We start from the raw sequence: 72,089 nt of genomic DNA, 5'->3' as shown, positions 1-72,089 counted from the left end.
CAGCCAAGGGATCGGGTGAGATGGAGTCACGGACCCATGCGTTGAGCACAACCAAGGGACAGCCAAGGGATCGGGTGAGATGGACTCACGGACCCAGGAGTCAGGCGAAGCCAAGGGACAGCCGAGGGATCGGGCAAGACAGACTCACAGACCCAGGTGTCGGGCATAGCCGAGGGACCGAGCAAGTCAGAGTCACGAATCCAGGTGTCGGGCATGCCGAGGGATCGGGCGAGTCAGAGTCATGGATCTAGACATTGGGCGTGTCGAGGGATCAGATGAGTCGGAGTCACAGATCCAGGCATAGCCTAAGGTCATGCCGAGGTGTTGGGCATCCCAAGCCCCTGAGCCCCGTTGGGGCTCAGAAGGGGTTTGTTGTGTTTCATGCATTACCCCGTCCATGGTTTTTTGCAATCGGAGGACTGAGCTAATGTCGCTTGCCTCGATGGCTCGAGTGATGTGCTCGATGAGCTTGCTAACAGGCACATTCGAGTGAAATCTGGGTCCATCGTTTGTGATAGGGTCAGCATAGCCCTCATGTGGCATTCCACTACTCCTTAACCCGCATCCCAACAGATGCCCGAGTCATTCCAGAGACTGACGTAGGTGGCCCGCTGGCCTCTCCTTGATAGAGATTCTGTGGGCATGGCTAGAGGTTAGGATCAAACGAGAAGGTTGAGATGACCCTTTTTGCTTCAGAGCAGACTAGGCAAGGGACACTCGAGGCTCGTTTGTGTTTTCTCTCCTAGCTCTGTTTGATGCAGGGCGGCCTCGAGCCCTTCAGTGTGCAGCCTTTGAACCCCGGTCAGGTCGTTGCTCATGTTGAATGAGGCAACTGCCAGCTCCGTGACGCAATACGGAGCAGTTGTGATGCATTTAACTAGGATATGTGATGCTTTAGATATATGTGATGAATGAATGCGTGCATGGATGAATGTGTGAATGCGTGTATGAATGTATGAATGACAATAGATGAATGAATGATCATATAAAGAAATAGTGGGGTTTGGTAATGTTACCTTGATAACTCGAGTGATGGGGTTTGAGGAGCTCATATCAGATATGTCCGACCGAGATCCACGCTCGTCGTTCAGTGATAGAGTCGGCATGGCCCACATGGGGTATCCCTCTGCTCCTTACCTATCTCTCGGCGTTCTCCTGAGCCAGTCCGATCGACTCAGGAAGCCCATTGGTCTCGGGCTGCCTGCTGCATAGTTGCGCCTTGTTTCTCGTGCCCTGGCATGCGGTAGTGGTGGGCCATACCCTAGGCCATGTCCCATCTGACCAGGCATCAGTCTCAGTCAGGCAGGATGCGTCCCATCGGTCAGGGCGTGTCCCGTCATATCCCATCTGCATTGAATGGGGGAAGGGAGAGGGTTTCTTGCCCCAATCCCTCACCTTTCCTCAACTGTTGCGCCTCCTCTTTAAATAGGGTAAGGGAGAGGGCTTTCGTTCTATTCCTTCACCTATTCCCCAACTGCTGCCTTTCCTCCTTCTTTCTTTGCCAAGAGCATTTGTGTGCGGCAGGTTCCTATGAGAAAAAGGGGAGAGCGAGGGAGAGGAGAAACTCATAGATCCATTCACGAATCTAGAGTGCAATGTCGAGCTAGAGGTCATCCATTGTGAGCGAGTCAGTGCTGGTCGCCTTTGCCTAATAAGGGGGTGCTTGCTGCCGAAGGAGGTGGACACACTAGGAGGGCTCCTGTAGGGGAGGATTTTCTACATCCTCGAGCCGATGAGGTCATCTCCTTCCTCGCCTTCCTTGAGCGTAGGGCTAGGATACCCCATGCACTGGTTCCAGCACAGGCTCCTCAATGAGTGGGGCCTAGAGCTACAACATCTCAACCCGACTAGGATGCTGCATATTGTCGGCTTCGTCACCGTCTATGAGGCCTTCCTTGGGATGGAGCCACACGTGGACTTCTTCCAGATGGCTCTTCTTCGGGTGAGCTTTGTCGAAGGGGGACCCACCCAGGACCACACCGATGGGGGGCTTCACGCCTATAGCTGCTCAGGTTGGCCAGTTCATAAAGTTTGATGAGATGTTAGAGACATCCTCTAGCCATGGCGGCCATACTTCGGTAGGCAGCGTCCCTATCCAGGAGCTACCCTATCTATATGGGAAAGTTTGGTGCTCCATGCTCTCCTGCTAAGCATCTATGGGTGTGACACCCTTGAGGTACCCAGTTGCGCTCGCTGAAGTCGAGGGAGCGGAACCGAGCGGGGCCCTTACGGTGGTGGTTATGTCTGGTGGCAGTAAATGCTCTTGGATGATGCCCATGAACTTATGAACTTATTGCGGTACTTGGTGCCTACCTACAAAAGACACCTAGACCTAGACTTTGCCACCATCTGTAGAGGGTACGCCGATGACTGGAGTGCGGATGCCATCTATGCGCTCGGGGGAAGCTTGCTGCCATATGCATAGTTTGGTGGCCAAGCAAGTCTCCAGTGTAGTGGGTGATGGAGGCTCACCGTGTGAGCGTGGCTGAAGGCATGCGTCAAGAAGACATCACCTAGCCTGTAGATGGAGTGGAGGCTAGGTCAGAATGCTCCATCCGAGCCGAGTGTCACCCCAGTCGGAGGACGAGCAACCTTTATCTTTGTCGGTTCGTGTCATCAGCCGATGCCACCTGGGTGGCCACAGTAGAAGTAGCCAGTAGATGTAATAGTGTAAATTTGTGAGGGAGCCCCTGTGTGAACAGTTGTATTGACGAATACATCAATTTTCATTTTGTGATGAATTACTTCATTCGGGGAAGCTTATCCCATCCTGTTTCTTGTTTTTACCCTAGCATAGCTCTGCTTTTTATTCTTTCTTTTTTGCACCTGCCCATTCGTCCCGTACGCTACAACCTTAAGAGCCCGGGCGTGGACCAAGTGGCTCAGCTGCTCATAATCGTAGGTAGAGGCGGGGTGCGATCGATTGGAATGTTGAAGCAAAGTTACGTAAGGTAATTAATGGAACGGAACTACCCTTTTGTTCGGGTAGAAAAATATTTATCAAAAGATAGTAAAAAAGAGAGGTGGATCGCACCCTCATGGAGCCCCCGAGTGACCCGAGCCAACAGTGTTTGGGCCAGGGTACTTTGCAGGAGCCAAACGTTGAATGAAAGAAAACGGTAAAGACCGAATTTTAGGGGAAGAAACGACATAACTGTTCGATATTCCAAGTGTTGGTGAGAACATCGCTGTTGTCATCCTTCAGTCGGTAGGCACCCGGTCAGATCACTTCGATCACCGTATAGGGTCCTTCCCATTTTGGAGAGAGTTTGTGCTTCTCCTTAGTCGATTAGGGTCCTTCAAAGCACGAGGTCTTCGACCTAGAGGATCCTTCCTCTGATTTTCCTCTCAGTGGTACCTACTGGAGAGTCTGCTGGTAGCGAGCAGAGTGGATGATGGTCAGTCTCATGGGCCTCCTTGAGTAGGTCGACTGTGTCCTGCTGAGCCTCTATGGCTCGGTCGTGGTCGAAAGCATTCACTCTTGGGGTGCATTGTGGTCGATGTCAGAGGGTAGTACTGCTTCACTCTATAGGCCTAGAAGAAGGGTGTGAACCATGTGGATCGGTTTGGGGTCATTCTCAAGCTCCGAAGGATCGCTAGGACCTCTACAACCCATCGCCCTGCGTACTTGTTGAGTCAGTCGAAGATGCATGGCTTAAGTCCTTGGAGGACTATGCCATTGGCATGCTCGAACTAGACATTAGTACGTGGATGTCCGATCGAGGCCCAGTCGATCCTGATGTCCGTATCCATCACTGAAGTCTAGGAACTTCTTCCTAGTGAAGTTAGTTTTGTGGTCAGTGATGATACAGTTAGGAACACCTAACCGGTAGATGATGTCGAGGAAGAACTTGATTGCCACCTCTGAATGGATGTTGGTGATGGGCTTGGCCTCTATCCACTTGGTGAACTTGTCGACCACCACGAGTAGGTGAGTGAAGCCTGCCTAGGCCCTTTTGAGGGGTCCTACCATGTTGAGGCCCTAGACCGCGAACAGCCAGGTGATGGGGATGGTTTGGAGCTCCTGTGTCGGCAAATCAGTTTACCGAGTGTAGAACTAGCATCCCTCGCACCTGTTGACTGACCTCCTCTACATCTCAGTAGTGTGGTGGTGAAAGGTCCTAATGGCTAGAGGATGGGGGGTGTGAATAGCCTAATAAAATTTCTACAACAACACTTAACAAAATGGTTAGACTAATTATGAGGCCAAGCAAGTGTTGCGCTAGCCTACTCAAAAAGCAAGCCACCTACCATAATTCTAGTTTAGATAGTATCTATTCACATAATGGCTATGATACTATTCTATGTTAGTGTGCTCTCAAAGGCTAACTAAAGAGTCACACCAACCAACCAAGCAAGCTCTCACAACTAGCTATATTAAAGAGCTTGTCAACTAGTATGCGGTAATGTAAAGAGAGTGATCAAGAAGATTATACCGCCATGTAGATGAAGGAACCAATCAATCACAAGGATAAATAACAATGAAGACCAATTGCCTCAGGAATCAATGATGAACACAATGATTTTTACCGAGGTTCACTTGCTTGCCGGCAAGCTAGTCCTTGTTGTGGCGATTCACTCACTTGGAGGTTCATGCTGCTAATTGGCTTCACACTGCCAAACCCTCAATAGGGTGTCCGCACAACCAACACAAGATGAGGATCACACAAGCCACGAGCAATCCACTAGAGTACCTTTTGGCTCTCCAGCCAGGGGAAAGGTCAAGAACCCCTCACAATCACCACGATTGGAGCCGAAGACAATCACCAACCTCCGCTCAACGATCCTTGTTGCTCCAAGCCATCTAGGTGGCGGCAACCACCAAGAGTAACAAGCGAAATTCCATAGCGAAAAAATGAACACCAAGTGCCTCTAGATGCAATCACTCAAGCAATGCACTTGGATTCACTCCCAATCTCACAAAGATGATGAATCAATGATGGAGATGAGTGGGAGGGCTTTGGCTAAGCTCACAAGGTTGCTATGTCAATGAAAATGGCCAAAGGTATGAGCTTCAACTGGCCATGGGGCTTAAATAGAAGCCCCCATGAAATAGAGACATTGTACCCCTTCACTGGGCACAACACGAGGTGACCGGACGCTCCAGTCCGATCGACCTGGACGCTGGCCCTCAGTGTCCGGTCATGTGATTCATGTCACGTGTCCCCTGCTTCAAATATTATTCGTCATATTTCAACGGTCATCTGTTGACCGGACGCAGCGCACAAAGTGACCGGACGCTAGTTTCTAGTAAGGTTCCAAAAAATGATTTTCTTCGACCGGACGCATCCGGTCATGCTTGACCGGACCCTGCCAGCGTCCGGTCACACAGTGACTTTTCTTGTGCTGTCCGACAACTGGCATCGGACCCTGGACCTCAGCATCCGGTCAGTCCAAGACCTAGCAGTCCGGTCATTTGACCGACGTCAGCATCTTTGCTGCCACATTTGACCAGACGCGCCGGTCCCTCTGAGACCAGTGTCCTATCACTCAGTGACCAGCAAGACTAACTCCTTTTCACCTCTAACTTCTTCACCCTTACTCAAATGTGCCAACCACCAAGTGTATCACCTTGTGCACATGTGTTAGTATATTTTCACAAACATTTTCAAGGGTGTTAGCATTCCACTAGATCCTAAATGCATATGCAATGAGTTAGAGCATCTAGTGGCACTTTGATTACCACATTCTAATATGAGTTCCACCCCTCTTAATAGTACGGCTATCAAACCTAAATGTGATCACACTCTCTAAGTGTCTTGATCACCAAAAACAAAATAGCTCCTATGGTTTATACATTTGCCTTGAGCTTTTTGTTTTTCTCTTTCTTCTTTCCAAGTCCAAGCACTTGATCAACATCATGGCATCATCAACATCATGTTATGATCTTCATTTAGTTCATCACTTGGAATGTGCTACCTATCTCATAATCACTTGATAAACTAGGTTAGCACTTAGGGTTTCATCAATTCACCAAAACCAAACTAGAGCTTTCAGGTGGGCCAGTAAAAACCTTAGGCAAAGGGCTTTTCTGACCAGCGACCTTGGGGCCATATGATGTTCATAGATTCTAGCATGGACCTCGAGGAGGAGCTATTTCCCTTGGTTGGTAGGGATGCACTTCATGAGTGCCCCTGTTGGACTTTGCTTGTAGAGTTCATCACCAATGGCGACGAATGTCTTGGTGCATCGAACGATCCATCATGCTTTGGTCCTTTCAGGTGGGAGAACCTCCTTAAGGAGGTAGGCGAGTAGCGGTGCTCGCTAGTTGGTTTGATCGAGTGCCAACACGGTGACAGTCGACGGGCAACGTTGTCATGGAGGCACTAGGGTTGGAGCCCCTGAGCGCCGGGTTGGCATCGGGGTGTGTCTAGATCGAACCTTCTAGGATGCAGGACTGGATGACTCATGGAGGTCATTAATGAAGACTCCGCTTGGAGACAAATCCCGCCTAGGCAGCCAATTTTGAGAGAAAATTCGGCGGCATCATTGTCCTTTCAAGGGATGTGATGCAACTCGATCCCCTAGAATTTGTCCTCGAGCTTGTGCACCTCTTAGCAGTATGCTACCATGAGGGGGATTTTGTAGGAGGACTCCTTCATGACCTGGTCGATGACCAGCTCTAAGTCACCATGAACATAGAGTCATGTAGCGCCAAGCTCGATGACGATGCGTAGTCCATTAATGAGGGCCTCAGTACTCCACGACATTGTTTGAGGCTAAAAAGTGGAGGCAGATGGTGTAGCAGGAGCCTACTCCCATCCGAGGAGATTAGAACCACTCCAACCCTTGAGTCAGGGTGCCATAACGGACCTATCGAAGCATATTGTCCTAGTACTCATGGGTGATGTTCAGGGGTCAGTAGCTGGACCTCCGTCCATTCAGCGACAAAGTTCATGAGAGCCTGAGACTTGGTAGTGATACGGGGGATATACCTGATGTTGTGGCCCATGAGTTCGAGTGCCCACTTGGAGATCCATCCCGCGACGTCGCGGTTGTGGACGATGTCTCCGAGCAGGTATGAAGTGATGACCGCGACTTCGTGGTCGGTGAAGTAGTGCAGGAGCTCCTACGTCGCCATTAGCACGGCATATAGGAGTTTTTGCACTTGGGGGTACCGGACCTTGGGGTCGGTGAGTACCTCCCTGATGAAGTATATGGGTCGCTGGACCTTAAGGTGGTGTCCTAGCTCCTCTCTTTTGATGACTAGGGCAGCGCTCACCACGTGGTTGCTCGCCGCGATGTAGAGGAGGAGGGGTTCTCCCTGTTCAGGAGCGACAAGGATTAGGGCTGACGTTAGTGACATTTTGAGGCTCTCCAAAGCTTGTTGCACTTCCTCAATCCAGATGAACGTGTCTGTCCTTTTGAGTAGCTTGTAGAGAGGCATCCCTCACTCGCCGAGCTAGGAGATGAACCGGCTTAGGGTGGCCAGACAGCCGATGAGCCTTTGTATGCCCTTGACGTTGCGTATGGGCCTATGTTGGAGATGGCCGTGATTTTTTTGGGGTTGGCCTTGATACCGCTGCTCGGAGATGATATATCCAAGCAGCTTCCCTTTTGGAACCCCGAAAAGCACATTTTTCGAGATTCAATTTGATGTTGAACCTTCAGAGGTTCATGAATGTCATGGCCAAGTACGCGATTAGGTCACAAGCTTAAGCCGTTTTGACCACTATGTCATCAACATAGACAACGATTGTTGGTTTCGGCCGCTCGGTTTGATCAGACTGATCGAGCGGGTCGATTTGATCGGTGAAGCATTGCTGCATGCACATTTGGTAGGTGGCGCCAGCGTTGTTTAGACCGAGCGCAGTCGATGCAGGTGGCGACTAGTTCTGCCACCTTTGTCGTAGCTCCTTGCCATGCTCTAGGGCACACGAGAGGGCATCCATGGGAGGGTTCAGAGGGGTGTGGGTCTATAGAGACTCTACTACCACCAATGGCTATCCTGGAGCGTCCGCCATAGCGCACTCCCAAGATAGAGCGTGGCTAGGTGCCACAATGTCGTCGATGCTGGAGCCATCACTCTCAACATCGTCATCCATGAGGTCATGAAAAGAGCTAGGAGCATGGCTCACCATCCCCATGAATTCAGATGTGAGAGGGGGCGGCGCTAGCATCCTTTGGAGCCCCTGGGTGAACGCATCTATGGGGGACGTGAGGCCATTGGGGAACTAGTCACATGGCGGTCATGGTAGGGACAATGGGGTCCCTCTGAAGAATCAACAAAAGACAATAAATAGCGAGTAAAGAACAAAGTGTATGTTACTCACAGTTGGGTTTGAGCCCAGTGTGGGCTCGGAGCAAAGCGCAGGCACCTCATTGTTGAAGTCCCTAGGAGTCTCAAAGCCGATGGAGGGTGGCCCTCTAGTGGGCACTGGAATGAGTGCCTCCTCATGGAGGTGAAGCACGCCGAGCTGGTTGGCGACGAAGTCTAGGCTTTCGAAGAGGAAGGCCTGGGATGGCTCGAAGATGGGTGGAACCCACATCCCAATTTGTGGGAGTGTGGGAAACTCCAATGAGTCGAAGCGAGTCGTATCGCTCGAGCCTACCATGGCGAAGTTGGCAGAAAGGTTGGCCATCCAATGACCAAAAGCGTGAACTTATGACAGTCTTCCCCACGAACGGCGCCAACTGTCAGGTGCATAAAGTGACCAACACATAAATATTTGTAGTTTTGCCATACGTTGTGATCGGATGTGGCCTAGCACTCAATGACACATGGTTTATATTGGTTCAGGCAACGTGCCTTATGTCAAGTTTGAGTCGGTCGGTGACTTTATTCCTAAGCCTAGGTGCTCAAAGTTTGTTGTGGGGTTACAAACAAGAGGGAGAAAGATGGGGGTGCAAGAGGTCTGGTCGGACTCTAGATCAAAGGGACGAGAGAGCTAGGAGCTCCTGCGTGCGCTAAGTATTTGAGCAGTGTGCTCTATTGGAATTGTTTGAATCATAGGTTGTGCGATCCGCTGGTGGTTGAGTCATCCATGAATTGAATTGTTTAGTCCCCATATTGGGAAGAGAGCGCATCCCCTTTTATAGATGAAGGGGGCGGCCTTACAAGTGAGAGAGGGAGAGTTTACATATGCTACTAAGTCTTATTGCCCACGCCGTCGGGTACAATGATGATTGTAGGCGCCCACAACACTGTTAATGTCAGATGCATGTGCGAGGTTTCCGTCATCTTCTTTGGTATGGTAGATGTCGGTGCCTACCATATTGTTGGTGCCTAGAGGCATATGGGGGGTTTTACCATGTTCGCCTGGTATGGGAGTTGAGGACACCCACGACACTGTAGGGCAAACATCGGCACCCATAATACTGTTGGGGCTCTGACATGCCTAGAAGGTGGTAGGGCACCCTTCTGACATGCCTTGTCAGTAGTGTGCTACAGGTGTATCATGTACGGTCCTTGGTATTGCAGTTTTAACTTGAGCACTCTGCCTTACTATCAGGGACCTAATACTATGGTACCCAAAGTGTAGGAGTTAATAACTGTTAGACTGTTAATGGTTCCGAATAGACAAGAACACAGCTACACTTCTTGCCCAAATGACTGAAGATTGGCTCCGCCTTGCCCGATGTCTGAGGGTGGGCTCTACCTCACCCGATGTTCGAAGGCTGGGCTTCACCTCACTCGATGTCCAGGGTAGGCTTTGCCTCATACAATGTTTAAGGGCTAGGGCTCCACCTCGCCCGATGTCCTAGGCTGGCTCCGCCTCGCTCGACGTCTGAGGCCTAGGCTCCGTCTCACCTGACATCTAAGGGCTAGGCTCCACCTCACCTGACGTCTGAGGGCAAGGCTCCGCCTCGCTTGATGTCTAGGGCTAGCTTCACCTCGTTCGACATCTGAGGACTAGGCTCCGCCTCGCCTGATGTATGAGGGCTAGCTCTGCCTCACCCAAGTGGGATGGGACAGTGACCACTTGCCTAGAGTGGGATGGGATGTGACCACTTGTCGAATGAAGCTAGAGCATGGTCCTATCAGGATCAACAAACATGTCATCCCTAGGCACCGTCTGCCATGTTAGTAGGGTAGGCTCAAAGGAGAAGGAAGACCCGACACACCTTCGAAGGACCTTCTCTGTCTCTAGTTTTTCCTCTTTCTCCCATCTGTAATCCCTGCCCCCCTTAGGTCTATAAAAGGGAGGGCAGGGCACCCCACTAAGGGGACAAAAAAATTCAACACACAATGCATCACATAACACACAGCTGAGCAGCAACCAAGCTCTTGGCATCCATTTCGACCTTTCCATCAGAGACTTGGGACCTATCTCTCTCTCAACCATTTGTACCCCTTACTATAAATCTTTCAGTGCTAATAATACAAGCACCAGCAACAAACTAGATGTTGGGACATTCTGCCCAAACTAGTCTAAACCTTATGTCTTTTAGCATACCATCCGGGCCTAACTGCGCAACAAATATAAATTTACTAGTTGGTGCTTACTCAAAACACCGACAGTTGGCATGCTAGGTAGGGGACCTTTGCACTGTTCACGATGTTAACATCAGGCTATGGATAGCTAGCCATAGAATCAGTTAGGTCCTGAGTGCACACATGTGCTTCGATGACCTAGACTTCATCAGTCACGGTGGGAGGAGAGTTGGCGTTGGCTCACACCGCCATCCAATATCTCCCCTCCATCAGCTTCAACTACGGGAGGCTTGAGCACCATCCTAGCATCTCCCTTAGATCCTAGCCATCCAAGGAGGACCTACAGCTACCTCACCCTCTCTCTAGAACACTCCACACGGAGCGCCCCGATGGTGCTTTCGTTCAGACTCCGCAACGCCACGGCAACCGCTAGCCACTTTGTGGCACGGCGCATGATCCCATTCTCCATGAACAATGCATTTGTGAGGGTGATCGAACAAGTCATGAAATCCCTCCACTGGCCTCCTCGTAGAGGAGCTAGGGGTCGCCCTCTGACTCTGACTCTAGTAGGGGAGCCACCACCCCTCCCGGGAATACTTCATGGCAGGTACCCCCGAGGGACACATCAAAAGCATTCCCGAAGAGGAGGCTACCCCAGCAGGCAACCTCAGTGACGAGGCCGAGGAGGAGACTAGTGGCCCCACCTTGCATGAAGGTGGAGTAGCTAAAAGCCCTGATAATGAGAGATCGAGGATGCGTGGCTCTAGCTTGAGCAGGAATGCACAGAGCTTGATCAGGAAGATCGGGCGCCATGGAGATGGTGGGCGTGCACGTGCCATGGCCCATGACGTGAACTAGGAGGATCATCATAGACTGATGAAGCCCTCTCTCGCTTCACCTCGAGCAAGCCAAAACATTGCCAGCCATGGCTGGCTCTGCTCCATGGCCTCCAAGAGGCCGCAACGCCCGAGGATCAGTCGGGCTCACCATGAGAGTCGCACGCTGCTCGAGCATGCAGTGGCACAATAGACAGAGAGCTCGTTGTCTTGATGACACGAGCTCGACGCCAACCAATGCATGCTCTTCGAGTGGCCCGACAAGGACACGTCAGTCCACCAGGCACCGTAGGGCGGTAGGCAGCGTGCGGTAGTCCCAGGTACATCAATGTCTCGACCACAACCGTGATGCATGTAGCACCCTCGACTGCCCACAAACGCACCTACAGTGACCTGAGAGAAGGAGCCCGCTATGGCTATCATCCTCGTCGCGGCAGACGCTATGACAGCAGCGAGGACCAAAGCCTGAGCCTCGACCTATCGGGCCCTCAGGCCTTTGGCCGGGACATCCTCAACGCTGCTTTCTCCGCCAAGGTATCGACCACCTACCAATATCCCGAAAGTACTCTAGGGAAACAAACCCCAGACTTTGGCTTAAAGACTGATCGACTTGCCTGCCAAGCCGGTGGTGTGGATAATGATGACTTCATTATCCGCAACCACCCACTGTTCTTATCCGATTCAGCAAGAGCATGGTTGGAACACCTGTCGTCCAACGCAATCCTAGAGTTAGGTGGATCTAAGGGAGATCTTTGTGAGAAGCTTCTAGGGCACATATAAGCTGCCCTGGGAACCCATGGGACCTCAAAAACTACCATTAGAAGGTCGGTGAGACCATCCATGGGTACATCCACGTGCTTCTCCTGGTAGTGCAATGAGCTACCTAACATCACCGACGCTGACATCATAGGAGCTTTCCTGTCTGGGACTACCTATGAGTCTCTTGGTTCATAAGATGGGGTGCAAGGGCCCACGAACCACCAAGGAACTCCTAGACATTGCCACCAGCCACTGCCTCAGGAGAAGAAGTGGTCGGAAGCTATCTTTGATCAGTCTCAAGGGCAAGGCAAGGTGGGACGAGGGTGCTGGCGAAGGCACCTCCAATCATTCTACCAAAGGAAAGAACAAGAAGCAATGACTGCGAGGACTCACTCATGGCCACTGCTGACCGCAAGGGTGGTTCAGAAGCCCATGGAGGGCACTCCAAACCACTTTGAAAAACTACTCGAGGGGCCATGCCCGAACCATGCTTTCTCAATAAAGCACCTATACAAGGACTACAGCCTCATGCGATGGTTCTTGTCCATAGGTTCCAACAAAGGGGAGCAAGAAAAGGACCCTGCCCCCACCACAGATGACACCGAGGAGAAGGACGATGGCTTTCCGACATCGGACGACTGCCTTATGATCTTCGGAGGATCAGCGGCCTATGACTCCAAACACCGCCAGAAGGTTGTGGGCCATGAGGTCTATACAACCAAACTGGCCATGCTTGCCTTCCTCCGGTGGTCAGAATCTGCCATAACCTTCTATTGGACCGACCACTCGGGGAGCGTCCCACATCCAGGGAGATATCCGCTCATGGTTGACCTAATTGTCGATCCGAAGCGGCTCATCAAAGTACTGATGGATGGAGGTAGTGGCCTCAACATCATGTACGCTAAGATGCTCGATGAAATGGGTGTCAATCAGACATGCCTCCGCCCAGCCCAAGCACCTTTTCATAGCATCATGCCTGGAAAAGCAGGCCATGCCACTTGGGCAAATTGATCTGCCCGTTACCTTAGGGGATTCAATTCAATTATAGGATGGAAACCCTCACCTTCGAGGTGGTTGGGTTCCCTAGAAGCTTCCACGCCATCCTGTGACATCCATGCTATGCGAAGTTCATGGCCATCCCCAACTATACATACCTCAAACTCAAGATACCGGGCCCTGGCGGGGTCATCACCGTTGGCACCTCCTTCTAGCGCGCCTATGAGTGCAAGATCGAGTGCTGTAGTCATGCCACAACAATTGTTGCCTTTCGGAGAGCTCTCTGCCATCAAAAGGGAGGTCACCGAATAAGCACCCGACACCAAGAAGTCGATTGGGTCCTTCGAGCCAGCAAAAGCTCTAAGGAAGTCCTCATAGATCTCGACTACTCTAAGGGCAAATGGCACGCATTGGTACCACTGCTTTCCTCCGAATAGGAAAGCGCGCTCGTCGACTTCTTCTGCTACAACAAAGACATCTTTGTGTCGAAACCCTCGGATATGCTAGCCATTTCGAGGGAAGACACTGAGCATACCTTGAAGATCCACCCAGGCTCTAGGCCGGTGAAGCAACATCTGCGTCGCTTCGATGAGGAGAAATATAGGACCATCGGCGAAGAGATAGCAAAGCTTTCGGTAGCTAGGGTTCATCAAGGAAGTATACCACCCTAAAGTGGTTAGCCAATCCCATTCTTGTATGAAAGAAGAGTGGGAAATGGAGGATGTGTGTTGACTATATGGGTCTCAACAAGGCATGCCCAAAGGATCTATTTCCTTTACCGTGCATAGACCAAATAGTCGACTCTACCTTAGGGTGTGAAACCCTCTACTTCCTTGATGCGTACTCTAGGTACCATCAAATCATGATGAAAGAGTCCAACCAACTCGTGACATCTTTCATCACCCCCTTCAGATCATTCTGCTACATCTCAATGTCATTCGGTCTAAAGAACGCTGGGGCTACATACCAGCGTTGTATGCTCAAGTGTTTTCGGGGACCTCATCGGGTGGACCATTGAGGCCTATGTCGATGACATTCATGGTTAAGTCCAAACAGGCTGACCACCTCATTGCTGATCTTGAGCAGACCTTTGCAAAGCTCCGAGCGAATGACATCAAATCCAATCCCTGAGAAGTGTGTTTTCGGGGTCTTGAGGGGTATGTTGCTTGGTTTCATTGTCTCCGAGCGTGGCATCGAAGCTAACCCAGAGAAGATCTCAGCCATCATAAGGATGGGCCTGATTCAGAATATAAAGGGGGTTCAACGAGTTATAGGGTGCCTCGCCGCACTCAGCCGATTCATCTCGTGCCTCGGCAAATGAGGTCTCCCCCTTTATCGACTTTTGAAGAAAAGCCGACCGCTTCGAATGGACAACCGAGGCCTAGGAGGCACTTGACACTGGTCAAACTGCTTCTGACAAAGGCCCTAATCTTAGTTCCTCCAATCAATGGAGAAACCCTCCTGCTCTACATTGTAGCCACCACACAAGTGGTCAGCACTGCCCTAGGTAGAGGAGCGGGAAGAAGAGAGGCATGCCTTCAAGGTGCAGCACCCTGTATACTTCATCAGTGAGGTACTATCTGACTCTAAGACCTGATACTCCCAAATCTAGAAGCTCCTATACGCTGGTCCTCATCACCAGAAGGAAGCTACAAGCACTACTTCAAGTCACACCTAGTGATGGTCATGATGTTGTTCCCCCTTGGTGAGGTCATGCAAAGCAGGATGCCACAGGGGAGAACCAGTGAAATGGGCACTCGAGTTGATGGATTAGGGCATTGCGTATGCCCCCCGAATAATGATCAAGTCCTAGGTAGTTAGCACACTTCATCCTAGAATGGACCGAGGTCCAAATGCCACCAGCGGTCAGTCGACCAAGAGTACTGGATGATGTACTTGGATGGATCAATGATGAAGAAGGGCTCCAACATAGGGCTAATCTTTGTATCACCCCTTGGGGTATGCATGAGGTACATGGTCCGTCTCTATTTCCCCTCATCCAATAATGTGGCTGAGTATGAAGCGCTCATCAATAGCCTACACATCCCCATCGAGTTGGGCATCCAATGCCTCGACATCTAGGGAGACTCCTAGCTGGTCATCGACCAAGTCATGAAGGAGTCAAGCTGTCATGATGGCAAGATGGTGGCATACTACTAAGAAGTCCAATGGCTAGAGGATAAATTCGATGGACTCGAGCTCAATCACATCCCTGAGTCACCTCAATGAGGCGGCCGAATGTGCTTGCGAATGCAGCATTCCGACCGAGAGCCAGGTGCCAATGGGTGTCTTCGCCTAAGTGACCAACACAAGCCCTTGGTGTGCTACAATGGGTTGGAGCAGGCCCACAATGGTCCACCCTGATCTAGCCTCAGGGGGCTAACCAATAAATGGCTCCGTCCGGGCCTAAGGTCATGGAGATTGAATAAGATCTAGTAATAGAGCCTGACCCTCTGATCGACTAGAGAATTCTCTACCTCGACTACATCCTCCATGACACACTGCCGATCGACAAGACAGAAGCTCGATGGCTCACACGTCATGCCAAGTCCTTTATTCTTGTGGAGGGCGAACTCTACAAGCGGAGCCACATGGGGATCCTGCAACGCTGTATTCCCATCGAACAGGGGAAGCGTCTGTTGAGCGATATCCATGGTGGGGTCTATGGTCACCACACCATGCCTAGAACCTTGGTTGGAAACACATTTCGATAGAGCTTCTACTGGCCCACCACGGTAGCCGATGCCGAGCAGATCATGCGCACCTACGAAGGGTGTCAGTACTAAGCTTGACAAACTCACCTCCCGGCCTAGGCACTCTAAATGGTCCCATCATGTGGCCCTTTGTGGTCTAGGGGCTCGATTTGGTTTGACCTCTAAAGAAGGCGCCTGGGGGCTACACCCACTTGCTTATCAGCATAGACAAGTTTACAAAGTGGATAGAAGCTCAGCTGATCTCTGTGATCAAATCTAAGCAAACCATGCTGTTCTTCCTCGACATCATCCATCGCTTTGGAGTCCCAAACTCCATCATCATGGACAACAACATGCAATTCATCAGAAAAAAGTTCCTTCGATTCTGCGCTGAATACCACATCCGGGTCGATTGGGCCACCATTGCGCACCCCCGAACAAATAGGCTGGTCGAGCACGCAAACGGCATGGTTCTATAGGGCCTGAAGCCCAGGATCTTTAACCGGTTGAACAAGTTCAATGCACGGTGGGTCGCCAAGGTCCCCATGGTGCTCTGGAGCCTAAGGACAACCCCCAGTCGAGCCACTGGCTACACGCCTTTTTTCAGGGTCTATGGTTCCAAGGCTGTCCTCCCAACCGACCTCGACTATGGAGCGCCAAGGATCAGACCTTACGACAAATAGGGAGCCGAGGCATCCCATGAATATGCCATGGACCAGCTGGACAAAGCATGTGATGTCGCCCTCCTCTGCTCGGCCAAGTATCAATAGGTGTTGCGATGGTACCATAGCCGACGGGTGTGGGGTCAAGCCTTCAACATCGGGGACCTAGTCCTTTGTCTCGTACAGAGCAACAAGGACCACCACAAGCTCTCCCCACCCTAGGAGGGGCCATACATCATCACAAAAGTACTCCGGCCAGGCACCTACAAACTAAAAACCATCGATGACGAGGTCTTCACCAATGCCTGGAACATCAAGAAGCTACATTGTTTTTACCCCTAAATAAACACATACTTTCTCTATTAGTTTTGTCATCAAAATCCCCTGATCTTTTGTGACATCCTGACCCATGCAAGTGTGAGGGGTCGGACCTCACTCAAGGGCTGGTATGAGTATGTTTATCTTACAAACATTCTCTGTGTTTCCCTCTTTTCTCATAGTAAGTCCTAAGGGCTAGGATTTTGGGAACAAGCTCTGAGTATAACTGGTAGGACTATGGGAAACCCATGCCCCAATGGCTATGGTCTCCTTGCTCACCAGCATGATCAAAATTGGCTCGCCCACACTCTGAACTTTTTACGACCTTAACTACGGGAAGGGTCGAAAGGCACTGAACCTCTTTTACAAAAAGAGGGAGAAGAGATAAAAAGCTGTTTGCCGTAACAAAATTTGAGAACTTGTTCAATTTTTTCACGAATTCATTGCTTACAAAGTGATTTCATCATGAAAAGGGACTGAATGTATTCATGAAAACAAAAAACTATTCCCATAGGGGGCTCCCCCCATAACTTAAACGGTTACATTTGCTGACCACTTCTACTCTAAATACTACTACGGACCGCCGCTGCCACACTCTCCATCGACAACAGTCCTACTGCTCCGTAGGATCCCCAAGGGCGCCGTCGTCTGCAACAGTCAAGCACCATGTCGATGACCATGGTGTCTTCGCTAGGACTGTCCAGGGACTTTGCATCATGATCAGCCACAACCCTAACAACGGCACCTGGACGAGGGGCGTTGCCCGTCGAAGTATGGCTACCATGGTTGATGGATATCTCTGACATCTCAGTCAAACTTCATGAACTGGCCGATCTGAGTGGCTGCAAGGGCGAAACCCCCCATCAGCGCAGTCCTAGGAGGCTTCCCCACCGACAAGGATCACCCGGAGAAGTTTTGTCAGAAAAAGCCTATGTACGGCTCCATCCTGACGAAGGCCTTAGACGACGACAAAGCCGATGACGCACAACACCCTCCAGTGCACCTCCTCCTTCGGCAGAAAGCGGCCCCTTCTTGGTGAAGGCGGCTAGCACCATCTCATCTACATTGGATGACCTCTAGCTCGACATCGCACTTCAGATTCATGAACAGATCTATGAGTTCTCTCCCTCGCATTACCCTCTCTTACTTAGGAACCGCCACGACATGCGAACATGCTCGGCAAAAAGGAAAAAGGAGGAGAGGTAGCAGCTCAAGAATAGGCAGAGGAATGGGATGAGAACCCTCTCCCTTCCTCTATTTAAGGAGGAGACACAGCTATTGGAGAAAGGTGAAGAGTTGGGGTGAAAGACCCTCTCCCTTCCCCTATTCAATGCAGATGGGAATTCGATGCTGATAGGAATTCAAGGGGACACGTCTTGACTGACAGGACACACCCTGCTCAATGAGACAATGTCTGGTCAAATAGGGCGTGGCCTAGGCATGGCCCACCACTACTGCACGTCGGGCGTGAAGGTGCACCCGCATGTAGGTAGCTCTCCGCTTCCCTAGGCAGGACCTGGAAGGACCCAACGACAGAACCTCCATCAAAGGGAGACCAATGGGCCTCCTAGGTTGATTGGATGGCCCAGGCGAATGCCGAATGAACAGTCACCGAAAGATAAGCACCCTTATTTACTTACTTTGCATGTCAATTTTACTACCGAGCCTCCGACCCCAGCAACGGCAGGGGTGCAGACATCGCTCGGGGGCTACCGAGAGTGTCTACTCATTTAGACATTCTCTTTGCCCGACCCCTTCTTACATTTGAAAACTGGAAGCATGGTGTGCAGGTGTAAACTTTGAGTAAAACTGGTCGAACCACTAGACCCAACGCTATAGAGGCTACGGCGTGTTTGTTCACCAGCGTGATCGAATTCTTTGTCCCCGCACCCCAAGCTTTAGCATCCGCCTTCTCGAGAAGGGTTCGGATGGGTCTACCTATGGAATCTCCTTCGAGGAGAAGCTGTCAGGTCGCCCAATTCGATCGAACGCCTCAGATCATTGTCGAGAGACAAAAACAAAAAATTCCGATGCTCGTGCAGGTTACACCGGCCCCATCACAAATGTCGGACCCAAACCACGCACGGACATGTCCGGTAAGAGCTTCCCGTCACTCATGCCACCAAGGTAACATCACCGACCCTCGCTTTTGTTTCTATTATATCGTGCATTCATCCCATATATCCAAGCATTGCATTTGCAATCGCTGTATCTCAACACTTCGCATCGCGTCAACAAAGTGGTAGTCACCTCATTCGATATGAGAGGCAACTGACCGAGGTTCAAAGGCTAGCCTATGAAGGGCTTGAGGCCGCCTCGCATCAAATAGAGCCAGGGGAGAAAAACCGAGATGAGCCCCAGCGGCCTTGCCCGACCCCACTCAGAAGCGGACACGGACATCTTGACCTTTCTCGTTTGATTCTAACCACGGGCCAAATCCATAGAATCTCCATCGAGGAGTGGCCAACAGACCACCTAAGCTTATCGAATGGCTCGGGCATCTACCGAGAGGTGGGTTAAGAAGTAGTGGAATGCCACATGAGGGCTCTGTCGACCCCGTCAGCGGATGACGGACCCAGATTCCACACGAACATGCCCGTTAGTGAGCTCATTGAGCGCGACACTCGAGCCATCGAGGCAAGTGTCATTAGCTCAACCCCTTTGATTGCAGAAACTAAGAATAGGGTGACGCGTGAAACACGGTCGACCCCTATCAGACCTTGAGGGGCTCAAGGGCTCGAGCCGCCCGATCCTAGATTGAGAGACTGAGGTTTGAAGGCTGGCCCATGAAGGGCCTGAGGCCGCCTCACGTCGAACAAGAGCCAGGGGAGAAAACACAGATGAGCCTCAGCTTCCTTCACCCAACCCGCATAGAGGCGGATATGGTCATCTCAACCTTCTTGTTCAATCCAACCTCTAGCCAAGCCCATAGAATCCCCATTGAGGTAGAATATATTGGAAGGCGGGTTAAGGAGCAACGGAATGCCACACGAGGGCTTTGCCGACCCTGTCACGAGTGATAAGACCAGATTCCATTTGAACATCCCCATTAGCGAGCTTATCTAGCGCATCACTCGAGCCATTGAGGCAAGTGACGTCGCCTCAACCCCCTTCGGTTGTGAAAACCATGGATGGGGCGACAGTCATAAAAATGAGCCAACCCTTGACCGAATCCCCGCCACACACCGGGGCTCAAGGAAGGTTGGACTTGCAAGGTGTGACAAACACATGATCGTAGAACGATAGCTAAAATCCTAAGGAAGGGGTATGTGCGAATACATGAGCAGTTTTGCTATCCTCTCTTTGGTCTCCAGTGACACTCGACCCCAGCAACCACAAGGGGTTGGATCTTACTTAGGGGCTGGTAAAGGTATAAAACCCCCTTTTCCAAAATAGTCACTGCATCGGACCTCTTCCTCACGCTAAGGCTAGTGGCAAGGTTTGTGGGAACAAATAACCAAGCGTGCCTAGCTAGACTGCAAAAAACCCACGCCCCGATGGCTACGGTAACTTTGCTCACCAGCATAAATCGAAGTTTTCCTCCTATACACCTCGGGCCCTACGGTCTTAACAAACTAAAGGGTTTGGATTGCATAAACCTTTTTTCTCGAATGCAAAAAGGGAAGAAAGCAAGTTCAATCAAACGAAACACAACTGCGAATTTGTTTAACAAAATGAAGTTGCAAATCTATTTTTAAAATACAAAAGTGCCAACACTTGTCCACAGATTATAGAGAAATGTCCATCAGACTCATTCGACTAACTACCCCCTCTAGGGGAGAACCATATCTTCAATTTTGCTTGCCAAGGTTTTTGCAAGAGGAGTCACCGCCGCTTCTATTTCATCCATCTCAGAGGGTTCATAGCTAGGCACGAAACCGAGGCTCATCGCCTCCAAGTCGATGTTGTAATCATAATGTGAGCGGGCAATGGCGAAGGCTTGGGTGATCCCTGAGCGAAGAGCTTCCTTCTCTAGTTGGCGCACCCACGCCAAGATATCTATGACACGGGTCATGAGCGAGCTGGTCCCTCCGCCTGCACCACCTGTAGGTCATTGCAGACTATGCCAAGGGCAACTTTTAGGACATTGAGCTCATCGCTCTCCTCCTGAAGAAGACTCCTCACCTCGGTGAGATCCATGGCAAATCCGGTAGTGGCACCCTTAGCCTCCAGCTTCTTGGCTTTCATGATCTCTAGCTCGTCCTGAAGGGAGCTAATCCTCTGTTGCCCCTCGACACGCTCTCAGACGCCTTGGTCACGCTCCTCATAGGACGCGCTACGCTCCGAGTGGAGCCTCTCCGTAGTATGGCGTAGCTTGTCTTACTCCTTGCGCAGCCGGGCGATCGCCTCAACGTCTAGTTTTGCCCTCTACTCTAGGGCTGTGGACCTCTCCTTGGCTCCCAGCCTAAGATCCCGCTCCTTCTCGACCACGGCCAAGAGGTCGATGATCCGCTGGTAGGTCTTGGCATCCTGCTGGAGCAGCTCATCCCACTCCTTCCGCACTCAGGCGGCCTCTTCCTAATCTGCCATGCCCTCTCTGATAGTTTATCAAAAGACTTCTTGGCGTCCTTCGCATCCCGGCGCGCCTCGGCCTCCCACCGTCGAAGATTATCCTCCTCCACGGCAAGGGGAGTCAACTCGGCCACCCTCTGGTGGAGCTAGGTGGTCTCATCCCTGTGCAGCCATGCCTCATTGATGAGGCGGTCCCAATCCTCTGTGTTCATGAAGGAACCAGGATTTCTCCCGGCTGCGAGCAATAAGTGACTGAAAAAGATGGTGGTTAGAAAACAAAAATAGATGAAAAAATAGATCGAGAGGCAAGACCAAGTGAATACCTGGCCAGTGGGAATGATTACATCTCGAAGGGTGTCCCTGGCCTAGTTTAGAGCTTCCAGCATGGCCGTGAACCCCTCGTTGAGATTCCCCCGCTCCATGCCCTCGGTGGCATCATCGAGGGTGAAGAGTTCTGACAATGGGTCCCACAGACTCACCCACCAGAGCGGGGGCTCATCCCACATGGGCAGGTGGTGGCCCTCTGATGTTAGGACTAGGGACAACTCCCTGCTGGTCTCCTCGGCAACCGCTGTAGTGTTCGAGGGTCCCTTGGCCATGACCCCCTCCGTCCTGCCCACGGTGGACGTCGTCTCTGGGGCCGCCGATAGCATGGGACACACTGCTGCCTCGGGCACCGCCACCATAGCTTCTAGCTGTGACCCATCTGTTGTAGCCACCATTACCTCCACCTCCATTGGCGAGACCTTGTCTGGCGGTGCCACGCCCGCCGTGTTCGACGCAACGGGTGCGGCCGACAGCTCCGCCCGCTCCGACTTCGGCAGCAGAATCACTTCCGTCGCCAGTTGCGCAGCAACCTCTGAGGGCACCTCCTCGGCCTCGCTGACCACTTGACCCCACCGAGGGCATGGGCACCACCATAGGCAGTGCCAGATCGGCCTACGAGGCTGTGACGCTGGCTCCGCTCTCGCTCGAAACGGGTGCGATGTCAGGCGGCGGCCCCTGCCTTGCCTGAAGGGCGACGGTTTCTTGAGTGCCAGCGCCAAAGAAGTGCCCCGTCTGACCCATCTCCTGACGCTGCAGAGGAAACAAAAGGCATGAGTCATTATGAAAAACAGAGATAATAGAGGAGTTGACAACTTACGTTGGCGCTATTGGGCGGTGGAGATGTTTGGGGGACAAACCCCCAGTTCCCTGCTCCACCTCGTTGGGGCGGGACCGGTTTCAGCCCGTCCCCTGCTCCTAGGCCGAGGGGCTCTCCTCCCTTGTATCTAGGGGCATGGCGTTGGAGCCACCCCCTCTTGGCACCTCGGGCACAGCGACGGATCCGCCCACCCCCGCTGGCTCTTTGGGGCATGGTGATGGGTCTGCCCGCTCCCGCTAGCACCTCAGGAGAGGCAGCAGATCCACCCAACCCTGCTGATTTCTAAGGCATGGCGGTACGACCGCTCCCCTCTGACAGCACCTCAGTCACGGTGGTAGATCCGTCCACCCTTGATGGTTCTAAGGAAGGGCCGACGGTCTGGCCCGCCTCCTCTAGCCTCATGGCCATACCTTCCCTTACGTGGAATGGGAGGGTTCCCTACATTGATGAGTGGGTACCTGTCAGCACGTCCTCTCTTCCTAGGTCACCCCATCTCGGTGTCTGCAACTACCTCATCCTCCTCCTCCTCCTCCTCATCGTCACTATCTGTCTCCTCTCCTCGCACCCATGCCCATAGTTTCTCTAATTTCCTTTTCCTCTCGACCTCCTTTGTCTTCTTCTGCACTCGGCCATGGTGCGATTTGCCGCCGCCACGAGCAGGTCCTTCGGCAGTGGAGCCAAGTGGTCCATGAAGACGAGTCTCTTTGGCTAGTCCCGCTATCTCGATATCAGCATCGAGGGGATGGGAGTTCAATTAAAAAAAGGAGGCACTGGGAAAGAAAACTTACGAAATTGATGTACCTCGATTCCGGCCACATTGGGGGTGCCCCGGTACCAAATACACAAAATCAAGTGTGACGCCGGTGTCGTCTCGCGAAGGCTCCATCGCCTCCTTGATACGCTGTGCCACTTCGGAGGGTAAGAGCGCTCCATCGGCAAGTGCCGTCCCATCAAGAGATGCTCTAGGCACCATTAGGTATAGGGGAAGTGCGTGGCTCATCAGCGGTGCCACCCTCCACGTATGATAGGTGCTGATGATCCCCGACCCCTTCACGCCCCTCTCCTTTAGAATTCGAATGGTAGTGAGATGGTCCTAGATTTTCTTCTTGTCTTTATTCGGGACCCCCCACTTTCTCCACGATTCCGGAGCCTCTTCGATGAGGCATCCGGTGAACGCTGGCAAGGGGGCGGCTGCGTTGTTCTTGACGTAGAACCAATGCGAATGTCACCCCTTGTTGGAGGTCGACAGACGCATCGATGGGTATTCATTGACTCGGTTGTTGCGGAGCTGAATGTTGACGCATCCCATCGGCACGCTCAGCTCCTGCCTCTTCTCTCGCTTCTTCAGGAGGGTGACGGTGAAGAAATGCCGCCACAGATTGAAGTGGGGACTAATCCCCAAGAACCTCTCGCATAGGGTGATGAACGTCACAATGTGCTGGATCCCATTGGGAGTGAGGTGCTATAGCTCCATATTGTAGTAATTCAGCAACCCCCGAAGGAACTTGTGGGCGAGGGTGGCGAATCCTCGCTTGTGAAAGTGAGCGAAGGACACAACATAGCCATCAGGGTGGTGACAACACGTCCTCATTGCCGAGCAGCCACCACTCCTCGACAGCGGTCCGTGCGCAAAGGAGGCAGTGGCGAACAAGGCCTTCCAGGCGCTGGAGGGTGACATTGGATCTACACCATGGCTCCATTAGACGATTGAGGTGGATGGATGCGAGCTTGATGGTGGCTATGCTGTGGGTGTGGAAGGCTCAGGCGATTGGTGGCAGAAGTTGTAGATGTAAAGGCAAGGAGGCAATGTACAAAACCCTGGGGGAGAACCCTTTGGTTTTATAGGGGCGATGGATACGAGGAAGGCAACCATTCGCCTAGATCTCCATGCCTACCACAATTTGCCACCACGTCACCATGTGGGGTACGCGCCTCCAATCCTTATCCTTTTCCACCAAAGTCGCGTCGGACATTTCACCTTCCTAGGCAGACCAGGACTCTTTACCAGTAGAAAAGATACGGGTCAAAAAGCGTTCCTCTGGCCCACCTAGGCCTAGGAGTTTGAGGGCTGGCCCATCAACGGTTTCGATGACCATCCCAAGGCAACCTTACGACGAAGGATGGGTCCACGAATGGTCAAAACCCAGGGCCACGAGTGCCACGAGTATCTTGACCCACGATTGAGTCTCAGCCAGGCTGACTCTTGCCGGATCCCCACGAACGGGATACTAGGACTCCAATCAAACTATCTAGATTATCAAAACACAAAATCTCATAGCCATACCCACGAAGGGTCTGAATTACCTCCGGGCGATTCTATCTGAATCACCCAGGGGCTACACCCGATGGGTGTGCTCGCGCGCACCCTCTGGCGAATCAATATACCCCCTGGGCGATTCTATCTGAATCACCCGGGGGCTTCGCTTCTGGTGAATCAAAATACCCTCCAGATCATTCTATCCGAATCACCTGGGGGCTCAGGGGCTACACCCGTCGGATGCGCTCGCGCACACCCTTTGGCAAGTCAAATCACCCTAATAATAGGGTACTCAAAGAGGAGGAGTTAATAACCATCAAACGTTAATGGTTTCGAACAGACAAGAACACGGCTACACTTCTTGCCCAAACGACTGAAGATTGGCTCCGTCTTGCTCGATGTCTGAGGGCGGGCACCACCTCACCCGATGTCTGGGCGCATGCTCCGCCTCGCTCGACATCCGAAGGCTGGGCTCCGCCTTGCCCAACGTCTAGGGAAGGCTTCGCCTCACCCGATGTCGAGGGCTGGGCTCCACCTTGCCCGATGTCCCAGTCTGGCTCCGCCTCGCCCAACGTCCAAGGGCTGGGCTCTGCCTCGTCCGACGTCCGAGGGCTGGGCTCCGCCTCGCCCGATGTCCCGGGTAGACTCTGCCTCGCTCAACGTTCGAGGGCAGGGCTGCGCCTCGCTCGACATCCAGGGCTGGCTCCGCCTCGCCCGACGTCCGAAGACTAGGCTCCGCCTCGCCCGACGTCCGAGGGCTGGCTCCGCCTCACCCAACGTCCGAGGGTAGACTTCGCCTCGCCTGACGTCTATGCGCTACTCCTTCATAAGTACGCGTGCAGATAAGGCAGGACACTCAAGTCAAACGCAATATCGAGGACCATACCCTGTACGCCTGCAGGGAAGTACCATCAGGATATGACCAGACAGGCGCTTTAAGCCCTTCTAGGTATGTCAGAGCCCAAACCGTGTTGTGGCGCCGACATTTGTCCTACAGTGTTATGGGCGCTGACATTTGCCCTCGGACAGGAATCCTGACAGGAACATACGACAACCGCTATGGTCCAAGAAGGAAACTCATGTCATCTAAAGTAAGGAACGTGGGGCCTCTACACCGTCTATTTCCCATAGGGTCGCGGCTCGACACCCCGGTGCGCCGCCCCGCCCGCTAGAGTGGGATGGGACGTGACCACTTGCCGAATGAAGCCAGAGCATGGTCCTATTAGGATCAACGAACGTGTCATCCCTGGCACCATCTGCCATATCAGCAAGGCAAGCTCAAAGGAGAAGGAAGACCCGGTACCTTCGAGGGACCTTCTCTGTCTCTAGTTTTTCCTCTTTCTTCCATCTGTAATCCTTGCTCCTCCTTGGTCTATAAAAGGGAGTGCAGGGCACCCCACTAAAGGGACGAAACAATTCAACACACAACGCATCACATAACACACAGCTGAGCAGCAACCAAGCTCTTGGCATCCTTTCGACCTTTCCTTCAGAGACTTGAGACCTGTCCCTCTCTCGACCGTTTGTACCCCTACTATGAACCTTTCAGTGCTAATAATACAAGCAACAGACACAACTGGACGTAGGGACAATCTGCCCGAACCAGTCTAAACCTTGTGTCTTTTAGCATACCATTCGGACCTAACGCGCAACGAATATAAATTTACTAGGTGGTGCTTACTTGAAACACCGACACTTACTTGCTCCGCTCGTTTTCTATGTCCTCACCGAGCGGACGTCCCTAGTCGGTTGGTCCTAGTCGGCTCCGACTGCGCCAGTCAGAGAAGAGCCATAAGCAGAGGTTCGGTGCATCTCCGGTCGGAGACGCGGGTCGGAGTCGGAAGCGAGCGCCGTTCCTCTTTAGCCAGGCCTCCCGGTCGGAGAGGCGGGCTGGAGTCAGAAGCGAGCGTCAGTCGGAGAGGCGGGCCGGAGTCGGAGGTGAGCGTCGTTCCTCCTTGGCCAAGCCTTCTGGTCGGAGAGACGGGTCGGAGTCGGAAGCAGGCGTCGTTCCTTCTTGGCCAGGACTTCCGGCCAGAGATTGAATTGCCCTTCTGGCTTGTCGTTAGGTATTTGGGTCGGCCCAGGAGTTACGCGTCGTTCGCAACGTCATTTGCTGGAAAGTTTTTACTGAAAAGCAGTCACGAGGGACTCTGAGTTTATGAACACGGGTTGCTCGGCAGCAGACTAGCATGCAGATGCAGCAGTAAGAGTACGGGCTGATCCTCCCCTGGCCGGTGCAATTACTGTGCCAAATCTGCGTGGCACACGTACGTACTCCACGCCTTCGTTTCTTCGTTCCTGCGATGGCGCGGGACGCGAGCGCGACACACATGCACGCACGCACGCATGGATGCACGGGGCCGGGCGGGGCACGGACAGCTGGACAGGCCCAGCGCAGCGCCATGCACCACAGCTGGCCTAGCTCAGACCACGCGCACATGCATGTCCGGCGCCGCACTGTAACGCGTTTTCGCCACGCGGCGGGCCCGATCTCGCGCTCCGGCCAGATCGGACGGCCGGCCAGGTCCATCCTAGGATGATGGCGTCACCGCCAGGGCGGGAAGGAAGGAAGGCGTGCATGCCGGAGGGAGAAGACCGGCAGACAGGGGCGGAGTGAGCTTGGCTTGGCTGGTCAAGCACGGCAACGCAAGCGAAACGGAGCCGGTCGCCGGGGCTCCGGTGACGGGCACGCGTCGGTGGCGCGCCCGGCCGGGTTTCACTGGCGCCGGCCCGCCCGCCCGTTACTGTGCCGCGCAGTTATGGCACGGAACGCATGCATTTATTACCGCCTGTCGTTCACCTTCACCCCCGCGCGCTGTAATCCGCCCCCTAATTACCGCATTTATTTGTACCACCCGCCCACGATACGTTCTGGGCTTTTCTTTCCCGGCTCTGCGCACTCCTGCTCTCGCTCTCTCTACGGGTGGGTGAGTGACACGCGGGCCCCGCGCGCGTCTCCTGGCTGGCTGCCCAGGGCGTCCGTCCACGCGGAGGAGGGGAGAGCACCGTCGCTGCCACGTGGGCTCCGGCCACGGTCCAGCGCGCGTGGGTCCGTGAAGTCAGCCGGGCGCGTCGCAGTCGTCGCCTAGCCCAGGTCGAGTCACGCGGAAGGAAAGGCAGAATCAGAAGTCAAAGCGGAGGCGTCACATCACACACAGTGGACAACAAGTAACAGCGCCGGCTGGCTGGACGTGTCCGTCGCTGCGCCTGCTGTGCTGCACTGCTGCTGCTGCGAGGAAGACGAGGGCACAGGGCAAACGAAGGAGAAGGAGGAAGAGAAGAAGACGGCCGATCGACCTCTTCTTCGTCTTCAACCTCGCGCCGTTCTTCAGTGCGTAGGTGAGGGAGCCCGAGTTAACATTAACAAGCAAGCAAAGCAAATTGCGCTCGCTCAGGGGAGGGGATCAGGGGAAGGACGAATCGGGGGAGAGGGGGGAGGAAGCAGGGGTACGCCGAGGCTCAGAACAACCGACAGGGTATTTACTGCCGCCATTTACTCCCCCCGCCCTTGTCTCGCCCTTTCACTTCCATCCATCGCTCCGTCCGTCCCCCATTCCCTCCCCTCCTTCCTCCTCCTCCTCTCCGATCCTCTCCCTCTCCTCCAAAGCTTTCCCTTTCCTGCACCTCTCGTTAAATCCTCTTCCTCGCCTCCTGTACTCGCCCTGCCATGCTTCGCCGTGGATTTTAACTGCTTGCTTCTATCTGGAGGAACACAGTCATCAGGCCAGCCAGGGAGAGGGACGAGAGTAAGAGGAGGGAGGGGTTCTCCATTTGCTTCTTCCTCTCGGTTGATCTGCCGGCCGGTCGAGGAAGGATGTTTGGGGACTGCCAGGTCCTGTCCTCGATGGCCGCCATGGCCGGGGCCTCCTCGTCGGCGGACGCGCTCTTCATCCCCAACCCAGGCGCGCTCGCCGGATTCATGTCCTCCTCCGCCGCCGCCATGCCATTCCACCATTTCTCCACCACCGCCGCCTCCCTGATACCTGTAAGTAGAGTACTCCGTCGCCTTAATGCTAACTGTTGTGTGGGTGTTCTACTGTTCTTGCTTTGAGTCTGAAATGCATGGTCCGTGTGCCTGTGTATATATGCAGAAGGAGGAGGGCGGCATCATGGGTGCGCTCCAGGTGGCCAAGGACGAGGACATGGATCAGTTGGAGATGGACATGGAGCTCAGCGGCGGCTCCGGGAGCGCCCACCTGGACGGCCTGCTCAGCTTCCCCGACGTGGACGACGACCGGCCGGAGCAGAAGCCGCAGCACAGCAGCCTCGAACTCCAGACGACGGTGGACGCCGCCGGGCAGCAGCAGCAGCAGCAGCTGGCCACCGCCAACGGCAAGAAGAAGCGGTACCACCGCCACACGGCACACCAGATCCAGCAGATGGAAGTGTAAGACATATATACGCTTGCCTTTTCATATAAAATCTCCTTCTCCGATATATTATAATCTCTGATGGATGCATATGCATGCATGTCAATGGCAATGGCACTGGCATTGCACGGACGACATGCGCGCAGGCTGTTCAAGGAGTGCCCGCACCCGGACGACAAGCAGCGGCTGAAGCTAAGCCAGGAGCTGGGGCTCAAACCCCGCCAGGTCAAGTTCTGGTTCCAGAACCGGCGAACCCAGATGAAGGCGCAGCAGGACCGCGCCGACAACGTGCTCCTCCGCGCCGAGAACGAGAGCCTCAAGAGCGACAACTACCGCCTGCAGGCCGCCATCCGCAACGTCGTCTGCCCCAACTGTGGCCACGCCGCCGTCCTCGGCGAGATGTCCTACGAGGAGCAGCAGCTCCGCATCGAGAACGCCAGGCTCAAGGACGAGGTGGGTGCTGCTCCGCTCCCTACCTACTTTAGCTCGCTCGCTGCTTAAACCCTAAGCATTGCATGGAACAATACAGTCCTGGACTAACACTGTTCATCCATCCAGCTCGACCGCTTGGCGTGCATCGCGACCCGGTACGGCGGTGGCCGACAGCCGAGCATGTCGTCCTCGCTGGGCTGCTTATCGGCGCCGCCGGCGGTGCTCATGCCGCCGCTCGACCTCGGCATGAATGTCTACTCTCGCCATTTCACCGACCAGTCTTCAGTCATGGGCTGCGGCGACCTCATCCAGTCCGTCCTCGGGCCGCCGCAGCAGATCACCGGCGGCGCAGCCGAGCACCACGCCCCGTCGTCGTTCATGGGCGCCATTGGGCCTGTCCAGGAGCAGGACAGGCAGCTGGTGCTCGACCTCGCCGCCACGGCGGCAGACACCCTCGCCAAGATGTGCCGCGCGGGCGAGCCGCTCTGGCTGCGGCGCCGCGGCGCGAGCTCCGAGGTCATGGTGGCCGATGAGCACGCCCGGATGTTCAGCTGGCCGGTCGACGGCGGGCAGCAGGGCAGTGCCTCCACCGGTGCCACGGCCAGGACTGAGGGATCAAGGGACAGCGCCGTGGTTATCATGAACAGCATCACACTGGTGGATGCCTTCGTGGATGCTGTGAGTTTTCAATCATCCATTTTAATGCCCAAACACCTCCCAACACTCAAATTTTTTTCCTTCCGTCCCTGTTCACTGCCTCCTGAATCTAGTGAGCTAGTGAGCTCTGGCAAGACTTTGGTAAGATTATGGTTAGTACTTTTTAGGTTTGGGTGTTCGGCTTCAATGTGGTAAGATTATGGAACAAGGAGGAAGGCTAGCCCAAGATGGCGGCAGTTGGTCGGTCTGTGTGGGTGGCGAAGCAACTGTGGTGTTGCCAACCGGAGTAGCATAGGAAGGCTTATGGGCGGCGTGCGGCAATGGTGGGCGATTGAGATGGTTTTGCATAGTGGGGAGGTGGTGGCGGCGACTCTAGTGGCAGGAGCGGGGCAGGAGTTCGACATAGTTTTTTTTTTTTTTGGGCGGGGGGGGGGGGGGGGGGGGGGTGGTTGGGGTGTATGCCATGATTTTGTACGCTGTGTTTGTGTGGAGAAGAAGGCCAAAGGAATAACATGGCAATTTAGTTTTGGCAAATATGATGTGTGGATTCATGAAATATTTTTTATGCATTTGTCTCGAATAAACTATTTATGATTGCTACATAATTCCTGATTTCCCAGAACAAGTGGATGGAGCTGTTCCCTTCGATCGTGTCCAAGGCAAGAACGATTCAGGTCATAAACCATGGAGCTCGTTCTGGTCACATGGGCAGTGGATCTCTCCTCTTGGTAACTAGCTAGATCTCTTGTTTATTAGACTATCATTTGATATCCTTTCAATTTGAAGATTACATCAAACTGAGATTGATCTGATTGCGAACCAATGAACAGATGCAAGCGGAGGTGCAGTTCCCGTCTCCTTTGGTGCCTGCGCGGGAGGTGGTCTTCTTCAGGTACTGCGTGCACAACGGCGATGAGGGGACCTGGTCCGTTGTCGACTTCCCGGCTGAGGGGTTCCAACTGGAAGCTCTGCAGACCTCATCTGTTGTCAAGTGCTGTAGGCGCCCCTCCGGTTGCATCATTCAGGACATGCCCAATGGCTACTCAAGTGTAAGCTTTTCAATGGCTGTTTTATGCGTGAGCTACGGTGTTCGTGATGCCTACTCAGCACTGGGGTTGACACGTTATCTGCATGCAATGCAGGTGGTGTGGGTGGAGCACATGGAGATGGTTGGAGAGGAGAAGCCACTGCACCAGGTGTTCAAGGACTACGTCGCCAGCGGCTATGCCTTTGGGGCCACGCGCTGGGTATCCCTGCTCCAGCGCCAATGCGAGCGCCTTGCCAGTGAGCTCGCCCGCAACATCGCCGACCTTGGAGGTATACGCTACTATCTGTCACAGCAAGCATATGCAGCTAGATTGTTGGTTCTAATGCTACATACATGTTTGATGCTGGATAGCTGTATACTGTAGTTAATTAGAAGCTTTAGTTTGTCCAAAATCATAAATCATGCCATCTGTTTGTACGATTCTGATGTGGCCATGCTGTCTGCACCATCCTGCCTGCAAACTGACATATTCTGATGGGCTCATTTCAATAAGATTTCAGTTTTTTCTAATCATTTTTTCATGAACATGCCTGAGCATTTCATTAAGAGGAAGAAAGCAAGCGCGATCATCCACAGGTTCAAACAAGAAGCTTAGATATTATAATGACTTATTATCATATGCTTTTATCATTTTGGAAGGAACTATATATTGCAGAATATGCATACACGCCATTTACTAGAGAACATTTGATCTGCTATGATAACTACTGCATTTACTTTCTCTTTTCTGATCAACAACATTCATCCATCTTTACAAAGTCTAACCATCATGTTCTTTTCACTTTTTCACTGTAACTACCAGTGATCCGCACACCAGAGGCGAGAACAAATATGATGAAGCTGTCACAACGGATGATCACTACTTTCTCTGCCAACATCAGTGCTTCTGGGAGCCAATCTTGGACGGCACTCTCAGAAACTACAGAGGACACAATTAGGGTCACTACTCGTAAGAACACGGATCCAGGCCAGCCCAGCGGTGTCATTCTAACTGCTGTCTCTACAAGTTGGCTTCCTTTCAGCCATCAGCAGGTCTTTGAGCTTCTTGCCGATGAACAACAACGTTGCCAGGTACTGCCTGTATTTACTATTTCAAACATGGTGGATTATTGTTTGAATTCTTGGTTTCAGTTGCAGCCTATTATTGTTTAATTTGATTTAGTAGTGTCTTGATGGATGTTTTACTATTGCAGCTTGAGATTTTGTCAAACGGGGGCTCACTTCACGAAGTGGCACACATTGCAAATGGATCACACCCAAGGAATTGCATTTCTCTTCTTCGAATTAATGTGAGTATATTATTTCTGCTTCTGACTGTTGGAGCTTGTTACTCATAGTTCTCACATATTTGTTTCCGTAAACAAAAATGCTTCTCATATTTGAGGGCTTCAAGAGCATAATAACTAAGTTATCCATTTTATGGTGCCTATTATTATCAGTTCTTAGTACTTATTTCAGACTAGTAATTAGGCCTATGTCTGAAGGATAAGAATTGTACATTGGTAAATTTTTAAGATATGATGATGTCAATATTGCCCTTGGAAGATTTGTACAAACATTTATGTCTGAAAGGAAAAAGTTTTAAAAGGGAAAAAAACAAATTGTAATTGCTCCCTGGTCGGACTTATGGCAGTAACTGTACTCTGGTGTAGAACTGTTGATCTTTTTAATAGTTCCAAAAGCACATACTATTTACAACCAATGCCAAGGACAAGAAATTAACACCGGCTACTTGAGCTGTACAGTACTCAAGATGCCACAATAAATGAGTTTGATCTAGCTACTCTGAGTCTTAGCACATGCATCATTGCAATTTTGCTACCACAGTTTCAGTTCATTTGTTGTCAATAGTAATAACTTCTAGTTTCATCTGGAATGAAAGGTAATATTATATGCTTGTTTGAGGCATTTATAATCTGTAAGTGATCTCAATGTTTCAATTGACGCTAAGTGCATACTGAAGAAATACATGCTTGTGAAACTTACAGTCATGCATATAGCGTAAATGTTTGTTGTGGTTGGTTTCTGTTCATCTTTCTTGTGAGTGAGAAGTCATTATTTTCCAGTTCTTTTATTTATATATGATCCCCGAAATACAGTTTACTTTAGCATTATGTATTGATATGAAGTTTCAAGAACTGAAATTTTTGCATGTGATGAAAACAACAGGCTGCAAGCAACTCCTCCCAGAATGTGGAGCTCATGCTGCAGGAGACCAGCACCCACCCTGATGGCGGGAGCCTTGTGGTGTTTGCGACTGTGGATGTGGATGCCATCCAAGTGACAATGAGTGGCGAGGACCCTTCCTACATCCTTCTTCTCCCCCTGGGCTTTGCCATCTTCCCAGCCACCAACCCTTCGCCAGCAGCAACCAGCACAAGCTCCAGCAATGGCGAAAGCAGCCCAGGTAACACAGATGAGCCTGCCAATGGCTGCCTCCTCACCTTCGGCATGCAGGTGCTAGCTAGTGCGGTGCCCTCAGCTAAGCTGAATCTCTCCAGCGTCACTGCAATCAACAACCATGTCTGCAACACCATCCACCAGATTACAACCGCACTCAAAGGCCAAGGCGCTGGGGTGAGCGGGTTTGAACTGGTGGCTGCTGCTGGCTCCGACTAGTAGGAAGAGTGGGAACAGAGGAGAGCATTTCCATGCAGATCAAAATGCCTTCCAAGTCCGGTTATTTTTGCTAACAAACATATCGCAGGTGCAAGCGAGGATTTGACAAGAGCCCGAAACTAACACATGAAAAATTCATAACCCTTCTCTTTCCCGCCATATGCCTCTTAAAATGACAAAAATACCCCCGACCAAACAAACAGTGTGGGGGCATTTTGATCATTTTGGGAAGCTAGCGTCATCTACATCTACTAGAAAAGGGTCTTGTCAAGCTCTCACTTGCGCCCGCTGAATCTATCACACAGATAGCAACCGGTGCAGTTTGGTCATGCAGGTGTTTGCTGCTCTCGGTCTGTTCCCTTGCTCAAGAGTCCAGAACTGTGAAGGTTAGCTTCGATTGGTATGCTTCTTTTGATTTTTGTAATAATAATAAGATGGAAGATTACCTAATAGTTTGCGCGTAATGGTTCTTGGTCGGTCGTAGAGGTGTATAACTCTGTATTAGAGGTTCAAGACTTGATTGTGTAGGAAAGAAAAGTGCGATAGGAGGAGTCAAGAGCGAACCAAACCAGTTGTGACCCTTGGATCTGATCCCAGGCCATCAGGGAAGAAGGGTCTTGGTTCGGGAATTGACTTGTTCCCTCTCTGCACTGCAATGTTCCATCTGTAACCTGTCTGTTTGTGCTACTCAAACTGTTTGATTACATTGGTAGGTTATCATGCATGTTTGCAGCTCTTGCTGTTGCCCTGGTTGTTGAATGGAAGTGAATGTGTGTGGTGCCCTTTTGTTTCTTGTGTCGACCTAATCTGTGGAGGGCACTGCAGTGCAGTGCAGGGACTTGAATACCCTGCCTTTCTGCTGCTCCACTGCATTGCATTGCATTGCATTGGATCCTGTGGCTTGCTTGAGATTGATGCCCTGGCACACACTGCTACTGTAGAATGGAGGGCCAGGCCAGCCATTTTTTTCTGCACAAGGCAATGCAAGCATCAGCTGCTGCTGCTGCTGGTTATTTATACCTGTGTACTATGCATGGAGATGCGGTGCCTGATGATCAATCTGATGGGTAGTTGGGGTGATGCCCCCTCATAAATAGCTTACCAGGGGACTTGGGAGGGGACCGGCCAGCTCCTCTTCTTCCCACAGCTGCATTGCATTTCTCTGTTGGATGATGCTTCAGTCTGCGGTTTATGTGGTGAAACTTAGTAGCAGCATGTTTTGTCTTAGCTGGATCACGAATCCCTATGTCCCTATCCCTTCCTCTGTTTAGCTGGAGAGGCCTTTCGAATTCTGACAATGACTTGGGGTAACTGGGTGGGGCATGCTTATATTTGCTACACGCCTGTTGAGGCAAGCCACATTTTGCTTGGGACAATTGTTGCAAGTACAATGTATATACATTAGTACATGTAATGCCTCCCCCTAGGGCGGAGCTAGAGCAAATTCAAGGGGGTTGCGCTTGCCTTGTGGATGCGTGGATTTTTATTTTGTGGATGCAAATATTATAAAAATTTGGATGTTATCAGTGTTTTTTTTTTTATTTTTGTGTTGGTGCGGCCACACCCACAATCACTATATACATCCGCCCATGCCCCCCTCCCCCAAAGAAAAAACTCACTTAAACTTATGGTCGATCACAATGCCATGTTCCGTTCACATCTGTGTTTTCATCATGAACGGATTGCCGCTACAGCCTTTGCTGACAATGGCTGCTTGCAAGAAGCACTACACCACAACCCAAAATTAACGTCACATGGGGGTCGTTAAAACTGCCAAAATAGTGTTGGAAGGTCGGACGCGGTCGGTTGTTATATCTCGTTTTTGCAATAGACAGTCGGTCGTTATTGTTATTTGGCTTTACTGTTCGAAGGTCTGTCGTTATATCAACGTTTTAACGACCAACCGACTGTTGATATATGTGGGCTGGACTCACGCACTCTTAGTTGGACCAATTCCCATCTAATTTTCAGAGGCCCACATGTCAGACAAAAAAATTTCCAGCCCGCCTTCACAGCCCGCCAACACCGAGCCCATTTCCCCCTCACGCTCTTACCCCAGCCACACAATCCACTCCCCCCGCCGCCGCCTTCCCCCTCCTGATGGCAGCCCCCCGACCGTGCCCATCGCGGCATCCCCGAGCTCACCCCCCTCCCGGACTCCTCCCCGAGCTCGCCCCCTAACACCTCTGTTCGGTGCTCCCGAGCTCTCCCCCCCTCCGGACTCCTCCCCGAGGTCTGCCCTTCGGCATTCTCTCCAAGGCTCTTTGACGACATGTTTTGGACATCCTAGCTATAGATGAAAACTTTTGTTTGGACTTACTAGAGGTGGATCATTTTGTAAAGAGTGGTAGCAAACTATGACATATGGGTTGTGGAACCGAATATCTCTAGTATGTCTAGCATTTTGGCCAAACTTATTTCATCTTAGCTTTTGTGTTGCCATGAATTGTGTGTAAAATGGCATGACATATTATGATGGCTTTAATATAACTTGTGAGCTTTGGTCCAGTTTATATGTGTTTCATGACCGTGTATTGTTTGAATGTATGACGTGGTTATAGTGTTGATTGTATGGTTAACTTATAAACAATACATGATATTATATGTTAATTTTTTGTATGCATAGCATTGGGCAGTTAGTCGCTATAAATATATATCATCAGACAGTGTGTCGTTATAAGTTTATAAAAGGCGTTAGAAAGTCTGTCGTTATATCTTTTACATAATATTAGATGGTCGGTCATTCAAAGTCAGTCAGTCATTCAAAGTTTATAACAACGCCAGTATCAATGGCAGATATAAGTGTCGCTATAGATTTATAACAACCGACCGTAGGTCGCTGAAATGGCTTATAACGACCCACCGGGCGACGCTAAATCTAGGTTGTGGTATAGTGAAGGCAAGTATGTTGTGATCGCTGCATCACCAACCAATTCTTTAGAGTTGATGAAACTTAATTCGTGAATCAAAAAACCAGCCCAAATAAACATTTGCAAAAACTTCGTTGTGAAGCCCAAGTTGAATCGTTACCTTACTGCCTTTAGTCTTGAACCCAGGAGCATCCTAGGAAAACATCCTTTGTCATAAGTTTTGGCCAGTTATTTTTTCTAATTTTATCCCTATGAACATATCTTTATATCGACCCACCCCTGACCTAAATATGAATACATCTTTGTCGACCCACCCCTGACCTAAATATTTACCCTAGTGCATATGACTCAATCTTCTCGGACCAATGTGTAAGTCGCAACCAAGGAATCGTTACCATCTCTACATGACCGACCACCCTCAACTCCAAACCATCAAGAGCAAGAGCTTCACATGCAATAGTCACCTCAACTTAAGCGCGACAAAACCTAAGGCAAACATAGGATGAAGGAATTAGGATAAAAGATCTAGCCAATGACTCAATGATAGTCATGGAAGATGAAGTGCCATGGGATTGATCTCTCTAAGGTTTATAGACAACATATCAAACCCTATGTGTTTCGATGGACTGTTCATGATCTCTCCACGGACTGTCTATCAGTTAGCGGTCAAACTAAGTTGACTGGTCAACATGGTGAAGTTCATGAGAACACGGTGGACTATCCACCATGTCTTGACGGGCTATCCATGAGGACACATGAGACCCTATAGCATGCAAATATTGTGCTATCCATCTCATACACCTATTGGCCCCACCTGTTAGTTGGAAGAATTCCTCAAACCACTAGCTTTGACACCTACTTCGGCATCATCAACTATGCCTTCGCCAACATATCATCGTGGGGCTTCGCCATTGACTTTGTCAATCAACAACATCACTTTCACCAACATTTTAGCAAGGGGCTTCGCCATCAACTTTGACATCATCGACTATGTCTTCACTAACATTTTGGCAAGGAGCTTCACCAATGAGTTCTAAAAGCATCTAGGCCCTTAGTGGGTTTCAGTGATTAATGATGACATAAAGTTATTGTGACTAACGTGTGTTTTGTTGAGGCAATTTGAGTTAGGTTATTATAATGGGATTGTTTGTACAATCAATGGTTTTCATGCCCCTATCGATGGAAAATGTTTTAGTTTTCAAAGGATGGATGACAAGGTTAAGGACGGACTAGTTCTAAGTGTTGTTTGGCGTTGAGAGACACTTAGAGTAGTTTAGGATCTTGTTTTTCTTTTGGCCATACTATTAAGGGGGGTATGAACTAGTAGCTTGACCTAGGTCAGTCTAATGGTTTAGGTGTGGCGCACACTTGTCAAATTTAGCCCTAGGTAGCTATGAGTTAGCCCAAAGATCAAGTGGAGTCAATCCCATTCAGAAAGGACTTCGAATTGGAAGTGATTTGGGATGTGACAGCAGGACCGAACGCTAAAGGTGCAGTGACCAAACTCTGGCGCACTGAGTCCGGTCAGTGCAAATGCCACATGGATGCTAGCGCAAGGCCAAGACCGAACGTGACCCTTCTACTATAGCCGCCAGGTCTTGGTGTTTATAGATGACCGAACGCTGGTCAGTGAAGTGATCAGACTCTGTGCTAGGGAGTCCGGTCAAGAATAGAGACCATCCAGAGAGCTTCTGCTTTGACTTGACGTGTCCTATTAGGAAGGACCGGACGTCCCCCAGAGTCCGGTTAGTATAACGGTCGTCTGTCAGAGCTGGTGTCATGTAGCCATTCGCTACTGATCGAACGCGTTTTGGTCACTCTGACAGGCAAGTCTAGTCATTACGAAAGTTGCTGAGTTAGACCCCAACAGGTATGTTTTGAAGTCGGGAGTATAAATACTTTTCCTACTCGTCCAATTTAGTTCTCTTGCCCATTTTTTCAGCTGAGAAAACACTTTAGAAGTGCAAGGGAGAGCAAGAGCCTAGTGGGGTGAATGAGATTTGATAATATAAGATTAAGGACCTCATTAGTGCATAGGGAGTAGCAAGTGTGTATCCACCTTTCTCATTAGGCTTGTCATGGTCAAGTGAGAGTTTGTGCTTGTTACTCTTGGTGATCGCCATCACCTAGACGGCTCGGTGGTGATTGGAAACTTGGTGATCATCCGACGGAGCTTGTGGATGACCCAAGTCGTCTTGTGAGCGGTTGTGGGCGATTCACCGTGATGGAGTGTCGAGGAATCAGCCTGTAGAGAGCACTTGATCCTTGCGTGGATCAAGGGGGAGCTACACTCTTGTGCGGGTGCTCCAACAAGGACTAGTGGGGAGTGGTGACTCTTCAATACCTCGGAAAAATATCGTCGTGTTCCTTTCCCTCTTTACTTTGAGCATTTACTTTTGAGCAATTCAATTCATATCTTTACATTCTTAGAATTGCCATGCTAGAGTAGATTGTAACCTAGGGTGCAAAACTTGTGTGGTAGAACAATAGAGAACACATTTAGGCACTAGGGGTGAATTGGGCCAAGTGTAGGGCTTAATTATTACAAGAAATTTTAGATTAGCCCAATTCACCCCTGCTTGGGCATCTTGATCCTTTCAAGTTCCACGTCATCAACAATGCCTTCATCAACATTTCAGCGAGAGGCTTCACCATTGACTTCATCTTCATCGACAATGTGTTCGCCAATGTCTCAGCGAGGGCTTCGACTTTGACCTTGACATCATTGGCTAAGCCTTCTTCAACATTTTGGCAAGGGGCTTTGCCATCAGCTTTGACGTAACTAACACTACCTTCTCCACCAATTTAGAGTGGGGGAACCGCCATTGTCATCTTTGACTTTGGCTTCACCAACATTTTAGAGCAGAGGGATGGCCATCATCATCATTGACTTCATCTTTGCCATTAGTTTGGAGCGGTGAGGTCGCTATCGACATCTTCAATTTTGACTTCGCCGTCAATTGGAGCAAGAGATCTCCATCTTCGACATTTGTGACATCAACATGCCTACGTTGTTTACTTCAAGCATGGGAAAGAATTTCTCACAAGCGCCAGCCAAGTGGGGCTAATGAGGAGCGCATTGGACAAGCAATTCACCAGAAGATGAAAGCCTTGCCTGGCACCCATGAGTGAAAGCTTAAAGATGTGTCGTAATCACCTACAACTACCTCACCTACATCGACTACTACGCCTACTTTGACTACATCAATGGCTCAATGAAAGGTCCTAAATGGCTAGAGGGGGTGAATAGCCTAACTAAAAATTCTACAAATCACTAGAGCAAAGTGTTAGACACAAATAAGGCGATAAGAAATTTTGCTCTAGCTCTACAAAAGTGCTACGCAAGCCACCTACCAATTCTAGTTGCTAGGATCTCTATATGTATGGCACACAATCAACTAGGCTGTCTTCTATTGCTACCACTAGTGAGCTAGCTAGATAACTAGATACAACTAAAATCAACTAAGCTACTCAACTAGTCCACTAGATACACTAGGCAAGAACTAACAAGCTCTACACAAGATATATGAAAGTAATGCACAAGGGAAGTAGTTGTGGCAGAACCACCTAATCTAATGCCTCCTAGGAGTACTTGTCTTCCATTAGACGCTAAGCACCCAAGGGAGGACACCAAAATACATGGTTTCGTCGAGCACACCTCAAGGGAGAACCCGAAAATCTACATTTTTCCATCAGGATCACAAATGAGAGAATAAAGCTTACATCATTATTAACCATTTCTTACATCACTTTTTATGTAACATCAGAGTACAATATTTATTGTTTATAATAGTGGAATATGATCATGTTATCAGAGTTATGAACAATTTAATTTAACAGCGGAATATAAACATGTGAACAGAGTTACAGCAGAAATAAACACCTATTCATGACATGATGAAGCATTGATATATAAATTATGATAACAGATTATAAAAATTCCATTTATAAAAACATTTAGTGAGAGTTATAAATAAAGACTATGATCGTAGCATAAAGGAATCCTCTCTGAGCCCACCAGGAGGAATCCACACACAAGGATCAGCTCTAGCTTCCACCTGTCACCTACAACAGGGGGGAAATAAAACCCTGAGTACTCAATTGTACTTAGCAAGACTTACCCGATAGAAGGAAAGAAAAGACTCCAAAGATATACAAGGTTATCTGGCTTGTGGGTTTATTGCATCTGCTGGAAGCAGTACTAAGCGTGCGTCCTTATATTCAATTTTATTAGCAGTCATCATTAATTCATTATCTAACCATTCTATGTAAGCACATGTGCGACTTTCAAGCAGGTGGTAAGCAATCATAGTCATTTTACCATCTTTCATCTTCCAGTTCTTACTATATTGCTAGACTGTAGACAAGCCATACTGGAACATCGACGATTAGCGAATCAATGTGTCTAGCTAGGTACCCCGAAACACATGCCCGCTTGTACCTAGGCACAAGCAGAACCAACCCGCCACTCTCCTGTCATGGGGTCCAGGTCCCCATCCAAACTTGGACTCTAAGCCCCTGCTCTTAAGTCCCGGACTCAGAGCGGTGCTTGGACCTCCACCCAAAAACCACACTAAAAGTCGGTCCGGAAAGAGTCAGAACCCATGACAAGAGAGCAACAAGCCTTCTCTACGCCCATACACAAGTATGTGTTCAGGATAATAAGTCTGTGACCTACCGAGAACCCAATACAACAGTCGGTCCTTAACTGACACAGACAGGGAAAACAGTGTAACCAAGCTATGCCCCGTTGGTCGTAGGACACAACCTCTTACACCTACCAATACCCAAACCATATCCCTGCCCGATCTCCATCTATCATTCATATATATATATATATATATATATTCCAAGTGATAATAATATAGTAACAACAATAATATGTATCATATCTCTCGCGAGTGACAGACAATCACTTGGCTTTTATCGGAGTCCTATAGCATAGCAATCTAAACAATCCTGTCATACTAGCAAGACTCATAGGATAAAGATATATATATGCAAGTGGGTTTCATTCAACTTCTTAAAACTTAATGCACAAATATAACTTAAACTGCAGAAAAATAGGGGTTATGCACCAGGGCTTGCCTGGGTAAGATATATACTAAAAAGTTAGTATCTACATCTTAAGATCATCCACCATCATCTGAATAGAAAGCCCATTACATTATCTCCTGGAGAGAATACCATTACACCATCTTCAGATTCCCAGTCATCCTTCAATTGATCTGTTGATCTATCATCGTACCTATATGATATGCATTGATGCAAATGATGCAATAAATAATTAACAAGGCAACAACAACTCTTAAACTAGAGTACATACTACGAACTAACAAGCTAGCTCTAATGACTAACGTACTAGTCTACACATCAACATTGTCGAGAAAGGTGTTATCTCCCAACAAGTGTTTTAGTTATAAAATTCCAAGGTGTTTCTCTATTCTATTCTATCGATTTAATCTTTATTTAAAATAGGGCATCATTATCTATCTAGCAATCTAATTATTCTAGAACTACAAAAAATTACAGTGAGCAGCTAATAATATTAGGAATTTATTGTAAAATTTTTAGAGTCAACACCATCACCATTTTCTCACAAAAATTCATACGAGCTTAGGTCTTATTAAAACTAAGCAATTTAAATTAATTATGGCAACCCTAAAAATAGCACCAACTAGATGAACCAATTACGCTATTAGATAGATCATGATTTTGGGAACTCAACGAAATTTGTTCCACAATTTTTGGGCTCCTAAACAATTTTATATTTAAATAACAAAATCAGCTCAGAATTTATTTTAGGAAATCTTCGCTAATTTATTGGAAAAAGAAAAGAGCACCATGGCCCACTCAGCCCACGGCGAGCGCGGCCTTAGCATGGCCCATGACCTACGAGCCGACACGGCCCGTAGGCGTGCGCACGGCCCAGCAACGGCGGTAACGGGCGTAGCAGCCCAGGCGGTAGGTAGGTCGCAGCCCAGCAACTAGAAACGGCTGGCCCACGCGCGGATGAGCCCAGGCGTGGTGGCAAACTTGCATAAAGGCCCCTAAACTTTTTCTGAATTAACTAAGCCACTATTTGTAAATCTACGAGTCTAGCATCTTTGCAAAGTGAACATAGTAAAAAGTGCTATTTATGCTTGAGTCCCTTTTCTACCTTGAAGCAGAGCACGCAAAGGGGAGCCGTCACCGGCGGCCGATTCGACACGGGAAAGGCACGACGATGATGGAGGACCGGTCGTGGGGTGCGCGGGATCGACCTGCATCCAAGGGTGCCAATCAGCACGAGAGGAGGCGGCCCACAGCTGTGGGGAGATGTGCGGCTTGGCGACCGAGCACAGCACGGCAGCCACACACGGATGATGGCAGGGGTGCTGTAGGGCAATACGGGCTTAGGCGGGGCGCGATGGCCGGTGAAGGTCGATGGAGAGATGCGCGAGTTCCGCAGCGGAACTCGCGGTGATGGCGCGCAACCAGGGACATCACGGCGGGTAGAGCGTGGTGGGGAAACCGTCACTAGCGGGCCTCTGGCCGGGGCGGGTCATGGAGGCGGAGCCCCACGGCGGCATCGGCAGCAGGGGTGGCCCAGCGTGAACGATGGCGGAGGAGACGCTTGGGAGGGGCAGTGGCGTGGAGCAGCAGGTCCAGCACGGGGCCGAGGGGTGCGCGCTCGCGCGCGGTGGTGCAGCCACGACGGGGCGTGGTGGTGTAGGAACATGAGAGGGCAGCGCTGTGGGACTAGCGCGCGCTCACGCGAGGGGGGGGGGGGGGGGAAGAGCCAGTGATGGGCGACCCAGCATAGGAGGCAAGCAGAGAGAGACCGAGAGACCGAGTGAGCGAGGAGGTGAGCAGGAGCTGGAGTGCCTCTTCCCCCGGCAGCCAAAAAAGAAAGAGAGAGGAAGCAGCACAAGACTCGGCCTCCACCTGATCATGAACACAGGGGCAGTGCAGCAGCAGCAAGGACGGAACATGTTCCACGTAGTATGGCACGACACATGGTGCCCCTTCACACGGCCTATGCATGAAGCAGCAGCGGCACGGCTCCTCCTCAATAACACGCACCAGAGCACGGACGCGAGGGAGCACGCTACAGCCTAACACATGGGTGTCGCGTGGCTCTGCTAGCTGCGCGCTTGCGCGAGAGATGACGCAACATGGATGTGAACAGCGACACTATGTCGGCAACTTAAAAAGATCTAAATCCTATTGACTTCAACCCATAAACATTTTACGCGATAGCTCACACTCCATACCAAGCCATGGAACAAAACATTAGGTGTTATGTTATTATTTTGCGCAACACAAAGCACCACAACAACACTTTTAAATATAATTTCAGATTTCTACCGTGGACGCGAGGAACTGGTTTTTAAATTTTTAAATTTGATTTTTGAGCTGGCAAAAACCCTAGTCAACAACATTTGTTTTTCAAAACCCAAGTTGCGTTTTTATCTACTCGACTTGTACTTCAATTTTTATTAAAATCTCAAACATAGTTCTATATCATTATTGCAAATCACTTTTTAAGTCAACTATTAACTTATCCATATAACTAGGGATTATGTTTTTCATTATCGCATTTGATTAAACTAACTCACTATACTTATAGATCTATTTCTCAGGCCGTAATCTCTGTGCTAAGTGAGCTCGTAACACCAGAGGTATTACAGTAGTGAGGTATACCGAACTGAGCAAGAGACAAATCAATCACAACAATACCAATTGATGACACGATGATTTATCCCATGGTTCGGTTGCTTGCCAGCAACTTAGTCCATGTTGTGACAACACACTCACTTGGTGGCTCAGGCGCTAATAAGCTTTACACGCCTAACCCTACACAAGGGCACCGTAAGAACCAACATAAGGTGAGGGTACACAAGTGTAGGGTCGAGATGATAAACTAGAGGGTGGTGAATAGTCCTTTCTAAAAATTAATCACACTGACTTACCGAAACAAATGCAGAATTAAAACTATCGATCTAGCCCAGACTACACCCCTCTATCTAAGTTCATAAGCACCTTATAAAGATCCTAATTAGGTAATAAAGGTGTCGGGCTAGCAACACTAAGTTCCTCATGAGCCAATTTTAGCTCCTCATGTGAACAAGTAGTGACATAAAGTAGATGCTTTTGTTGTTTACATGTGTTCTTTAGAAATGAGTTTTCACTTTCCAATTTACTTGTTTTAGCCATCTCATTTTCTAAATCTATGTTCATGCTAGCAAGTCTACTAACAAGCTCATCATATGAATCATGATCAATTACATTGCAACTTGATATCTTAGTGTCACCTTGTGACATGAAGCAATGTGGCGATGTAGGAGAGCTTGTAGTAGCAATGTCATCTAGGCATGATCCATCATCATCACCATCAAGTGTGCATGGAGTAGCATCACTTGAGGCATCATCATCATCAATCTTGTCAAGTGAACTAGACGTATGATCATCATCATCACTTGACCATGAGGTAGAGCAATCTTCCACAATCACCAAATTATGGTTAAGATCAACACACTCATGCACCTCTTCCTTGGGCTCCTCCTTCTTGAACTTGCCAACATCCCATGTGGAGGAATCACCGAAGTTGTTCTTGATTGATTCCCATATTTCACGAGCGATTCCCACATAGTTTATCCTTTTTATTAAATCAAAGCTAAAAGCATCCATTAGATAACAACAAGCATGTGCATCAAGTTTATAGAGAACTCTTTGAGCTTTGGTGAGATTTCTATGGTCCAAGACATGAGTGAGACCACTAGTGAAAATCCACCAAAACTAAGGTCCCTTTGTACGAAAATGATCAAGAATGTGATTTTTCCAAAGTGAAAAGTTTGTGCCATCAAAAAAGTGTCTCACAAACATCTAGCCCACTAGACGCCATCCTTTTAGGTTAGTGAAGACCATCAAATGAGTGACCAAGCTCTGATACCACGTGTAGGGTCGAGATGGCGGACTAGAGGGGGGGGTGAATAGTCATTTCTAAAATTAATCACGCCGGTTTACCGAAACAAATGCAAAATTAAAACTATCAGCCTAGCCAAGACTACACCCCTCTATCTAAGTTCACAAGCACCTTATAAAGATCCTAATTAGGCAACAAAGGTGTTGAGCTAGCTAGAGCTCTCCTAACCAATTCTAGAAGTAAGGTCACATAAACCTATGCAACTAGTACTTCAAGCAAACTAGGGAGCACTTACACAAACTAGTTAGCCAAAGCACAAAGCCACCTAAGCTCACTAGCAATGCTCAATAACAAGGATACACAAGCCAAATTAGAGAGCGCAAATTACTTAGCAACACAAACTAAGCAATGTGACTAACAAAGTTACTAAAACCAAATTAGCCATGCAAGGGAGCTACTTCTATGCTACACAAGCAAGAAGGTAACTAGCAAGCTACACAAGCAAACTAATTACATGAGTAACTACACAAGCATAATGTATCAAATGTAAATACAAGCTTGTGTTGCGTGGAATGCAAACCACCGAGAAGATGATGAAGACAATGTTGACACGGTGATTTTCTCTCAAGGTTCACTTGGTTGCCACCAAGCTACGTCCCCGTTATGTTGACCGCTCACTTGGTGGTTCAGCAGCTAATTGGCATCACCCGCCAAGCCCGCACATCGAGCGCCGCAAGAACCTACCCCAAAAGTGAGGGTAGCTCAATGACACACTCAATTAGAGTTGCTCTTCATGATCCCTGTGGGGTGAGCACAATCCCCCTCACAAATCCTCCTTCGAAGCACCGCACAATCTTCTCGCATGCTTCAACAGAGTCGCAAGCCACCAAGACGTCTAGGAGGTGGCAACCTCCAAGAGTAACAAGCACCACCGGCTTGCAACATGATCATCTAGTGCCACTCAATGCAACCTCACAATGCAATCACACTAGAATTGCTCACTCACTTAATTAGATGAACACTATCAAGCTCAAGTGAGTTAGAGGGCTCCCAAGCACACCTACACAAGCCACCAAGGCTCAAGGGTGCTCAGCTACCGGCCAAAGGCCGGCCAACACTTCTATTGGGGCTAAACTAGCCATTACCCCTTCACTGGAGGCAACTCAAGGTGACCAGACGCGCCTCTACATAATGACCGAACATAGCATAGTGGAGTCTAGTCACCATGATGCTGCCACGTGTTGCCTAGATTCAATGTCACGTGTCGATCTCCAATGGTTGGCTCCTGTACCCCGCACGGTTAGTAGCGGCCGAACGCACCAATCCTATCTCTCGCGAGTGACAGGCAATCACTCGGCTTTTATCGGAGTCCTGTAGCATAGCAATCTAAACAATCCTGTCATACTAGCAAGACTCATAGGATAAAGATATATATGCAAGTGGGTTTCATTCAACTCCTTAAAACTTAATGCACAAATATAACTTAAACTGTAAAAAATAGGGGTTATGCACCGGGGCTTGCCTGGGTAAGATATATACTAAAAAGTTAGTATCTGCATCTCAAGATCATCCACCATCATCTGAATAGAAAGCCCATTACATCATCTCCTGAAGAGAATACCATTACACCATCTTTAGATTCCTAGTCATCCTTCAATTGATCCGTTGATCCATCATCGTACCTATATGATATGCATTGATGCAAATGATGCAACAAATAATTAACAAGGCAACAACAACTCTTAAAACAGAGTACATACTACGAACTAACAAGCTAGCTCTAATGACTAACGTACTAGTCTACACATCAACATTGTCGAGAAAGGTGTCGTCTCCCAACAAGTGTTTTAGTTATAAAATTCCAAGGTGTTTCTCTATTCTATTCTATCGATTTAATCTTTATTCAAAATAGGGCATCATTATCTATCTAGCAATCTAATTATTCTAGAACTATAAAAATTATAGTGAGCAGCTAATAATATTAGAAATTTATTGTAAAATTTTTAGAGTCAACACCATCACCATTTTCTCACAAAAATTCATACGAGCTTAGGTCTTATTAAAACTAAGCAATTTAAATTAATTATGGCAACCCTAAAAATAGCACCAACTAGATGAACCAATTACGCTATTAGATAGATCATGATTTTGGGAACTCAACGAAATTTGTTCCACAATTTTTGGGCTCCTAAACGATTTTATATTTAAATAACAAAATCAGCTCAGAATTTATTTTAGGAAATCTTCGCTAATTTATTGGAAAAAGAAAAGAGCACCACGGCCCACTCGGCCCACGGCGAGTGCGACCATAGTGTGGCCCATGACCTGTGAGCTGACACGGCCCGTAGGCGTGCACGTGGCCCAGTGACGGCGGTAACTGGCGTAGCGGCCCAGGCGGTAGGTAGGCCGCAGCTGTGGCAGAACCTCCTAAGTTATTGGGCCCACATGCACCTGTCACTGTCCGACGACCATTGACATTCATGCATATGTTTCCATTAACTTAAAAAGACTGTCGGGTGTCCTCGGGGAACCCCGAATCATCCACGATTTCCGAGCAGGATCACGTTATGGAGTCATTGCAGTATTACAACATTTATTCAAATATCAAAACCAGAGTGAAATCAGCGGAAGTCTTATGATAACATAGTTTACAAACCAGTTGTTTCAAAGCTTACAAACTAAGTTCGATAATTATTATAAACCATAGTAGTAGTGGAGTGGCATAATTAATATAGACATATCACACAAAATAAACATCCTGCCCAAGGATCACACATTTAATTCTCATCGTCAGAACGAACAATAGTCATGCAGCACGATCCAAAACAGATCTGCTCATGAGGCTCACCTGCAACAAGGGGTCAACGAACCCTGAGTACAAAGGTACTCAACAAGACTTATCCGAAATCTTAACTGATAAACTCAGTAATACAGGCTCAAGGATTCAAGGTATAGCTTTAACAATGATCAAAGTTCTTTTGCGTAAAAGCTCTTTTAACAACATTCTTTATATAGAAAACTTCTCGAGAATTATATACAAAGCTGACATGATCCGCACTGAGATCATGAAACTTCATATCCAACATCTTCACAAGCCTTAGTCAAGTTCTGGTTATTAATTCTACGATGATGAACAGTGAGTTGAGTCTCCATAACCGAGGAGCAACGACGATTCGAACCGATTAAAACCCAGCTGGGGATTCCAGACCACACGACATATGCAGGTCCCCGACCTACATATACCAACCTACCCTCGGATCCTCTAAAACAAAAATAGGTCCGCGCCACCCAAGAACACAGTACTCCACCATTCCAGCCCATGGCCACGTGGGTACACGCTATTCTTGCCATCTCTCCACTCCTAGTGCGCGAGTAGCCATTCTCGTAATAGAATTACCAAGTTCAGGCTTACCGGAGTATGTGGTTAGTACTACAAATTCTCACCTCATGCAATTCAACAACGGACGTGCCTTAATCGACACAGGCGGAAAGAACCCGCTCACAAGGCCTCCATGTCTTGTGGCTCACACTCACCGAGTCCGCCCGGTCTAGATTTATTACTCCACATTCCCATATCACATGTTAACATAGTTAACCAGTGTTCCAGTTGTAACTTGCAGGTGGCAGGTAGTTACCCGACCTTCATCGTTCTACGCATGGCTAAGCAAAACTAGGCATATACGAGTTTAAAACTGGTAATATGGTAAATATGGAATAGCAAGGGTGGTAATGCAACAATTAGGCTTTTACTTAACTCCTAATCACTTAATGCAGTAACAGAAAGCAAAAGCAAAATTAATTTATAAAACACAAGGTAGGGTTGTATGCATCCGGGGCTTGCCTTCGTTGACGGAAAAGTCCGATTCCTGCGACGTTACACAAGTATTTGACCCGACCTCAACAGACGGATTAACCTCTTCAACAGCTTGATTAACTACCACGTTTTCACCTTCGTTCACTATACGTAATAACAATGCCATGTTTAATATGATGCAGAATTCGAAACATGATGCTCGATGAGGGATGAAAAATTAATAATTTGAATACAACTTTCCTTCGCGGTACCGTTGCAAGTCAAACAAACTAATTCTTTTTCGTAAACACATACATCAACTGCCAAGGATCATTAACAACAAATGACCCAAGGTCATCACTCAATCCAAAATTTCAAACAAAACCTAAATTACTAAAGGTTACTATTTGCTTTTATGAATTAATTATTTAATTCAAAATTATGAAATAAATCAACTTATTTTAATTGAGCCCAAAATTTTAGTACATGTTCATTACATGTTAACTAAGTGTCAAAACAAATTTCATAATTTTTGGATAAATAAATAAGCCTAGAAAAATCCTGGAAATCCATTTATGAATAAATTGAGCAATTTTTATCACATTTAAAACTTACTGAAAAACACTATTTCATATTTTTCTTAAATACTATACATCTCAGAGAAGTCACACAAAAATTTTCATAATTTTTGGAGCTCTAAATAAATCTACACAAAAATAACAAAAACAGACACTATTCATTCAAATCTGAAAATAGAAAAATCCATTTGAACGCTGAGTCACTGACATCGGACCCCACCTGTCATCTTCTACCTCCCGCGTGTTGACTACGACGACGACGGCGCTGACCGGCGCAAACTCACCGACGGTGAGCCCAAAGGCGACGGTCAAGGTACCAAAATGACCACATCATCACGGCGCATCGACTGAAGGCACTAGCTAGACGAATTACTACGAGTTACGAGCTTGGCGTCGGCCATGGCGGATGCGGTGGCTCGGCGATGTTACGCCGGCGAAATGAAGCCGAAAACGGGGAAACAGAGGGCATGGGAAGGTCCAGTAGCTCACCACGAACACGTTCAAGCAAGAATTAAGGCCGGAGAAGTAACGTAGACACGGGTCGACGTGAACAGCAACGGCGGCGGAGCACGGATCGTCGGTGACGGTGTGCCGGCGACTGCAGTGGATAAAACGGCCAAACAATAGTGAAATGAGCACTACGGCATCGAGACGAAGCTAAAGGGGCATCAATCAAGGGCAATGGCTCACCGATGGACTCTGGCCACGAAGATGCGCATGCGACGGTGAGGTTACCGGCCGCGAGGAAGAAGGCGATGAAACTCGAGTTCCCGGTGAAGACAAGCCAAATTGGTGGGTCAGATGGACGCGCAAGGTTTAGGCGGAGCTGGGACTAGCTTAACAGCGACGGTGGAGCACGACAACGATGGCACGGGCTCGCCGGAGATGGAGCAGCGGCGACGGGAAAAACAGAGAGCGAAGAAAGAAGAACGACGGCGGCTCCAGAGCTTTATAGGGCAGCCAAGGAAGCGCAAGGAAGCCACGACGCAGCCTTCAGCGCGCCAACGCGACGCCCAGACGGCCACACGCGCGACTGGAAGCAAGCCGAAGATCGCCGCCAGTGTAGCCTGAGCGGTGAGTACTGTTCACAGAAATTACAAGTTTGCCATTCGCCAAATTTCACAAATTACTCTCAAATTTTCATAACAACTAAAAAATATCCAAAAATAAAAGTTGTTCAAAATCAAAAGTTCTACAACTTTGCTTTTATAACCATCTCCTAATACGGTCTAGATTTTGAAATGAACTTTTGAATTTGAATAGGGAAATTTACCGAATTACGCCTTTTTGATTTACTCAAAAATTTTCTAAACAACTTGAAAAACTCCAAAAACAAACTTTGTATAACTTGCCAAGCTCTACACTTTTTCTTTTGGGCTCAACCCCAAAATATGCTTAGATTTTGAAATGGATTTTCAGGGTAGGGTTTAAATGTTGAAAAGCGGGATTTTCTGGAAAAATTCCAAATCCAAACAAACATTGAACTTAAGTCAAACAATACATTGCAACACATACCACATAAATATAAACTTGTTTTAGTAAATGCACATCAAAGTTTTCACCAAATGCCAAATGCTTTGCAATGCATATGATGACATGCCAGATTTTAACATTTAAACACCCGAGGTGTTACAGCAACCCAGCAACTAGAAATGGCTGGCCCACGCGCGGACGAGCCCAGGCATGGTGGAAAACTTGCATAAAGGCCCCTAAACTTTTTCTGAATTAACTAAGCCGCTATTTGTAAATCTACGAGTCTAGCATTTTTGCAAAGTGAACATAGTAAAAAGTGCTATTTACGCTTGAGTCCCTTTTCTACCTTGAAACAGAGCACGCAAAGGGGAGCCGTCACCGGTGACCGATTCGACACGGGAAAGGCACGATGATGACAGAGGACCGGCCGTGGGGTGCGCGGGACCGACCCGCATCCAAGGGTGCCAATCAGCACGAGAGGAGGCGGCCCACAACTGTGGGGAGATGTGCGGCTTGGCGACCGAGCACAGCATGGCAGCCACGCACGGATGATGGTAGGGGTGCTGTAGGGCAATGCGGGCTCAGGCGGGGCGCGATGGCCAGTGAAGGTCGATGGAGAGATGCGTGAGCTCCGCAGCGGAACTCACAGTGATGGTGCGCAACTAGGGACATCGCGGCGGGTAGAGCGTGGTGGGGAAACCATCACCAGCGAGCCTCTGGCCAGGGTGGGTCATGGAGGCGGAGCCCCACGGCGGCATCGGCAGCAGGGGTGGCTCGGCGTGAATGATGGCGGAGGAGACGCTTGGGAGGGGCAGTGGCATGGAGCAGTAGGTCCAGCGCGGGGCCGAGGGGCGCGCGCTCGCGCGCGGTGGTGCGCTGCGGTGTAGGAACATGAGAGGGCAGCGCTGTGGGACTAGCGCGCGCTCACGCGAGGGGGGGGGGGGGAGAGCTGGCGATGGGCGACCCGGCATAGGAGGCAAGCAGAGAGAGACCGAGAGAGCGAGCGAGCAGGAGCTGGAGCACCTCTTCCCCCGGCAACCAAAAAAGAAAGAGAGAGGAAGCAGCGCAAGACTCGGCCTCCACCTGATCATGAACATAGGGGCAGTGTGGCAATAGCAAGGACGGAACATGTTCCATGCAGTATGGCATAACACATGGTGCCCCTTCACATGGCCTGTGCATGAAGCAGCAGGGACACGGCTCCTCCTCAATAACGCGCACCAGAGCACGGACGCGAGGGAGCACGCTGCAGCCTAACACATGGGTGTCGCGTGGCTCTGCTAGCTGCGCACTTGCACGAGAGATGACACAACGTGGATGTGAACAGCGACACTGTCGGCAACTTAAAAAGATCTAAATCCTATTGACTTCAACCCATAAACATTTTACGCGATAGCTCATACTCCATACCAAGCCATGGAACAAAACATTAGGTGTTATGTTATTATTTTGCGCAACACAAATCACCACAACAATACTTTTAAATATAATTTCAGATTTCTACCGTGGACGTGAGGAACTGGTTTTTAAATTTTTAAATTTGATTTTTGAGCTGGCAAAAACCCTAGTCAACATTTGTTTTTCAAAACCCAAGTTGCGTTTTTATCTACTCGACTTGTACTTCAATTTTTATTAAAATCTCAAACATAGTTCTATATCATTATTGCTTTATAAAAATCACTTTTTAAGTCAACTATTAACTTATCCATATAACTAGGGATTAGGTTTTTCATTATCGCATTTGATTAAACTAACTCACTATAGTTATAGATCTATTTCTCAGGCCGTATTCTCTGTGCTAAGTGAGCTCGTAACACCAGAGGTATTACAGTAGTGAGGTATACCGAACCGAGCAAGAGACAAATCAATCACAACAATACCAATTGATGACACGATGATTTATCCCATGGTTCAGTTGCTTGCCCGCAACTTAGTCCATGTTGTGACAACACACTCACTTGGTGGCTCAGGCGCTAATAAGCTTTACACACCTAACCCTACACAAGGGCACCATAAGAACCAACATAAGGTGAGGGTACACAAGTGTAGGGTCGAGATGGTAAACTAGAGGGTGGTGAATAGTCCTTTCTAAAATTAATCGCACCGACTTACCGAAACAAATGTGGAATTAAAACTATCGATCTAGCCAAGACTACACCCCTCTATCTAAGTTCATAAGCACCTTATAAAGATCCTAATTAGGTATCAAAGGTGTCGGGCTAGCTGGAACTCACCTAACCAATTCTAAAAGTAGGGCCACACAAACCTATGCAACTAGTACTTCAAGCAAACCAGGGAGCACTTACACAAACTAGTAAGCAAAAGCACAAAGCCACCTAAGCTCACTAGCAATGCTCAATAACAAGGCCACTTTTGTCACCATAGTTTCTTTGAGTTTTCAACATGTGCTCAAAGGTGACTTTTGAGTTGTAGCACCTTTCTAACTTGTTGCTCAATTTCTTCACTTCATTCTTGAGTTCATTGTTCTCCTTCAAAAGGTTAGTCTCACAAGACATAGAAGTAGAACAAGTATCCATATGTGAAGAGCATGGCATTTCTAATAAATCATCACAAGAGGTGGATACATGCTTCTTCCCTACATCACAAGGGTTAGCAACAACATGTGATTGGTCAATTGACCCATGTGATGAGCTCTCACTAGTTTTAGATTTTCCATTTGAAAACACTTTAGTGAGAAAAGTAATGTCTTGTACCAAGTTATCATGAGCAACACTAAGTTCCTCATGAGCCAATTTTAGCTCCTCATGTGAACAAGTAGTGACATAAAGTAGATGCTTTTGTTGTTTACATGTGTTCTTTAGAAATGAGTTTTCACTTTCCAATTTACTTGTTTTAGCCATCTCATTTTCTAAAGCTATGTTCATGCTAGCAAGTTTACTAACAAGCTCATCATATGAATCATGATCAATTACATTGCAACTTGATATCTTAGTGTCACCTTGTGACATGAAGCAATGTGGTGATGTAGGAGAGCTTGTAGTAGCAATGTCATCCGGGCATGATCCATCATCATCACCATCAAGTGTGCATGGAGTAGCATCAACATTGGCATCACTTGAGGCATCATCATCATCAATCTTGTCAAGTGAACTAGACGTATGATCATCATCATCACTTGACCATGAGGTAGAGCAATCTTCCATAATCACCAAATTGTGGTCAAGATCAACACACTCATGCACCTCTTCCTTGGGCTCCTCCTTCTTGAACTTGCCAACATCCCATGTGGAGGAATCACCGAAGTTGTTCTTGATTGATTCCCATATTTCACGAGCGATTCCCACATAGTTTATCCTTTTTATTAAATCAAAGCTCAAAGCATCCATTAGATAACAACAAGCATGTGCATCAAGTTTATAGAGAACTCTTTGAGCTTTGGTGAGATTTCTATGGTCCAAGACATGAGTGAGACCACTAGTGACAATCTACCAAAACTAAGGTCCCTTTGTACGAAAATGATTAAGAACGTGATTTTTCCAAAGTGCAAAGTTTGTGCCATAAAAAAAGTGTCTCACAAACATCTAGCCCACTAGATGCCATCCTTTCAGGTCAGTAAAGACCTCAAATGAGTGACCAAGCTCTGATACCACGTGTAGGGTTGAGATGACGGACTAGAGGGGGGTGAATAGTCTTTTCTAAAATTAATCACGCCGGTTTACCGAAACAAATGCAAAATTAAAACTATCGGCCTAGCCAAGACTACACCCCTCTATCTAAGTTCACAAGCACCTTATAAAGATCCTAATTAGGCAACAAAGGTGTCGGGCTAGCTAGAGCTCTCCTAACCAATTCTAGAAGCAAGGTCACATAAACCTATGCAACTAGTACTTCAAGCAAACCGGGGAGCACTTACACAAACTAGTTAGCCAAAGCACAAAGCCACCTAAGCTCACTAGCAATGCTCAATAACAAGGCTACATAAGCCAAATTAGAGAGCACAAATTACTTAGCAACACAAACTAAGCAATATGACTAACAAAGTTACTAAAACAAAATTAGCCACGCAAGGGAGCTACTTCTATGCTACACAAGCAAGAAGGTAACTAGCAAGCTACACAAGCAAACTAATTACATGAGTAACTACATAAGCATTATGTATCAAATGTAAATACAAGCTTGTGTTGCGCGGAATGCAAACCACCGAGAAGATGATGAAGACAATGTTGACACGATGATTTTCTCTCGACGTTCACTTGGTTGCCACCAAGCTACGTCCCCGTTATGTTGACCGCTCACTTGGTGGTTCGGCAGCTAATTGGCATCACCCGCCAAGCCCTCACGTCGGGCACCACAAGAACCTACCCTGAAAGTGAGGGTAGCTCAATGACACACTCAATTAGAGTTGCTCTTCGTGATCCCTATGGGGTGAGCACAATCCCCCTCACAAATCCTCCTTCGAAGCACCGCACAATCTTCTCGCATGCTTCAACAGAGTCGCAAGCCACCAAGACATCTAGGAGGTGGCAACCTCCAAGAGTAACAAGCACCACCGGCTTGTAACATGATCACCTAGTGCCACTCGATGCAACCTCACAATGCAATCGCACTAGAATTGCTCACTCACTAGATCGGATGAACACTATCAAGCTCAAGTGAGTTAGAGAGCTCCCAAGCACACCTACACAAGCCACCAAGGCTCAAGGGTGCTCAGCTACCGGCCAAAGGCCGGCCAACACTTCTATTTATAGCACCATGGGCTAAACTAGCCGTTACCCCTTCACTGAAGGCAACTCAAGGTGACCAGACGTGCCTCTACATAATGACCAAACATAGCATAGTGGAGTCCAGTCACCATGATGCTGCCATGTGTTGCCTGGATTCAATGTCACGTGTCGATCTCCAATGGTTGGCTCCTTTACCCCGCACAGTTAGTAGCGGCCGGACACACCATGATGTAGACTAGGCCCGATCTTCCAAAAGGTATGATAGCATCGATTGGTGGAGACTCGACGTTCATGATCTAGGCTTCGAACCAATACTGATTCGGACCCCCGCAACTATTACACCACTGCTCCATTGGTTATCAACCACACGAATGTGATTGACCTTGTCGAAAAGGCTTTCCTGCAAGCGAATCGAGAACACAAGCAAGAACGGGATGAACGCAATCTAAAATTGCAAATAAATATGAGGCTTATGAAAATAAGGAGTTCAAGTCTTTATTCGAACGGACTAATCGTCATAAGCGAACAAGATCAAGAACTGGGGCCCTGGTTCACAGCAAGCGGCCTTGGCGGCGACAGTTGCAGCAAAACGATGTCTGTTTCACGAGGAAATCAAGAACTAAACAAAACCCAAACCCTAAGGAGAGCGATAGTTGGTATTTATAGAGTCTTGGATGTCACCCCCTGGACACGCCCCCTAATGGGCCCAAACATGATACACGGTCCAACGGACCAAAAGACGGTGTCGTAGCACCCTGACAGATTCTAGATGCTAACTTATTTCGATGATTCCCGTTGATTACGAAGGGATTTTGATGTGAGACCAATTGGGTTGGCTTCCTTATCCAATTAGCTTTCCATCCATATGTGGATCATTGAAAACGGAGTCCAGATGTGTCCTAGGTGACCAGTTTAAGGCAGACTGGTCCTGGAGGCCGAGGCAGACTCGAACTTGAGTTGCTTTGGGCCTCCACCTCGGGGACTCGAACCGAATTAGCCTCGGACCTTCTTCTTGACTTGGACACCCTTGCTGGCCTTCTATCCCTCCATACCATGTGCCAAACATGGTCATATGCATGGGTGTTATGTCCTCATCATACCAACCCAGCGATCAGACACGCCTGAGCCGCGTCAGGTCATGCAAACGCCCGTGCCCCCGAGCCTACAGATATGACGTGCTGCCGAATGACTGGACGCTCCACCACCATGAGTCAGGTCACTTCCAGAGATGGTCCAGAGAGGAGAAATCACAACCTAACATGTCTAGTCAATGGTGACCTAACGCGATCAGCGTCTGGTCTCTCACACTCTCCGCTCTGCGTGCCAGAATGCCGCCACGTCATCTATCGTCAGCAATGACCGAACGCGGCCCCTGCACATTAGGTCACTTCTTTGCCTAGTGTCTGGTCAAAGACTGATGCCTGTGTCTTCACTATAGAGCATGACTGGATGCGCAGGTCTAGCCAAGACCTGCGTCTGGTCACCTCCAGTGACTTGTTTCACCTCTGTTTCTTCACCGAGTCGATCCACTTCAACTCCAACCACTTCTCCTTTGTAAATATGTGACGATGTATATATTTTTTGGCTTTTTGTGGACTATAGGTAATGCAAAAACAGTAACAATCTAAAGGGGAAAACAAAGTTATACCTAACGGGCAACAAGGTCTCTGATACCACTTGATGTAGACTAGGCCTGATCTTCCGTAAGGTATGATAGCATCGATTGGTAGAGACTCGACATCCACGATCTAGGCTTCAAACCAAGACTGATTCGGACCTCCACAACCGTTACACCACTGCTCTGTTGGTTATCAACCACGTGAACGCGATTGACCTCACTGAGAAGGCTTTCCTGCAAGCGAATCGAGAACACAAGCAAGAATGGGATGAACGCAATCTAAAATTGCAAATAAATGTGAGGCTTATGAAAATAAGGAGTTCAAGTCTTTATTCAAAAGGACTAATTGCCACAGGCAAATAAGATCAAGAACTGTGGCCCTGGTTCACAGCAAGCGGCCTTGGCGGCGACAGTTGCAGCAAAACGATGTCTGTTTCACGAGGAAATCAAGAACTAAACAAAACCCAAACCCTAAGGAGAGCGATGGCTGGTATTTATAGAGTCTTGGACGTCACCCCCCTGGACGCGCCCCCTAATGGGCCCAAACATGATACACGGTCCAACGGACCAAAAGACGATGTCGTAGCACCCTGATAGATTCTGGATGCTGACTTGTTTTGATGATTCCTGTTGATTCCGAAGGTATTTTGATGTGAGACCAATTGGGTTGGCTTCCTTATCCAATTAGCTTTCTATCCATATGTGGATCATCGAAAATAGAGTCCGGATGCGTCCTAGGTGACCAGTTTAAGGTAGACTGGTCCTAGAGGCCGAGGTAGACTCGAACTTGAGTTGCTTTGGGCCTCCACCTCGGGGACTCGAACCGAATTAGCCTTGGACCTTCTTCTTGACTTGGAAACCCTTGCTGGCCTCCTACCCCTCCATACCATGTGTCAAACATGGTCATATGCATGGGTGTCATGTCCTCATCATCCCCCCATTCTTGATGAAAAGCCATCCTCGGCGTCGATTGTGCTTGAAACTGATCCTGCACAACACAAAGGAGAATGGGGTTGCGAAAACAAAGGGAACTAAAATAATTGTGAGAAGGAACGTGACCATGTTTCTAAGTTTGTAGCATGGCATCTCGCATAAAAATTTTAGCAAGCATGTAGACTCCATGATTCGAATGCACACGATGTATATCAACACTATCCTGCAAAAGATTAGAACTAACCAAAGACAATGCAGGAATAGATGATCTAGCAAACATAGGTAGCAACCAACAATGCTCATCTTCTTGGAAGTGAACTTATTTCTTTGAGGAATATGAGAAAATGTTTGTATTATTATGGCTGCCCTCTAAACGATCATAATCTTGTACAACAAAAGGAGAATTCTTATTACTACGAATATATACTCGATGTATCATATATTGTCCCTTGTTGTTATATTTGCCAATAACATGATATGTATGTTTAGAAAACCAAAGCAAATCAACATATTTAAATAGGCTCTCCTCCAAACAATCTAGGTTACACAAAACATCAAATTCAATGTAACCCAAAGTATGTAAAGAAGACAACAGTTTGAACTCATCAGTTTTAGTAGCAATATGAATAACATGTTTATTTTTAGCACAAGTGACTGGTTCCAAAATATGTAAAACCGAGGCATCATCAACCAATTCATCTTTATCATAAGGAACTTCAAGCAAATTATCATGGGACGGAGATAAATCAAGAGAGGGTTCCACTAACAATTGCTCTATGATAGCATGGTTTGTGGAAGAATTTAGTACATTAAAACTATTCTCACCTTCCGTGAGTGTAGCACCATGGGCATTACCTATGTTCTCAGCAGGAGTAATAGGTGCATTGTGAAGTGATGGTTCTGAATTTGCATATGAGGTTGTGAGTTCCTCATTTTCTTCCATGTCATCCTCTTGCTTATGTACATTATCCTGTAGAAGGTTAGTCATAGCAAGAGGAATAACAACAGACTCATCCTCTAAATGGTGCACCTCAGCATATGAAGTCAAAACAGGAGGTGGATTAACAAAGGTTTCTCACATAAGAAGTTTCATATCATTCTAAGTTTGAGGTTTATTAGAAAGATCTAAAGACTCCCACCAAGATAAAGTAGAATTTCATAAAACACTAGCTGCATTTGTTACCTTCCTCCTTGGGCACATAAAGCGAGTAGCAAATATGTTATCTATGGCAATTTCCCACTCTATGTACTCATCAGCACCTATACCATTATAAGTCAGTGGATACAAACAACCTATCATTGTTAGAAGACAGCAAAAGACAACACAAAAGTATTATCCCTATCAACTACTTAGGTTGTGGACAAGGAAAAATCAAGGCACTCAACTCTCAAGCGCCTTACCATGGTCTTACAAGTGTTCTTACCAAAGCAACAAGCGGTGCAATCGGTCGGTGACTGTGATACCGTTGTAGCTTGAGTGTAACAGTTGCAAGGCGAACATGTACTTGGTTAGAAGAAAGTGGAGCTTGGTCAGGCACAATATAGTAGCAAGGAATAGTAAAATTCGTAACTGAATAGCAAAGCTGAATAAGTATCCCAAGTACTTGTCTTAGTTGCTGGCCTACTCACGTTCTAAGTACCAAATGTATCAAGTGATGTGAACAGCAAGAATATGATTAGGAACAAGGTAGAAATTAGCACACGTAAACACAGCTTAAATGGCGCTCTCTATGTGCTCCTCTAGATATTGTTCCTCTTTTGCTCCTCTTTTTTCTATTTTTCTGGGCTGTCGTTGTTTTTTTGAGAAATTTTGATTTTTTCTTTTTATTTTTTTGATATTTTTTCTTCACTTAGGAGCACAAAAGAAGTAACCACAAAAAATATGAGCTTAAACAATGAAAGACATGGCCTGTGGAATTTCCAGAAGACATGCTCGAAATCAACAAAAACCTTGTGACCACGAAAAGAGGATCTTGTGACCACTTTTTGACCAAAATAAAAATCTCCGACCCCAACAACACAGGGGATGGACAGATCCAAAAAATTTTTTTGATCGATTTTGATATATGGAACATTGAAATCCGAGTTCGTATACGAAAACTAGACCAGTTTTAAAAACGGACTCCGAATTAGAGGACAAAACGGGAACAATGCGCGCAAAATTGGTGATGGCAGCAAGGATTTGATGAAAATAGTGAAGACAAGTGTGACAAATAAGATGGAATGGACTAGGGTTTGATGAATACAAAGGAAACTCAACAAGACTTGGAGATGTTCATGGATTATGATGAAAAACAAAGGGAAAAACACAAACTGGACTAAAAACGATCTAAAACCAGCAATAAGAACTTGACCTAGGGCACAAACTCAACAACGCAAAACAGAGATGAAATTGCATAGCACAATGAGGCTACAGGACAGGGAATATGTGACGATGTATATATTTTTTGGCTTTTTGTGGACTACAGGTAATGCAAAAACAGTAACAATCTAAAGGGGAAAACAAAGTTATACCTAACAGGCAACAAGGTCTCTGATACCACTTGATGTAGACTAGGCCTGATCTTCCATAAGGTATGATAGCATCGATTGGTAGAGACTCGACATCCACGATCTAAGCTTCAAACCAAGACTGATTCGGACCTCCGCAACCGTTACACCACTGCTCCATTGGTTATCAACCACGTGAACGCGATTGACCTCACCGAGAAGGCTTTCCTGCAAGCGAGTCAAGAACACAAGCAAGAATGGGATGAATGCAATCTAAAATTGCAAATGAATGTGAGGCTTATGAAAATAAGGAGTTCAAGTCTTTATTCGAAAGGACTAATTGCCACAGGCGAACAAGATCAAGAACTGTGGCCCTGGTTCACAGCAAGCGGCCTTGGCGGTGACAGTTGCAGCAAAACGATGTCTGTTTCACGAGGAAATCAAGAACTAAACAAAATCTAAACCCTAAGGAGAGCGACGGCTGGTATTTATAGAGTCTTGGACGTCACCCCCCTGGACGCGCCCCCTAATGGGCCCAAACATGATACACGGTCCAACGAACCAAAAGACGGTGTCGTAACACCCTGACAGATTCTGGATGCTGACTTGTTTCGATGATTCCCATTGATTCCGAAGGGATTTTGATGTGAGACCAATTGATTTGGCTTCCTTATCCAATTAGCTTTCCATCCATATGTGGATCATCAAAAATGGAGTCCGGATGCGTCCTAGGTGACCAGTTTAAGGCAGACTGGTCCTGGAGGCCGAGGCAGACTCAAACTTAAGTTGCTTTGGGCCTCCACCTCGGGGACTTGAACCGAATTAGCCTTGGACCTTCTTCTTGACTTGGACACCCTTGCTGGCCTCCTATCCCTCCATACCATGTGCCAAACATGGTCATATGCATGGGTGTTATGTCCTCATCACACCAACCCAGCGATCAGACACGCTTGAGCCGCGTCAGGTCACACAAACGCCTGTGCCCCCGAGCCTACAGATCTGACGTGCTGCCGAATGACTGGATGCTCCACCACCATGAGTCAGGTCACTTCCAGAGATGGTCCAGAGAGGAGAAATCACCACCTAACACATCTAGTCAATGGTGACCTGACGCGATCAGCGTCTGGTCTCTCACACTCTCCGCTCTGCGCGCCAGAATGCCGCCACGTCATCTATCGTCAGCAATGACCGAACGCGGCCCCTGCACATTAGGTCACTTCTTTGCCTAGTGTCTGGTCAAAGACCGATGCCTGTGTCTTCATTGTAGAGCATGACTGGACGCGCAGGTCTAGCCAAGACCTATGTCTGGTCACCTCTAGTGACTTGTTTCGCCTCTATTTCTTCACCGAGTTGATCCACTTCAACTCCAACCACTTCTCCTTTGTAAATTTGCTAACACCAACAAGTGAACACCACCTTGTGCACATGTGTTAGCATTTCACAACCATTTTTCAAAGGATTAGCCACTCAACTTGCCACTCCACTCGATCCTAGCAGCGATGCGAAGTTAGGTCACTCGAGTGGCACTAGATGACCGATATGCAAATAAGTTTGCCCCTCTTGATAGTATGGCCATCTATCCTAAACGCGGTCATGCACTTATCTACATAGCCTTTGACCGATGAAATGAAATGCCCTAGGTTATACCTTTGCCTTGCGCATTCCATTCCAACTCCTCCGATGTTGATGCAACACGTGCACCAACATGATCAACAATGATATGATCCACTCCATATCATCATGTGATCATATTGGTTCATCGATCTTGAGTTCACTCGCTCTTCACCGTTGCTTCGGTCCATCAGCGCCAAGTGATCACTCAACTTGCCCTTCACACTTGCAACTGGTCCATCGAGCCGAGTGATGTCTTGATCTTCTCCACTTTGATCACATGACTCAATGTCATGTCTCATGTGCAATGAGCTCCTTCATCATCACATGTGTGAGCTTTGCAATATCTCCAAGCCATCTTTACCATCATGGCATATGTTGCTCACACACATATACTTATGGACTAATCACCTGTGTATCTTACATTAAACATGTATTAATCCACCTAGGTTGTCACTCAATTACCAAAACTAAACAAGGACCTTTCAATCTCCCCCTTTTTGGTAATTGATGACAACTCTACAAAGATATAGAAATTAAGCTCATTTCAAGCTAGCTCTTCACACAAGTGTAAATTGCTAACTTGATTTGGATTTTATGCTACTTATCCAACAATTAAGATCTATGTCAAGATTTGGATAAGCACCATAAAACCCAACTTGGTAGTGATAACTCCCCCTACATGTGTGCTCAAATGGTTTGGTTTCAAGCTTGCACACATGCATGAAAAATGAAATTTATGGGAGTGTTACCACTACTAAGTGATGCTAAGGTGTATAGAATAACCTTTGAAGCGTGATACCAATCGGAGTTGCACTTTTAACACCATCCTTAGCACCATGAGTAGCTAGACAACAAAAATACTAGAAACCTTGTGAGATCAACATTATAAGCAAGGTTCTAGTACCATGTGTAGAAATACAAGTCTAGCTACCATCCTATGCATGCTAGTTATCAAGTCATCATTCAAGTTCTACAACTAGCATACACCACACAAGCATGCATATTAAATTAAAAACTTATACAATGCAAGCAAGCACATGAGTATGCACATATCAAATGCAACCAAACAAAGTTCATGAGCTTGCTCCCCCTACTTGTGTGCTTCTCTTGTCCAAGAATTTTGATCCTTCTCCGTTCCTCAATGTTGCTCCCTCTTTGTCCATATCCATGTCCAAATCCAACTTCTCCCTAATGCCTCTTGCATATTTCATATCTTTGTACCAATCTCTCCCACTTTGTCATCAATTTCCATAAAAGGTGTGCATCACTTGATACAAAAGGTTGCATTGGGGTAGATGGTTGACACTTGAATCTTGCATTTTTTATGGACATCACTTGATTATTGGAATGACACCACTTGTATAGCTTCTTGAGATACCACACATAGGATCTTTGACCTTGATACCAATTGGTGGGACACCTCCCCCTAAGTCATTTCATGGGTCATCCATTTGATAAACTTGAGCTCTTGTAGTGAGGGGTGCATTCTTCATTTGATGATCACTTAAAGTTGAGGATCACTTGTGGAACCACCATCTTGTATGATTGATACCATGTGTAGAGATGTGATTCCACTTGTATGATTGATTTGTCAATAAAAACTATTTTTGAACATTTGCTATCTTCATGAGTACCACTTGTTTGATATCACTTATAAGTTGATCTAGACACCACTTGTGAATTTACTTGAGTCTAGATGCCACTTGAAACAATTCAAACTAGATATACATTTGCATTGTTGTCTTATGCTTGTACTCTTGTTACTTATCATGAGCTTCTAAGTTGACTTGAACTAAATTGATTTGCCTAAGCTTCTAAGTTCAGTTTGAACCAATGACAAGCTTCTTTACACCTCTTACAAGGGTTATCTTGCCAATGTTGTACTTATCACTTGTTAGCAATCCAAATTAAATCAAGTACTTGGGTTCACTAGCTCATGAACAAACTCATACACTATCACTAGATTCAACTAATCATTCAAGCAATAGTGGTAGGCTATGAATTTAAAATTTCATTTGTAATGCATGATCCTATAAGCATGTACTATATGCACTAACTGCATACTAGTAAGGGATAAAATGATCATGCACATTACAATGATACCTTTGCTATGTTGGAGTAGAGGATAGTCATATAGGTTCTAATTTATTACTCCAATAGCAATGTGAAGTCCAATTTATAGCTTGGTGAAGACCAATCATCAATATTGAAATCCATTCTTCACCCATATGAAATGAAAACCATTAATGATCAAGTGCACTATCATGATGTGGTTAGCTTTCTTCTTCATTTCATCTTTGCTTGCATGAGAGCATCAATGTGAGAATACCACTTGAAATATCATGACTAGCTCTCTTTTGGGTATTGCTTGCTTTTCTTGATCAACCCTTTTGATTGCTTCAACTAAGCATCTCAAATGTCCCTTAGATCACAACTTCCATGTTAGCCTTCCAAGTACCACACTTGGTTTACCTACAAAAGGTGGCAAGCCCCTACACTAGGGAGAAGTGACCTCTCTCCAAAGAACCATTGTTGATACCCAATTGAAATGACTTGATTGATTGATCCAAGTGATGGACTTAACTTGATGAGTAATCTTGAATCCTTCTTTAAGTCCTTTTCTTTCTTCTTGTTTAATTCCTTTTCCTTCTTCCAAATGATCTCCAATGATTACTAGAACTTAAACTTCATCTTCATCTTGAGCTTGGTCTTGATCTTCAATTTGAGTACCAAGTATGTTTCAAGTACACTCCATAATCAAATGACCTTGTACTCTTTTCTTATCATGCTTCTAGATCAATCCAAAACCAAACTTAGGTACCTCGAATACTTGTAAACATGTGTGGTAGAACTGCTTGATATAACACACCTTCGGAGGCGCTCGTCTTCCACCAGACACTAAGCACCCCAAAAGCAAGCTACATCGGGCGGATTCCATCGAGCACACCCTAAGGGAGAACTTGAATAATCCATGTTTTTCCTCTAGGATCCAATAATGAGAACGAATTTACTATACATAGTCCATTTCATACAACTAGAGTTCTTAGAAATACCTTATTACAGTACCAAGTTCAGAGTGCGGAATTTAAACAGCAGAATTACAATAAACATCTAACGGTAGAATACAAGGATCCGTCTATGCCCACTAGAAGAATCCTCCACACAATAGCTACTCTTCAAACTGCACCTACAACAGGGGTAAATAAACCATGAGTACACGATGTACTCGCAAGACTTACCCGACTAGTGGGAATAATTTTCCTGACTTCGAAGGATATGATAAGCTTTATGGGTTGCTGGGTTTACTTTTTGCAAAAAGCATTACTAGTAGTGGATCCTTATGTATGTTTCTTATTAGCAGTCATGATTAGTTCATTATGTAGCCATTCTATGTAAGCATCTGTTCTATTTTCAAGCAAGAGTTGAGCAAACAGATCTATTTCACCATCTTTCATCTTCCAGTTCTTACTACGGAGCTAGACTATAGACAAACCGTACCGGATTACCCGATGATTCATGAATCAATGTGCCTAGCTAGGGTACCGCTGAAACACACGCCCTCGCTTGTACCATAGGCACAAGTAGGACCAACCCACCACTCTCCTAGTCAATGGGATCTAGGTCCCCATCCAAACTTGGACTCCAAGCCCCCACACATTAGTCCTGGACTCAATGCGGTGCTTAGATCTCCACCATCCCGCCTCTAATCAGTTGGTCTAGAAAGAGCCAGAACCCATGATAAGAGAGCAATGAGCCTTCCCTGCTCCCATAAACAAGTATGTGCTCAGGATAATAAGTCTGTGACTTGCCTAGAACCCAATGCAATGACCGGTTCTTAACCGACACAGACAGGGAAAATAGTGTAACCAAGCTATGCCCCGTTGGCCGCGGGACACAACCTCTTACACCCACCAATACTCGTACCATATCCCTGCCCGGTCTCTATTTTTCCTTTCACCATTTTATCATGAGAGTGATAATAATAATCACCTATTGTGAGTAACAGTAGGTTACTCACGCTACCGAAAAAACCTAAGCATAGTAGCTATGCGGCCTAAGCTAGTAGGACTCATAGGTAGATATATTTATGCATGTAGTTTCAATATAACTCCTATAACATAAATGCACATCTTATATATATTTCCAGTGATTACTCAAAATAAGGGCTATGCACCGGGGCTTGCCTTGGGCAGGCGCAGTGTTAGCTCAGTCAGTTAGTGGTGGCTCTAGGACCTCCTCCTATATGAGGATCTCCTCCTCATACTCTTCAATCACCTCCTCATACTCCTGCTCGTCTGTGGTCACGAACTCCACCAACTCATTCTCGACATGCATGCAATGATGATGCAACACTCAATATTGAGGCAACAACAGTTCTTAAAGTAAGAAAACATCTACTAAGCCACCAAGCTAGCTCTAATGACTAAGATACTAAGCTAATCATCATTCCCATCAAACCAGCAGGTTTCGCCTACAAGTGCTACTTAGCAACTAAAATATATTCTTACTCTTATTAACGATTTCCTATATACTACAACAAGGAGTACTTAGCTACCATATTTATCAACATATTCTAAGGCTACAAAAATTATAGTGAGTTTATAATAATACAGTGAACCTACTATAAAAATTTCATGGTCAAACATATTACCAATTTGCCACAAAAATTCCTACAAATATTAATCTAAATAATGCTAAGCTTTCCTAAATGAATTAATGAACCTAACAGTCTCATAGATAAATGTAAACTAACTACACCAACAGATAGATCACATTTTTATGAACCTAACAAATTTTGTTTTACTATTTTTAGACACCTACAAAATTTACTATAATTTTCCAAATATAAGCTCAAAACTAAATTCTCGCATGGCCCATCCGCGTGGCCCGCAGGCACGGCCCACGCGGGGCACGGCCCACGCGCACAAACGGCCTGTGACAGTGGAGCCCAGTGCGCACGCCGACCAACTTGCAAAAACTGCCCTCGCATTCTTCGATAATACTACTAACACTATGTGCGCTATTTCAACAGACTATGACTTTGCAATAAAACCCTCGCAAACTTCCTCCTTTACAACAACATGGTCCTCGGCCACCCTGCGTGCGCGCCGACAATGGCATTAGGACGGCCATGCCTGCCAGTCAGGACCCGCGCTGGCTCCACTAATGGGCCGGACCCCATCTACAATCCCTAGCGCCTACACTAGCCTAGGTTACTAGGAGCAGCGGAGCTCGTGGGAGTGGTGACCACGGCGCGTGGCCATGCGCGATAGTGGTGCAACCATGCCGGCCACCCTAAGCCACCACAGGGTGAACTAGCTAGCGCTATAGCATCACTATCTTACCCTGGTTGTGGCTATGGTGATGGTTAGGTCAGAGGTGGCCCGAGCGATGCTGACTGCGTGTGACCGAGCGATGCGACGGTGCCCCGAGTGTGGCACCTCCGTATCAGCACATCTCCAGCAGTGCCTCTAGTGAACCTGGCGTGAGCATGGAAACGTGGAGGTCAAGGAAGGCTCGAAGGAGCAACTAATTGAATCTCTACCGGAGGATACTAGTTTACCCCTAGCAAAGTCATTTGCGGCGGTGGAGATGACCGACGATGAGTAAAATGCCAAATTGGCGGTCGGCAGTGCTCGACTGAGGCTCGGTAAGGGTGACATAGCTAGATAGCTTTATGGAGTCACTATAGGTGCTATGAATCGGACCCTAGTGAACCGAGGCACGTGAATTGCGAAGTCGTACGCGTGAGAGGACGTCGGCTTGCCACCCCTGATGGCAGTAATGGCGCGCAAGGGGGGTCAGAGGAAGGATGACTCGTTGCGTCGCATAGCCATTCAATAGAGAGAGACATGGCAAGATGGTGGATGGCTACACATGTAGGCAGAGCAAGGTGGCAGTGGCAGCAACATGGTGCAAAGATGCTTTGTGCCACCTCGGTGGGACATGGCTAAAGGCGGAGCAGGTGCACATGGGGGGTCGCGACCCTATGCGTGTAGTACCAAGGCGGCCAACGACGCAACGCGGTGATGTGATGACAGTGGCAGCGGCGCCCGTGGCTCATGAAGCAATGCAGTGCAACAGAGCGAATGCGGGCAGCCCTAGTGGCACCGACAGCGGTGTCAGCGGCAGCGCATAGTGCAGGACGGGACTACGGTGGTAGTAGCGCAATAGTGAGGTGGGGCAGCTGCGCGCCATAGCTGTCGGCCACAGTGGCCAGCCAAGCATGGCCAGGTGCATGTGCATGAGGCCGGTGCGCCAACATTGGCTTAGGGGCGCGGTGACCATGCCTACACGAGGAAACCGACCAAGGACGTGCCATGCATGCTTTTTAAAGCGTCCAAATCAACTAATCGGTTGGCCAAACACCCAAACCATCTTCACCATACATTAGAGGGTACATAAGGCTACTAAAACAATCCATGACACTACCCTACTTCTTAACCAGATTGTTGTACAAAAATTACCAAACATCGCAAGGTCTAGCTCACCAAAAGTTCATGAAATCTTCTAAGTGTTGAATGACTTTCTATTTCTAGTTGCATTTCCAAACCCTTAGAAATATAAGCTAGCAACATTATTTATCAACACCAAGTATTTTATTGTCATCTACAAAGTTTGTACTTTCAACTTTATTTAAGTGTTGCATATATGTTCTATATTATTTTTGTTCGATAAAAATTGGTTTTAAACCCTAAGTGATATAACATAACTATCAAATCAACTTTCGTTTCCCATTTCTATCGATCGTTTTGAGTTACAGGAATTGATTTACACACTTTATTACAAGAATTAACACATAACATGATGCTTATGACATATTTTAGTAAATGGTTTACAGTGTAACACCGAAGGTGTTACAACATATTTCCAACTTGAGGACCTTTCAATCAAAGTGACTCTTGATCAATCCAATAATTGTCACTTATCTAGGCAGATTCTATACCCTTCAAAGAAAAATGCATATCTTCCAATATACAGACCCAAATACCAGGTAATTTGGTAGAGATGTGCTTCACTAAGTCATCTAGCAGCTGTAAAAATTTGGGATTCATTTGACTTCTAGATTGCCACCAGATTTCAATTCTTCCACCACTGCTATATGCTAAAAACTGCTACACCTATAGCTGACAAGATCTACTCTAAAACCGAAGCATCACCTATCCAATTCTCATGAAATTTGTACATAATCTTATACCATAAGTCTAGAGCATGCATACTAAATTTCAAGCCAATTAAAATAGATTTGATTACTCGAACATGGCTAAGATCTCAGCTAGCTCAGATTCTCAATTATAGGACAGATTTCAACCAATTGAGCTAAACTTCTTTAAATTGAATCGAACTTCAAACTAACTCGCTTGAATACTCTCACAAGACATATATCCATTCAATCCACTCACTAATTGTTATCTCATGAATTTATCCAATATAAATCAATCCAAACTTGATTACTAAGCATTTATCCATTTAATCATCTTATAGCAAGCAACATTACATATTTATCCAATTTCAATCAACTCATGCACCCAAATGAAATGATCATCAAGAGATATACCTTGGTTAGGCTCATGATCATCCAATTAGTAAGCTTCAACTCAAATAATTGCAAGCCATCAATTATAGCCAATAAATCATCCACAACTTGAATATGACACTTGTATATTGATAGCATTTGGACTTCACTCAATTTTCACATGGCATTGGGTTTGGATGTGCACTAAGCTTCATAACTTGATTCAACACATGATGAACAAAGAGAAACCCATTGAATCAAACATCCAATGCCCATGGTACCTACAAATAATCATCCACTTTTTGATGGTATCCCAAACAAGTTTGGGTCCTCTCAAGTTAGGAGCAACATACTTAGGCATAGCCTTAGTATGAGTAGCGGGATGTTTTGTAATTGCAACCAATGAGGTAGCATTACCATCCTTCCTAAGCATAGAATCATCATCAATTGAAATGAGCTTAGTAGTGTTACCTAGGGGACATGAATGTGCCATGTGTTCCCCTTTCCTGGCATGAGTAGCACTTCCTCTTGATTGAGCCTTTTCTTCCTTGCTCATGTAGTGCTTCTCATTGCCTTGCCTCTCATGAGTTGCTTGAACCTTCTTCTCAAGCTTGGTAGGACACCTTGAGGCAAAGTGTCCCATATCCTCACACTTGAAGCACTTGATGTGAGCATACACCTTCTTCTCATCTTCATTCTTGCTCATCATCTTGGCATCTTGAATAAGCATTGGATGCCTTGCTCTTCCACCCCTTCTTGTCTTCTTCTTCTTCATCATCAAATCACTACTATCTTTATGGTTGACCTTGATTTGCTATTGGGGTGTCTTTTCTTGCTCAACTTGTGGTTTTGGTTGAGGCTTCACTTGTTGCTTCACCAATTGCTTGGTTGGGCACATAGGGGTAAGATGACCCCATGTGCGGCACTTGAAGCACTTGACATGCTTTAGCCTCTCTTCTTCCTTCATCTTCTTGAGCTTCTCAATGTTTGGGCATCCATTTGCTAGGTGTCCCATTTCATGACACCGGTAGCACAACTTTAGTTGTAGTTGCTTTTTCATCTTCTTTGCCCTTTTTCTTTCGCCCTTTAGTCCTCTTCTTATTGAAGCTAATGGCCACTTTTGTCACCATAGTTTCTTTGAGTTTTCAACATGTGCTCAAAGGTGACTTTTGAGTTGTAGGCACCTCTCTAACTTGTTGCTCAATTTCTTCACTTCATTCTTGAGCTCATTGTTCTCCTTCAAAAGGTTAGTCTCACAAGACATAGAAGTAGAATAAGTATCTATATGTGAAGAGCATGGCATTTCTAATAAATCATCATAAGAGGTGGATACATGCTTCTTCCCTACATCACAAGGGTTAGCAACAACACTGTGATTGGTCAATTGACCCATGTGATGAGCTCTCACTAGTTTTAGATTTTTCATTTGAAAACTCTTTAGTGAGAAAAGCATGGTCTTGTACCAAGTTATCATGAGCAACACTAAGTTCCTCATGAGCCAATTTTAGCTCCTCATGTGAACAAGTAGTGACATAAAGTAGATGCTTTTGTTGTTCACATGTGTTATTTAGAAATGAGTTTTCACTTTCCAATTTACTTGTTTTAGCCATCTCATTTTCTAAAGCTATGTTCATGCTGGCAAGTCTACTAACAAGCTTATCATATGAATCATGATCAATTACATTGCAACTTGATACCTTAGTGTCACCTTGTGACATGAAGCAATGTGTTGATATAGGAGAGCTTGTAGTAGCAATGTCATCCAGGCATGATCCATCATCATCACCATCAAGTGTGCATGGAGTAGCATCATTGCATCATTGGCATCATCATCATTGAGGACTAGACGTATGATCATCATCATCAATCTTGTCAAGTGAACTAGACGTATGATCATCATCATCATCACTTGACCATGAGGTAGAGCAATCTA

At 47.6% G+C, this 72,089-nt stretch overlaps 1 protein-coding gene across 1 annotated transcript; it reads left to right on the top strand.

Annotated features, from left to right (window-relative positions):
* Positions 1-27,874: 27,874 nt before the first annotated feature.
* On the top strand, positions 27,875-34,413 carry LOC136492266 (homeobox-leucine zipper protein ROC3). The gene is made up of 11 exons (XM_066488345.1): positions 27,875-27,891; positions 28,269-28,537; positions 28,644-28,939; positions 29,069-29,375; positions 29,481-30,032; positions 30,632-30,739; positions 30,842-31,060; positions 31,154-31,328; positions 31,862-32,130; positions 32,253-32,348; positions 33,229-34,413. Exons 2-11 carry the CDS (start codon positions 28,367-28,369, stop codon positions 33,676-33,678), a joined length of 2,643 nt encoding a protein of 880 aa, XP_066344442.1. The 5' UTR covers positions 27,875-27,891; positions 28,269-28,366; the 3' UTR covers positions 33,679-34,413.
* Positions 34,414-72,089: the final 37,676 nt, after the last annotated feature.

The sequence above is a fragment of the Miscanthus floridulus genome, chromosome 1, assembly GCF_019320115.1.
Source record: "Miscanthus floridulus cultivar M001 chromosome 1, ASM1932011v1, whole genome shotgun sequence".
NCBI lineage: Eukaryota > Viridiplantae > Streptophyta > Magnoliopsida > Poales > Poaceae > Miscanthus > Miscanthus floridulus.
Note: the sequence above shows the minus strand (reverse complement) of the source record. Positions and strands in the feature narration are given on the sequence as shown.

Coding starts and splice junctions, on each gene's coding strand:
- LOC136492266 (XM_066488345.1), top strand. CDS start 28,367: ATGTTTGGGGACTGCCAGGTCCTGTCCTCGATGGCCGCCATGGCCGGG. Junction 28,940..29,068: donor CAGATCCAGCAGATGGAAGT/GTAAGACATATA, acceptor ACATGCGCGCAG/GCTGTTCAAGGAGTGCCCGC. Junction 30,740..30,841: donor GCAGTGGATCTCTCCTCTTG/GTAACTAGCTAG, acceptor ACCAATGAACAG/ATGCAAGCGGAGGTGCAGTT.